Here is a 72,089-nt window from a genome sequence, read left to right as displayed (position 1 = left end):
TTTAATTAAATCTCAATAATGACTTCTATATGGCATCCATTCATATTCAGCAACAAAGAGACAGATATTTAATGACATCTGAGTAGAGGTGATATGGAACAGTATGTAAATAGCACTTTCCCTTTCTTCTTAATCTTCTTCATCTTCTGCTATGGAACCAAGAGCCAGTGTAGTTATTTCCTCTTTATTTCATTATTTCCCATTATGACTGTGAGCCATGTATCAGATTCTGTAATTTGAATTAAAAATTAGAAAACTCCACATATATCCATCAAGAAACTGCATGAATCAGGTAAGAGCTGTCTAGCAATTCAAGTTTGTGATGAAATTCAAAAGGTCCAATATTTAGAAAACAGAATTGGTTCTAACTATGAATAAAAAAAAATATTTTCTTGAATGAGTGAGATCTGGTTCTATAACTATATCAAATATTGATTATCAAAGTGGGAATATTTTACCTGTTCAAAACCAAAACATAAATTGAAACACAGAAAATACTATAGAATTGGTACCCAGATTACTGAAATCAAATATACAGTTCAACTTGCACTAATAAAACAACTGCCACCAAAAAGGGTAGGATTTAGCCGGGCACAGTGGCACACACCTGTAATCCCAGAGGATCAGGAGGCTGAGGCAGGAAGATCATGAGTTCAAAGCCAGTCTCAGCAATTTAGTGAGCCCCTCAGCAATTCATGAAAACCTGTCTCTAAATAAAATACAAAAAAGTGCTGGGGATATAGCTCAGTGGTTATGTGTCCCTGAGTTCAATCCCCAGTACAAAAAAAAAAAAAAGGTTAAGATTTATTTTACCCCATCTCAGATGAAACATTTATTTTCATTCTAAGTCATATATATTATCCTTTTTATTGATTTTTTTAAAAAATAAATGACAGTGGAATGCATTACATATTATTACACATATACAACACAATTTTTCATATCTCTAGTTGTATATAAAGTATGTTGACACCAATTCATGTCTTCATACATGTACTTTGGATAATGATGTCTATCACATTCCACCATCCTTGCTAATCCCTTGCCCCTCTCTTTCTCTCCCACCTCTCTGCCCTATCTAGAATTCATCTATTCCTCCTATGCTCCCCCTCCCTACCCAACTATGAATCAGCCTCCTTATATCAGAGAAAACATTAAAGATTTGTTTTGGGGGGATTGGCTAACTTCACTTAGCATTGTCTTCTCCAACGCCATCCATTTACCTGCAAATGCCATGATTTTATTCTCTTTTATTGCTGAATAAAATTCCATTGTGTATATATGCCACATTTTTTTAATTCATTCATCCACTGAAGGGCATCTAGGTTGGCTCCACAGTTTAGCTATTATGAATTGTGCTACTATAAACATTGTTGTGGCTGTGTCCCTGTAATCGCTCTTTTTAAGTCTTTTGGGTATACACGGAGGAGAAGGATAGCTTGCTCAAATGGTGGTTCCATTCCCAGATTTCTCAAGAATCTCCATACTGCTTTCCACATTGGCTGAACCAATTTGCAGTCCCACCAGCAATGTATGAGTATGCCTTTTCCCCCACATCCTTGCCAGCACTTATTGTTTGTCTTCATACTAGCTGGCATTCTGACTAGAGTGAGATTATATCTTAGAGTAGTTTTCATTTGCATTTCTCTAATTACTAGAGATGATGAACATTTTTTCATTGTTGTTGATTGATTGTTTATCCTCTTCTGAGAAGTGTCTGTTCAGGTCTTTGGCCAATTTATTGATTGGGTTATTTGTTTTTTTGGTGCTTAGCTTTTTGGATTCTTTATATACCCTAGAGATTAGTGCTGTATCTGATGTGTGAGGGGTAAAAATTTGCTCCCAGGATGTAGGCTCTCTATTCACCTCTCAGAATGTTTCCTTTGCTGAGAAGAAACTTTTTAGTTTCAATTCATCCCATTTATTGATTCTTGGCTTTAATTCTTGAGCTATACGAGGAATGCCATTGGGATTTTGATCAGAATTGCATTAAATCTGTATAGTGCTTTTGGTAGTATGGTCATTTTGATAATATTAATTCTGACTATCCAAGAGCAAGGTAGATCTTTCCATCTTCTAAGGTCTTCTTTGATTTCTTTCTTTAGAGTTCTATAGTTTTCATTGTATAGATCTTTCACCTCTTTTGTTAAGTTGATTCCCAAGTATCTTTTTTTTTTTTTTTGAGGATATTGTGAATGGGGTAGTTTTCTTCATTTCCTTCTCAGAGGATTTGTCACTGACATACAGAAATGCCTTTGATTTATGGGTGTTGATTTTATATCATGCTACTTTGTTGAATTCATTAGTTAGTTCTAGAAGTTTTCTGGTGGAGTTTTTTGGGTCTTCTAGGTATAGAATCATATTGTCAGCAAATAGTGCTAATTAAGTTCTTCTTTTCCTATACATATATTAATTCTATAATCTTGTCAAACTTTCAAAATATTTAACAAAGAAGGATAAACCCTGATATATCTTAGTCTTTCCTGTTTATTTCTTTTCTTCCCATTGCCATTTATCCTTTTCCCAATAATCCCAAATATATACCATTTCATTTTTATCTACAGTATTCAAATTGCATTAAAATGTAACTAAAATATCACATTTCTCTTAATTATTACTAAAATGGTTATTACCTATGAAATTATTTACTGTTTTCTAGTAAGTCAATACTTTTTGTTTGTGATATTAATAGCAGCGTTCAATTTACTAAAATGTATTGAGCCAAGCTCCAAGTTGTACAATTTGACACTATTTCCATGAGAAACAACATGCACTACTAAATCATGGATTTTTTTTCTTTCAGGGACTTGAGTTTTTAATAGTAGTGACTGCATGAAAACATAATACCAGGTTAATAATGCTCTGAGCTTTTTCCCAAGGCAATTCAAAATGAGAACATTTATTTTTATTCTCCCTGTTGGGTCCAAAATGACATTAGGCAAACAGCTGTAACTTTCCCTTATTCTGACAGGGAACTAACAGTGGCTACTTACCTCCCAAGTAAAGCACATTTGACTAGAAACTAATGAGGTAATAAAGGCATGCTCATCAACAACTTTCAGTCAAGTAGGATCAACTTGACATACTCTGATGAGCCAAAAGTTAGGTAGGGAAGTAAATTATACCTTGGAGAACAAATAAACAAAAAATAATTTCTAATCAGCACAACCACATTGAAATAACAAATGTAATCAAATTTCCTTCTGCCCCCTAAAAAGTAAAACAAAAATCACTTCTCTAAAAAAGAAAGGCATTTTCAAATAACCTACTCAAATTTCACTTTCATTAATTATCATATTTTTAAATTGATGGTGATTAAAAAATGAATGCCTACTTCAAAGGATTGCTGTGAGAATCAAGCAAGATAAAAGGTTAAAGTTATTTGTGAAAGTTAAAATGCTATGCAAATATTATATTAAAGCTTTTAAGATTATGATAGTAAAAGCTTTTTATTAACAAATTGAATATAGTAAGCAGGCAATGGGTTTTTAAGTGATTTGGTAGCAAAAGGCCCAATTTGCATACTTTCCTCAGTTTTCCTATTCCTTGCTTTTGGAAGATTCACCAAGTCCTTGAGAGTATTCATTATAAGTAGTTAGAAATATTTTACTTGACTTTTCTATTATGTATGCTTTATATGGTTTCCTCTGTTTGTATTTGGGTTCCCTGGCCATAGAAAAGCTTCTCAAAATAAAGAAGCATTGATGCTTGTATCATTTGGCTGCACAGTAGGCACAAAATCAATTCACATTCTGTCAATAAAAGCTGCAGCACAACAGATTTCTTTAATCATAGATCTTTATTCCAAAACCCAAGCATTGTAGCAAATATATCACTATATATCACTATATATCACTATATATATATATATATATATATATATATATATATATATATATATATATATATATATATCACTAAGCCAGAAATGACCATTCCTTATTTAGCCTTAATGCACTATTTTTTTTTTCTGTTTGTTCAGTCTCAATTCATAGCATAATAGAATCATGTTTTTCTAGAGTGGCAATGTGTTTCCCTTACAAAACAATAATACTGGGGGGTTTTTGTATGTTTTTTAGTATTGCAAGTGACTCTTAGTATTGCAAGTGACTCTTAATAATGGAGGGATAATTTTTAAACATCACAATACAAATATGCCATTCTTGTGTCTAAAATTCTCAAATAATATCCCTTAACCTTAGGCGATAGAGAATCAAGAAAGGAGGTAAAAAAGATGAATTCTGTTTCGTCCTAATTCTTCTCTTGTTTTTCATGGGGTTTTAATATCTCAGTTATGACATACATTATGTCAAGGAAGTTTTTCAAACAGCTAATGAGAGCCTAGATACTCTGTATAGAGGAATCATTTATTTCATTCAACTCTCAATGTTAATCACTATGTTCAAAAGCACTGATAGCATCATAATTCATTTTAAAAATATTATTTACTAATATGTACTATATATTCAATATATAGTGTATTGTGTTTATTAATCTGATTCCCTAACTATATTCTGTTTATTAAAGTAGTTATAAGTTACAAGAATCATAGTAATTTTCTTTTGCAACTAATTTTATCAGGGTATTCAAATATTTTAACCAAATTTATTTTTAAGTGATACATTAGAACATAAAATTCTATGTATTAATGGGATAACATGACATTTGCACACACATATAAATTTTGCTAGGATTAAATCAGTTTAAGAGTATCTGTTTACTCAAACATTTGTCATTTCTTTTTTAAAAAATTTTTTAGTTGTAAATGAATCTCTTATTTTATTTATTTATTTATATATGGTGCTGAGACTCAAACCCAGGGCCTCACATGCCAGGCAAGGACTCTACCACTGTGCCCCAACTTCAGCCCCTTATCATTTCTTTATGGTGAAAATTTTCTTTCTTGCAGCTTGTTAAAATCTACAGTTCATTATTGTTATCTATAGCTACTCTACTGTGCAATAACATGCCAGAGATTTTTACTCCTAACTATAACTTAGGTCTTTGCATATAAGATACTCATCCAGTGTTGGCCAAATCCACATTGACAATACGTTTACAAAGAAATTTACTAATCTAACCCAAACAAACAAACAGATGTAATTAATAGAACTAGTCCAGTCCATCCATCTTCTACATAAATTTTAAAATGCCATAAGCACATTTCAGTCCCCTTGAAAATGGTAATTTTTTTTTTACCTTTGATAGTCTTTTAAAATCCACATAATATCATTCTATCTTCAAACATTTCAGAAAACTCCGTAATTTTTATTTTTCTATCTTGAGTGAATATTAACCAAAAAATAGAATTAGGTCAAAGATAAAAATATTTATTGATTTTATTGAAGTGTGTTTCACTTTTGAAATTCAGACTCAAATATTTGCTGCAATAATCCTTCTGTTACAATCACAATTTTTAATGTCTGAGAAGTAAATATATCTTAATTTTTTTTTCATTTCCCCTGTTGCTTTAAAAACAACAAATACAATTGAATAGAAAGGAGTATTTAAATAGCTCTCAAATAAAGGAGTCTTTGTTAACAGACAAGCCTTTATGAAGAAGTATCATGCCTGTAAGTACACCTGATTCCCCTTTCCCTTTCACATATAATAATAAAACAATACACCTCAGTCAGGTGTTATCATACCTAAAGTTTTGCTATTACAGACTTATTATTTAATGTATTTATTGACTTTCCAGATATATTCTACTAAGAAAAAAACAAGATGTTATTTTTTCCATTTTCTTAAAGAATGTCAATTCTACCATCTTCATGTGATACCCAGAGCAAGGGAATTCACCCTTAAATATCACTCTGAAGACCTATAGATGAGACCTTAGCTGGTCAGTAACATATTTACCTGTCCACTGCTGAAATGCTGTTAAAACCCAGGTAACCAATTGGAGTTCTTTAGGGGACTTAGACTCTGCATGGATTCAATCATTTTCAAGGATCAAACTAAGCCATAAGAAAGTTGCTTTACAGAACTCCATTATTTTGGTCTCTACAAAATTTTGCTCCTTAGCCCATTTTGCCACATTGTCCCAGATATATAAGACCTATAAAAACTTAAATTGATCAACAGGTATACCACTCACAGTAGTTTAATTTTGAAAGAATTATTATGTTTTGTAGAGCTCTATTTTTTGAGAAAAGTAATAGGTAAATGATTAAAGTATTTGAGAGATATATATGAAAATATATTTAAAGGATATATAAGCTTTAGATTATGATTTCAAACCTATGTTAATGCCCTTGTTTCATTGAAATAGTCACAGAATTTGAAAAATTTAGACTTAATAGGTTAAACTGGGTGTTAATGTAGGCTCTGGATTTCATTCAGAAATAATACCAAGTGTAACCTATCAGAACTAATATCTGCCATTGTCGAGAAATTTTAGATTTTGTCTCTACTTTTTGTTTCATATTAAGTCCCATGATGAACAACAACACAACACACTATTTTAGAAGAAGCACTGGAAAAGAAGTTGCTTCCTTTCAGAAATATTACACAAAGACATGAATATCTATGAAAAAAAATATTTTTTGTTATTGTTTAAAACTTGGATAATGAGAGCCAAAATCTGAGCTTGTGAATAACATCTGTTTGAAAACTTATAGCTGAATATTGTACATTCTATTTTTTCCATGCCATGTTGAAGATCTACACTTTATGATTTACATAGTTTTTTTCACTACATGTATTTTCAATCACCTCATTTCTCTAGAATGAATAAACTATGCTATGATTTGGATCATTAAGGTTCTTGAAAAACTCTTGTGTTAGGCAATGCAGTAATGTTTGGTGGTGAAATGAGGGTAGGTTACAAGAGCTGTGACCTCTCTAGTGGATAAATCCATGTGATGGATTAATAATTTAAATGAACTATTGGGTCAGGTGGGGTGGTGTATGCCTATAATCCCAGTGGCTCCAGAGGCTGAGGCAGGGGATCATGAGTTCAAAGCAAAAGGAAGGCACTAAGCAATGAGATCTTGTCTCTAAATAAACTACAAAATAGGGCTAGGGAAGTGGCTCAGTGGTTGTGTGTCCCTGAGTTCAATCCCTGTACCCCAAAGCATGTAGGACAAGATATAAATGATATAAAATAAATAAAAGGACTATTGGGTGGTAACTGTAGGCAATTGGGAAATGGCTGTTGGAAGTGGGTCTCTAGGGGTGTACCCTTGAATTATATATGGTCCCTGGCTCATTAATCTCCTTATCTGTCTTGGCTTCCCAGCTGCCATGACAGCCAACAGCTTTCCTCTACTCTACCCTTTCACCATATTTCTGCCTTGGAGCCAAATAAATATGGACTTAACCTCTGAAATTGTGAGCCCAATATAAACTTTTCCTCTTCTAGGTTGTTCTTGTAGATATTTTGATCACAGTGACAAAAAGCTGACTAACATACCATTCATTTATTTTAGAAATTAGAACTAGAAAAAGATTATTTAATCTCTTAATGGAAATTACATGTTTTGGTTAGATTTGTTTCATTTCCGATAGGGATCTGAAATGTGAACAAGCCTGAATGCAGAAAAGGTAAGATGTAGGGAATTAATTTGGAATATATAGCAGGAGGCTCCCAAGATGGCTCCCACAGCAGCCCCTCAGGCCCTTACATTCATGCCTGTGCAGTCACCTCCATTTGAGTCCAGACAGGGCCTCTGATTTCTTACCAATAGCATGTGGCAAAGATGGTTCAATCTCATTTCTGTGATTAGGTTACTCAAGACAGTGACCTCTGCCCTGGCTAGTGCTCATTCTCTCTCTCTCTCTCTCTCTCTCTCTCTCTCTCTCTCTCTCCCTCCCTCCCTCCCCCTCTCCCTCTCCCTCTCCCTCTCTTTCTCCTTTGATGAGATGAGTTACCATAATGGAGAAACCAATAGACAAGAAATTAAAGGTTTTTCCAGCTAGTAGCTCTCAAGATTGCAGGCCTTTGGTCTTATGATCTCCTCAAAACTGAATTCTACCAAGCACCATGAAAGTGAGCTTAGAAATGGATTTGTCCCCAGTCAAGACTTCAGATGAAACCTGAATACTAACCAAGACCTATTTTCAACTTGTAAGAAGTACTAAAGCAGAGGGCCAAGCTACATATTCCCAGTTTTCTAACCCTGTGAAACTATGAGATAGTGAAGTTGTGTACTCTTTGCCCTTTAGTAGTAATTTGGTAATTTGATATTTACCAATAAATAACTAATAGGAAGAAGCACTCAGACATTTTACTTATATTATCATTTTATCCATGGCCAATCTGGCTTTGCAGCTATGTTGGTCCTTCAAGAAATGTGAGCAACTAGATGTCAAATGAGTAGTTTATCTTTTTACCTTTCTCTTACATTTTAGCAATAAAACAAATATTGTAAGTTATATTTCTATCCATTACTTTCTGTAAATAATAGTATGATCACTCCATTTTTGGTTTGTTTGATTGACTAGTTTATCACTCAATGCAGTCTTAAAGTGGATTATGATTTTTTTGTAAGTAAGCTATTGCTGGATATCAATGAGACTTTTGAATATCTGGGTAAAAGGAGCTAGAAAGCATGTAGGACAAGATATAAATGAATAATGACTGGATTGATGGCATGTTTATCTCCCCTATTTCCACAGTTTGACTATCATGTAAATATGAAAGTATTTTCAGTGTCTTTTGAAGATTGACACTGCCCTTTATAAATAATTATATTTTATTATTAACAAAATGTTTATGTCTCAACTCCGTCACTGGAAATTGCTTCTCTTTTACAACGCAGCACATTTGAAGTAGGTATGTTGTTAAATCCAAATCAATAAGAAGTTAGTTATCTTATTATCTGATATTGCTCATCATACATAGTACATTTCTGAAAAACACTGGCTATGTTTCCTACTACTGTGATATTTTTCTAAAAGTAGCAAGACTTCATAAACTATATTCATTCCATTTAGCCCCTCGTGTGTTGTAGCAATTCTACTTTCTAACTAGTTCATACTATTTTATTGCTTCTCTCTGACTTCTTCAGTCTTTTTATAACAGATCTCGGATTGTAATGCAGTTAAAATTAATGACTTAGCCAAACATGGTGGGAGTTTGACTCTGTGTTCTTTGCTCTCCTTTTCAGCCTCTGTGGGAGATTTGATAACTTCTGTGCTCTGGAAACTTCTAATTGAGCATGAAGAAGGCTGGTAAATTGCTGTTCTGTAGCAACAGCAATCCAGTGTTTTTTCTGCCTAATGATCCTAAAGCACATTGAATATATGTTCTTCATCTGAAGTTTTAGTGTTGTTCAAGGCATATTTATCAGAATTTGGAATAAGCTTGCACAAATTCCCCCTTGCAACATTTCATAGGTTATTTCTGTTCTTTTCTTTTCATGTAGATCAGTGCAACCCTAGAAGATATATTATGAGCAAATATTCCAGGTATAGAATTTGCAGGATTTTAATACTAGACACCTGCTGATCATATAATTGAATTTATCTGTACTGCAGTAGAAACTAGTTTACAAATGATGTTTCTTTTTATAGTCCCAAATATTTCTAGCTAGCAATTTTTGATCCTTATTAGTTAGTTCTGTCTTGCTACTTTCATAAGTTTTGAGTTGATTTGAGAGTGATTATGCCAACAAAAAATGATAAAATAGAAATTAGTGCATTAGACAGGTTTTGAAGTTGAATGTGTGCACTAAACCGTATAGAAACCTTAGATTAACTACCTAACCCCAGCCCTCCACTTATTCGCCATTATTGAACTTGTATATTTCTTTCTCAGTGCTTTTCATATTTGATGATTACCTTATTTATTTATTCAGTAAATTTTGTGTCATTCCTTTTAACATAAGCAGCATGGCAGAGATTCTGTGTGTGTGTTTATGTATGTAAGCAATGTGCATGTTTATGTACGTGTATACACTATTCTCGAATGTATTAGAACACTGAAAGTAAGCATTAAATATGGCAGTGTATTCCATAAAATAATAGGGATATATATATATATATATATATATATATATATATATATATATATATAATTAAATATTTAAATTATGATGAAATGGGAGAAAACTAGGTAAACATCAGTGCTATGATGATGGTTCAAATGCTGCTAATTCTATTAGAATGGGTTTCATTGAAAAAACTTTTGCAAAGGCTTAGGCTCAGCATTGGAAAAAGTCAATTGAACTGGACATAATACAGGTATTTTGGGAAATGTCATTGCATATCTCCCAAGCAGAAAACAGTGCCACTGAGGAATCAGTACCAGGGGTTGTCACCTGGCACCTGGATTCATTCAAAGTGGTTGAGTGACAATAGAAAACATTCATAAAATTGTGACTAAGTTCTCCAAGGTTAGTAGTGGAAGGTGAATCACAACATGGAAGTTAAGATTATTTATTTTCCTGATGGAAAGAGTCAATGGAGTCCTGGGGTTTATGATTTAAAAAAAAAAAAAAAGATGGCTCTTTTGGAAAAAAGTAGAGACTTTGAGGCCCATCTACTCCCTCTCTCTGTTGCAACCTAGATGATTGTGTTATTAGATCTTCATCACTGTGACAAAGTACTTGAGAAAAACAAAGAAGGAAAGATTTGTTGTGGTTCATGGTTTCTGAGGTTGCAACCCATTGTCAGCTGGCTCCATTGCTGTAGCATGCGATGAATTGCACATGGTGGAAGAATACGGCAGAGCAAAGCCCCCCACCTCATGGTGGCCAGGAAGCAGACACTGAGAAAGAGATGAAGAGAGAAAGACAAGACACCCTTCCAGGGCTTGCCCCAGTGATCTACTTTCTCCAACTAGCCCCACCTCCCAATAATCATCTTCTATGAATCTATCAATGGATTAATCCACTGAAGGCAGAGCCCTAATGATTCAATAACTTCTCATGAGTCTCATCTTAGAGAATTGCTGACTTGCGGACCAAACTTTCACAAGTGAGATTTTGGGGGACATTTCAGATCCAAACCATAAGAATTATTAAAATATTTAGGAAAATTAAGTATTTTAAAATATTTACAAAGCTTAAAATATCTACTTATAGTGCATAACTGTGACTCCTCCATGGCCCATGAAATCAAGAATCAAGAAGCTCTGAAGACTGAAGAAAATAAATTTTGAATAATTTACCCATGGGTAATGTCCACCTTACTTTTTCTTCTTTACATTTTGTTTGTTTGTTTTGGTATTGTGAATTGGACACAGGGGTTCTTTATGCCTCCAGTTCTTCTCATTATTTTATTTTGACACAGAGTCTCCATAAGTTGTTTAGGGTCACACTGAACTATTGAGACTGGCCTTGAATTTGTGATCATCCTTTCTCAGCCTGCAGAGTTGCTGAAATCACAGGTGTGTGCTACTATTCCCAGGTTTTTTCCTACTTTTAGGCCCAAATAAAAGCTTGCATGCTAAGAATAGCTTTAAAATATCCAGCGTGTGGGGCTTAGTGTTGTACTTAGCATCATTTTCACCTTGATTATATCTCTGTATGATGAAGCATGAAAAAAAAATTAGTTCAAGAGACAAGCTAATGAGCTATGGAATCAAACTGGGTGCTTATCAACAGATAAATTGATAGAGAAAATGTGGTCTACACACACAATGGAATATTATTCATCCATAAAGAAGAATGATTCCTGTCATTTGCAGCAAAATGGGTGGAACTAGAGGACATTATGTTAAGTGAAATAGGCCAGAAACAAAAAGACAACTACTGCATGTTCTCTCTCACATGTGGAACCTAAAAAATGTCAGCGTGAATGTTGCCTAGAAGTTGGAAAGGGTAGTGGTGAGCAGATGAAGAGATGTTGGATTTTATAATTGCATACTGGAGGCTTGTGTTGAAATATCATAATGAACCCTATTATATGTACTATTAATACATATTGACCAAAATATAAGAAAAAAGTATTATCTGAGAGAAGTTGGGGGGGAGTAAGCCCACAAAAGTGCTATAGTAATTATTGTAATGCCTATAAAGTTTCTATGGTTTCAAAGCAAATATGTCTCTGTGCTTCCTTGCAGCAAGAACACTGATTTTTCAGAACTAAAAATAATTTATAACAAAAATGTTTTCTAAATGATTATATGTAACATATTTGTGATCTCAATAAAGAAAAAAAAATCTTACCCACTGATTTATTAACTGAACTAATGCTATTTTTATCTAATTATTCAACTTAAAACAAATGTAAATTGACAATTACTATAAAAATTTAACTTACCTAAAATCAATATAGGATAAATAGCTATATCAATATTTTCTTTATATAGCTTTATCAAATAACTGTACCAAATCATATCTTGTATTGTGATGGAAGTTTTAGAATGTGTGATTCATTATGTTGACCTTTGAGATCCCCAAAATCTTATTAAGCCAATGAAAAGTATCATGTTATCATAACAGAGGTAATGTCTTAAATAATCAAAAGAGATAGTTACACTTCTTTGTGATTAATGACTAGACATAAACAATATATTTTCTTGCAGTGTTTTTCAGTCAGTAAAAGCTAAAAATCTTTTTTCCCTCTTTATAAACTATAATAGAGATTGTGTTTATAATCAACCTAGTTAAAATGCCAGACAACATAGAGGCTTTCTCATTGAGACTGCAAATCAGTACAATTGCTGTGGAAAGCAGTATGGAGATTCCTCAAAAGATTAAGAATGATATCACTTTATGACCCAGCTCTCCCACTCCTCAGTATGGATCTTAAACTGAAATAGCTGGATGTAGTGATAAATGCCTACCAATGTGGCACAATTTGCAATAGCCAAGCTCTGAAATTAGCCCAGATACCCATCAAGAGATGAATGAATAAAGAAAATATGGTATGCATACTCAATGAAGTTCTAATCAAACATAAAAAAGAATGAAATTATGCCATTTGCTGATAAGTGGATGGAACTGGGAACATCATACTAAGTGAAATAAGCCAGACTCAGAAAGTCAAGGTCAAGTGTTTGCTCTCATATGCACAAACTAGAGAGAAACAAGGAAATTAAAAAAAGAAAAGGGAATATCTTATGAAAAGAGAAGGAAGATCAGTAGAATAGAGATAGAGAATCCAGGAACAGGGACAGGAGAAGAATAGGGGAATACATTTGACCAAACAATACTACATGCTTGTATGAATATAACACATTAATTCCACTTTGTTGTATAATTATAATGCACAGATAAAATATATATTATATATACATGTATTATGCATATGTATATATGTATTATATGTATGTGTGTGTATAGATATATTTATACACACACATACACACACATAAAAAAAGTTGAGGAAGGTAGAGGAAGAGAACAGGGAGAAGGAAGAGATCAGAAAAAAGGAAATAATGGAAGTAAATTAAAAAGAGGAACAAATTATGTTTTATGTCTATATGAATATGCCACAATTAACCCTATCACTACATATGATTTAATGCACTAATACAAATATTAAAAAATAAAAAAGTTAGCCAGGTGCGCACACCTGTAATCCCAGCCACTCAGGAGGCTTAGGTAGGAAGATTGCAAGTTCAAAACCAGCATCAGCAAAAGCAAGGTCCTAAGGAACTCAGTGAGACCCTGTCTCTAAATCAAATACAAAATAGGGCTGAGGATTGAACTCTAGTGCCCCTGAGTTCAATCCCTGGTACCTGCCAAAATAAAATAAAATAAAAAGTTAATTGTTCAATAATATGAAATATTCAACAAAACACTGCATATTATTACTACTACTTTGATGCAAACCTATGGACTCTGTCAGTAACTGCCTTTCTGGCATTAAATCATGGGAGATAATATGGTTGAGTTCATATGCATCAGTTCAACAGTACTTAGGTTTGACTTTTGAGTTGATTAATTAGCTGAGTTACCTTAGATAACTTAATCTTTCTGTTCCTCAGTTTTCTCCTCTGTAAAATGAGGATAATATCAGTACCTCATAGAAATGTTAAGGAAGTCATCACTTGTATTTTTTCTTTTCAGAAGTTTCTATCCAGATCATTTGACTATTTTAATGGGATTATTTGGGGTCAATTTTGGTAAGGATTTTGAGTTCCTTATATATTCTGAATATTAATCCTTTATCAAATGAACAATAATGTAAATTAGTCATCATGGAAAACTGTGGATATTTCTTTAAAAGAATAAAAGTAAAAAACCTATCATAGGATACAGCTATCTCCCTTCTGGGTACATATCCAAAGGAAATGAAATTGCCATACCAAAGAGATACCTGCAAGGGCATGTTCACTGCAGCAACTGTTCACAATAGGCAAGATATAGAATCAGCCTAGGTAGCCATTAATCAATAAGTAGATAAATAATATATAGTACTTATACACAATAGATTGCTACTGAGGCATGAGTGAAACGCTGTTGTTTGCAAAAATTGGATGGAATTCTTGAACACTTTGTTAAGTGATATAAGCCAGAAACAGAAAGTCAAGTTGCATATGTTCCATAGCATATGTGGAAGCTAAAAAGGTCAATCCATATGCAGAATAATGATTATAAGTGGTGGGAAGGCTAGAGGAAGAAGTGGGGGAAGGTAGACTGGATTTGTACATGATGAATGCATGTATTCAGATAGCATACTGAACCCCACTGATACGTACAAGTAATACATATATAGGGGTGTGTGTGTCTATATATATATATATATATATATATATATATATATATAAAGAATCATCATTTATAAAGTACATGAACTAATGCCTGGTTCAATAGATGTAATTACTATTGCTACTGCACTGCCTTTTCTCTTAGCTTTTATGTATTGCATATCCAAAATTACATTTGGTCATATTCCCTGGGCACAAAAAAGGAGCATAATTAAGAATCTTTGAATTCTATAAATAAACATTGTGTCTGATGTGTCAATGCGATCTTTACTGATATTGTATTCACTAACATCGAATTTTATGTTTCAATCTTTTTGCTCTCAGTAACAATGGTAAAAGCAATGTCTGATTAATGACCTATTATGAAATTGGTAAGAAATTCAGTCTTCAGCATCTGTTTGTGTACGTGCATGTACAAGCACAACTGCGCATGCGCTCTATCTATCTATCTATCTATCTCTTTCTCTATATCTATCTTTCAGGCCAATTGTATTAAAGAAGCAATAAGACCTTTGTATGATAATTGGCTTGGTTTTAATAATATGAAAATTCTATTCTATTAATCTAAATAATGTTATGTGTCAGCTACATGCTGGAATTTTAAATTTATAAATTTTGACTCATTTTTCAAAAAATATTAGGATGACATTTGAAAATTGCAAAAGCTATACGGTTAAATCAATTTTATCTTCATATAAATGTAACAAGGATTAAATTTTAAATTTTTTGTGTATTTAAATCTTTTATTACAGTGAGTGTTCATGTATTCCAAATTCTTTGAGAAGGTAAATATCAGACTAACTGGTCCTTAAACACTTTTGTTTTACCCAACAGCCTTTATATTCTTACTTTCTTTTTTCAGATATAAGTTGCTATTGTAGCAACACTTCCAAGCCCCAAAGGCTTTGGTCCCAAAAGGTGCATTATTTTACAATAGCTTTTGCTTTCCTGGCAAAATTATTTCAATAACATTTTCTACCTATAGATGAAAAATAACAGATTCTAGCTGACAGTCTCTGAATGGATATCCCAGAAAATATTTTTCTCTTAGACATATCCTCCACTAACTAGAAGAGAGCTATGTAATTGTTCAGAAAATTATAAATGAACTCTTAGAAAATGACGCTCTTATGTCCTCTCTAAAGGGGAATGAGAATGTTGTATGTGATATTATAACTAAGACTGCCAACCTATATACAGCAATTCTTTAGATTTGCTCTGTGTGATCCTTGACTGACGAGTAAAAAGAATAAGTAGAAACTGTTTCCAGAAAACTGAAAATGGAAGCCTGCATTTTACAAAGAAATAAGAGTACAGACTTTGGGGTTTTTGTTTTGTTTTGTTTTTCACATTGCCATATGATTCTTTACTTTGAAAGCAGAGTTCTGTTATTAAATACTGTTTGGCACCTGGGGATGTTTTTAGATTGTTTACTTGTCAGGCAGAATAATCTTAAAGCTAAATGCTAGAAAACACTAACAAATAATAAAGATAAAGCATCTCTGAAATGTTCATAGTAGTCAATAAAATATAGGATTCCATTTAGAAAAAAAATCAATTGACAGACCTCTTTCGGAAAAAACAGCTATTACATAAAGCAAGAAAAACATACAGTCAAATTTCTATTTTTCTTTCTCTTAAATCTGGAACATTCTAAAAAAAAAATCTCCTAACACATTTGTTTTTCAATAATACCCAGGAGTGTCTTAATTTTTAAGCAAAGATTGAATAAAATGTACAAACGCAATCAGTTTAAATATTGTAGATGGGAGTTGCTATTTCTCCCTAACAGTACAGGTCTTTCACTACATTCCTTTCTAAGTCCTAACAAAATGCCATGTTTATAATTTTCTCAAACATATGCTATACTAAAATATGCATGCCTTAATTCAAAAGCTACTTTTAGAAACATATTTTTTTTTTAGTTTTAAGGATGATATAACACATATGTTATTCATGAAAAATGAATTTGACTTGAAAAAAGATTTTAAAAGGATTAAAAATTTTGTATTAGGATACATAACTTCATCTTGTTTCATGTGGTGAATTTAAATAAAAATCACTTAAAACAATAGAAAAATTTGTTGTTATCAGTAACCTACTCTATCTAGAGAAAAATAATTAGGTCTTTGAACTACTCATTGGAGGGGAAAAGTATAAAGAAAGAAGAAATGCTTCAATTATCTGAGTCCCATACTTAGACTCAATATATTAAGAAAAAGCACCAGAGGAAATAGATCAAAAGGTAGGAACCAGGTGACTGTAACCCATTTTACTACTTTTTCTTAGACTTTCAGAAATGCATTGTATAGTTGGGCATTTGGAAAGAAAAAAAGAAAAAAAAATCCTTACACTTCTCAACAAATAAGATTTTTATTTTTCAGTCTCTATAATTCTTTCTATAAAATGTAAGAATTCAGCTTCAATTCTTTTCAGGGTGTGTCGAAACAATTCTTCCTTTTATCCCCTCACTTTAGTACGGAAATAAAAAGTGTCCTTGCAATATAATGTATATTACTTATTTCCTAATTTTCTCTTTGCCTTCTATCTTTCCTTTCTCTTTTAACAGCTTGCTGCTTCTTTGGGGAAGGGGGGTGCAAGTGAAAGAATGTTCTTTGTTAGAGTTAGTTTTCTTCTCAGTGCCCCACTGCCCTCTAGTGGCTCAGTAGTAAATATTTGGAGGCTTCCACCATCTGGAAAGCAAAAAGACACCATTTTACGCTTCACTGAGAGACTAGGGATACTCATGCTGAATTATCACGGTGATTTTTGTCTCACCATGAGAAAACCAAGTGTCTGACTTTAGCTAAAATTCTTACAGCTTCTACCTAAAATTAAAACTACTTGGATTTTTTTTTTTTAATTTCATGCTTAATTGTTTACTACTTTTCATCTTGCTTCCCATCTCCCTCCCTTTCTTCTTCTCACCTCCTTCCCTCTCTCACTTTCTTCCTTCTTTCTTCCATTATTGTATAAGCAACTCAGATGTCATCTTCATGCTCTTATTTGTAGCAGGTGTGCTTGAAAAGATGGAGGTAAGAAAGGTAGCCCAGGGCTACAGCAAGTTGAGTTGGACAGGTTGTCTGTTTTTCTTTAATTATCCTGACCTGTCTACAATTGATTTGACATTTGATTGAGAGCAGTTACCTTTTCTCTTTCAGAACTGTGGCACTTGCTCCCAGAAACTGAGTGTCCTCAAATAGCTGAGAGGTCATAGTGACATTTCAAAAATTAAATCTGAATTTTTTTTTCCTCTCAGAGATAACATATTTACCTGCTAAGATGTGCCTTCAGCACTACCAGCATCTATTCATTAATGAGATGGAGCATCTTTCATAAACTCTTTCTGAGAAACCATCTTCACTGGAAACCAAAAACCTACAATTATCATCAGGACCCTCTCTAGTCTCTGCTGCAGAGTGGCACCTGCAGTCTTCACTGAAGACTTCTGAGGATTCTGGCTTTCTTGCCTAAGATTATGATCTGCTGGTACTTGCAGCCTTTGCCATTTGTTTTCTTTTATAAAACCCCCTTATACTGCTGTCTCCTCATTACAAGCCAGGTCTCTACTGTTTCGTTGGCTCTCTGGGTGCTTCTCTTTCTCTAACTGGTAAACGGAAACTTCTAGTCTCAGCACCATTCACTTAAGTTACAGAAAGTCAGGAATGGACTGCCTCAAGTTCATCTGTTTCGTTCACCAACTCAAATACCATCACTTCCCTTTCAAGAATATAAAATATAATGTTTACAACTTACAGAGAATAAGTCAATTACCAATTAGCAAATCTTGCTCTTTGCCTCACAGATTTTTGTTAATGTGTATATGAATCAATGGCTTTTTGTAGGATAAGCAGATTCAATACAAAGGAAAAAGAAGAAAATGCAAATCAGAGGCCCAAAGTTTGTAACCAAAATTTTACTTTGCAACATTGCTATTTGTAACAATCATTTAGACTTCAGGTCTTAGATTAGGAGTTCAGAATTGTTTAGCAGTATATTAATTCCTCATTAGCTTCTGGACATAGATATAGGAGTAGGGAAAATGGAAATTATGTTCTTAACAAATCAAACCTGACCAGGTTGATACCTTCAGGTAGACAAATATGAACTTTGACAGCCAGAAAGCTGAATGGAATTAACCTGAGTTAGTGGAGGAGAAAGCTCTTCATAAATCCAATAAATAAATTAATGGAAATAATGGCGAACGTGCCAATATTGAGTATGTGTCAAGATGCATTTTTCTTAACCAAAAAGGACATAAATTTGTTTAAGACATCTCTCAAGTTTTTCATCCTAGCTGGTGTCAGTTTGTCATTAGGATAAATTGTTTTTAGACTGATTATACTCTTAGCCCTAGGAGGAATTTTGAAGACAAATTTCTGCTCGTCTCAAAAATTGAGATTTAGAGACTAAATGATAACAGCTATCTAGCTGTGAATGAGGGCATTTCATAGCATTATATTAAATGCACATTATACATGTATATGCAAGCAGCTACCTAATAAATACTTCCATTAGGTTTACAAATACCTATTTGTCTTTAAATATCTTTTAAAACATACTGCTTTTCAAACTGCAAAGTAATAATGTGGACAAAAATGACAACCAGGCAATGTGCTAATTTATTCCAGCACCTAGTCCCTCTTCCTCCCCTGCAGTCCAGAGCAGAGGGAGCCATCTTGCCACCCAGGAACACTGGCTCTGGCATGCTGGGCTTCTGAAGCAGAATCAGTCACTCACGAGATTTCTTGTTATATGAGGAAAATTAAAAATATTTAATTTTAATTTCAATCTTCTGTAAGGAGACTGTTCAGTGACTTGCAGCCAAACACATTCCTCAATGACAATCAGCTTCACAGTAATTCAGCAAGGTGAAAACAGAATTTCCCAACTAGCAGCTGTCAGTATAAGAACTGGAAATCCAGATATGGGCTATAATCAGAGGTTGAGTTAAGAGAACAAATAACACCACCAAAGTCTGTAGGCACAGAGCTAGGCCTTGGGTTGATCCAACCTGCATTCAGGATCTCTGTGGGGAAAAGAGAAAACAGAAAGCAAAAGATCCGAGAGCTGCATCAGGTCTTTCTCCTGGCTCTAGAAGAGAATGCTTAAATAATTTAATGATCAGATCTGAACCCCAAGTCAGAGTCAGGTAATAGGGAAAAAATGCTTCATGTAGAGAATTGTGTTTGAGGCAGAAGCTCCTGAAAGCCTTCATGGACCAAGGAAGTGAAAAGGGAAGAAATATAAACCATGGGAGCCAGAAATTTTGAACCATTTACATATGGTGGGGAAAAAAACAGCAATATAAAATGTAAATCTTACTAATTAGAAATGTAAATAACTAGAAATTATAGTATTAACATTAACTTGGTTTTGATTAGCTAATAATTATATCAATGATAAATTGTCTATCTTGTCATTTTATTAGTCATCAAAATCCCATCTGATCTGTTACTCCTAACAGAGTATGTTGTTGTTTTTATCCTATGCATATACCTATGATAAAGTTTAATTTGTAAATTAGGAAAAACAAGAGATTAACAACAATAATGATAAAATAGAACAATTACAGTAATATACTACAATAAAAGTTGTGTGAATGTGGTCTGTTTCTCAAAATATCTTCTTATATTTTCACTTATTCGCTTAAAGGAAGCAGTTCTCTTTGTCAAATATTGGTTGTCAGCATCACCACTCTGTGCATTGGGGCACTGTTAAATTAAATAAGGGTTAGTCGAACACAAGCACTATGGTACTAAAATAGTCAATTTATAACTGAGAAGGTTCCAAAATGACTAATGGGTGGGTAGCACATACATCAAGCATGCACTAGAAAACACATGGATCACAACCCAGGCAGGACAGAGTGGGCCAGAATCAGATTCCATCATGCTACTCAGAACAGGGTGTAATTTACAATTTATGATATTGTTTGTTTCTGGAATTTTCCACTTAATAGTTTTGGACCATAGTTAACCATGGGTAATTCAAACTTCAGAAAGTAAAACCGTGTAGAAAGGGGACTACTGCACTTGCATGAAACTTTACTTCTATTACAAAGCAACCAAAAATAGATGAATAATACAAACAGAGACACAAACAGAGACAAACACACACACACACACACACATACACACACAAGTAAACAAACAGAAATCCAGAAATAATCGTCAGAGCTATGCCAGGGATTTAAAATGAATGAATGAGACAACGAACAGATACTAACTTGAGGTTGGGGCTTAGTGAAGGCTTCCCCAAAGACACAACATTTAGGTTGAAAATTAAAAGTCAGGCTGGATCCATGTCAAGATTAGAATGAAGAACAGTTCAGATAAAGGGAATGGGTATGCAAAGAGCTGGTGACAGAAATGATTCCAGCAAGATAGATAAAAAGGAAGCCACTGCAGTGGATCATAGAGGTCACAGACTGAGCCAAGCTGAGGCTTTATGCTGATGGCCAGGGGAAAGGATTTTATTCTAAGTGCAATGGGAAGCTGCTGGAAGGCTTTCAAAAACGAATAAAATAATCGAATTCACATTTTCTAAAGGATCACTTTGCTAAATAGAAACTGAATTGGGAGTGGGTGAGAGTAGAAGCGAAAGTCCTTGCTATGGTTTCAATATGGCTCGAGGGTTCCCAAAGGCTTCATGTGCTGAAATTCCATCCCCATTATGAGATATTAAAAGGTTGGAAATGTAATCTAACTATGGTGTTTAAAGGGTGAGCTTTTGGAAGTAGTTAGGGTTAGCTAAGGTTTTTAGGGGTGAGCTACATGATTAAAAATCCCAGTGGTTTTATAAGAGACGGGGAGAGACCAAATAGACATACACATACACATGCGTACTCCCTATCTCCTGTCATGTGATGCTCAGCCAACTCAGATGTCTGCCAGCAAGAAGGCCATCACCTGATGAGACCTCCTAGACCTTATGCCTCCAGCACCATATGCCACAATAAAACTCTTTTCTTTATAAAGCAACTTACCTCAGGTATTTCATTAAGGTAACAAATAAGTGAGTCATTACTCTACTATTATAATGCTAAGGATGAGAAATTATCACAATTTAAAACTGAGTGGTAGTAGTGGAGATGAGAGATTTATTTAAGGCTTGTGTAGATTTGCACTGAGGAATCAGACGCATGAATGCATGGATGGGAGAAAAAGGAACAAAGATTACATCCATGAGTTTAGATTTAGGAAACTTCTGGTGGGTGTTGCCTTTACCTGAGATGGGCAGAATGATGAATGAGCCCAGTTCGTGTGTAGAATGAAAGGCCAATCACTCAGTTTTGACTATGTGATTGATTATCTTAATCTTCTGTGTGATTAACATCAGTAAGGTGTTTATGCAGCTATAAACCCATGGTCATTTTGCACATATAGTTCTAGAATCGAGTGTGTTGTGATTTTGATGATTCAGCCACTCTGAATCTGCTGCTGATTCCATTTTTCTGATGAGCTGCTTCCAACACCTCTTTATATTCACTTCCTGTTTTATGGAACTGGTTGCTGATTGCTTATTTTGTCCCAAGACTTCTACTCAATATTTCTTTCTGTCTTCTCTCTTTTGCTCTTCTCTCCATGTTGATTGCTGACTCACTCTGAAGATATTTATTTTAATTCTTTGAAGATGAGTTTGATTGGTTGCAGTCAGCATCCCATACATAGAAGGAACCTATGTTGTACAGAAACTCAAAACAGTCAATCCCATGGGTAGTGGTCTTTGTTTTAAGATCTGACCTCTGGTTCAGTCACATGTATCCAAGGTAGTAAAGTTACTTGGTAAAGCACATGATGATCTATGGGGAAACAGCTGTTTTTTACTCAGAGAAATAAGACATGAGAGAAGCCATTGCCAAGAGCATTAGTCTTATTACATCCATCACTCAGCTGAAAGTCAAAGGTCTCTTCATTTTGCCCTTATGTTCCTAAATAAAAATCACCCCCCTCCTCCTCTCCCTCCACTTTCTCTTCTCTACACTCCAGTAACAATGGAGGGTTATGCAACAGAATGCTGAAATAGAGCTCATGTAGCCTCAGCTTTAGCTGAAACTGCAAGACAATTGATTTCTCCTTTTCTTTTGAGATGCCAGTAAGTCAGCCAGATGGGACACATCACACACATGAGAAGACCACAAATTCCCCAGGAGAGGGAAATTCAGCTTTAATTAAACACCTTGCAGGCCTACAACCCGCCATACCAGCTCATGAGAGTGCTAACAAAGAGCTTTCCTGTCCTTTCCTCTATCTCTCACACTGTCCTCACCCAGTGTCAAACACAAAAGGGTTAGAAAGATTAAAAATAGGAAAGGATGGGCCAGGTTGTGGCTCAGTGGCAGAGCACTTGCTTTGGACATGTGAAGCACTCACTGGGTTTGATCCTCAGCACCACATAAAAATAAATAAACAAAATAATGATATTGTGTCCATGTATAACTAAAAAAATATTTAAACAAAATAGGAAAGAAAATAAACCAGATTATGGCCTGTTTCTCATTAAAGGAAAACAACTTGTAATAGGTCTGCACTGGCAAGTGGACTGTTTTATCTTGAATAAAGTAATAATAATAAAGTAATAGTAATAATCAATGTTACCAGGAAGCTCCTCGTTGCTAAATCCAAGGTTTATATTCAATCTTCATCTTATCTGACCTTTTGAAATTTTGATTATTACTCTGGGCGTATTAATTGCTCATTGGGGAATTTTTTTATTAATAAAAATGATAAATGTGGTGATTTTCCCTAATTTCAGTCACTGGAAAGTAAAACTGGCCTAAAAGAATAAATTTAAAGGAGGACAGAAATAAAGTTGTTTCTTGGTATCATGGCATGAGTCTTGTTTGTTCAACACCAGAGGTATCTACTTCAGCTATGGTAATACTAGCCTTGATCTAGTATGTTCCTTTGTCTCCTTTACTATATAACTCCTTGATAGAATGAGGTACTTACTACCTTGCTGCCTATTTCACTGAGAAAACAAAGCAGTCAGAATTTCCACTTGCTCCAACCTATGTTCAGCTGGACTTCTCTAACCCCCTCTCTCTCCTATTTTGAGGAAAAATTGTATTTGCTCTTGTGCATGCTAAAGCCTACACGGGTGTGTGAGATCCTGGCACCTCGAACTGAATCAAGGATATGACTTCAACTTCTCCTCTCTCCCGCTCCATCATTTTCCCCGCTTACTGCTGGATCATTTTCATCACCATAGAAACCATGTTTCAGATCTCCCTTTATAACTTTTCTCTTTATTCTCTCATGCACCCGGGTCACTTGTACTCTCATCTCCTTTCTCATCAAAATTACTCTGGAAAATGTCACCCTTGCTAAGTCCAAGATCACTACTCACAATACTTACATGATCTTTCAAAAGTATTTGACACAGCTGATGGTCCCACCCCCTGGAAACATTATCTTGGAGGAAGTCACATTGATGGCTTTCTTCTCACACATGGCTTCTTCAGCACTGTCTCCTTTGTGATCTTCCCTACATGTAGAATTCTTGAAAAGCCTCAAACCTTGGGACCTTTCCCCTTTTCTAAGTGCACTTGTTTCTTAGTGATGTTATCCAATCTTGTGACCTTAAATGTTATATAAATATACACTTCCCAACTATTTTAATTTGACTCTCCCTCTAGGTCAGAAGTCTCTCCCTGACTCCAGGTTCACATATCCAGCTGCCATCTCTACATTTCACTAGGAAGTATAATCACCCCCTGGACATGTTCAAAATCAGTGGCCTAAGCTCTCCTAGATATATTCATTTCCCCCCTCATTATTGTTAATATCAACCACATTCTTCCAGTTGCTCATGCCCTTAAGCCTGGAGTTATTCTTAATTTCTCTTTTTCACACTACACATCCATTTCATTAGTAAATTTTGTAAGACAAACCTTCATCTATTACAAAATCCAACCATATCTTTCCTCAAGTCTACCACCCTGGTTCAATCCTATCAATTGTTTTTGGGGGGGTACCGGGTATTGAACTCAGGGGCACTCAACCACTGAACCACATCTCCAGCCCTATTTTGTATTTTGTTTAGAGACAGGGTCTCACTGAGTTGCCTCACTTTTGCTGAGGTTGGCTTTGAACTTATTATCCTCCTGCCTCAGCCTCTGGAGCCGCTGGGATTACAGGCATGCACCACCACACCCCGCCTCGATCTAATTGATTCTTGATGCATTAATAGCTGTAGAGATCATCACCTCCTGCTTCTACACTGTCTTTTTGGTCTTTTTAAAATTTTTGTTATGAATCAATAAAAAGAAAATACTACAAATTCCCACCTTGTTCTTCAGTTTATATCACTCCTTTGCTTAAAACCTCCAGTGACTTTCATATTATTCAGAATGAAAGTCTAACTCTATAACAGTCCATAGGACTTACATGACCTATCCTACCCTTTTCTTTTTGAAATCATTCATGCTATCTCTTTTTTTTATCTTTGCTCCAGCACCATTGGCCACTCTGCTATTCAATGAATCTGAGGCATTCTCTATCCTTGTTCCTTCTTGTCTACTCTGTTGTTAGTTCTATGCCATCTTCTCAGAGACACCTTTCTTGTCCCTGAAAGTTGAGATTGCAACTCTATCTACTTGTCCACATTATTTTTTTTTTTCTCCATAGCACGCATCCCCAGAATGTTATGCCTTTTTTTTTTTTTTTTTTTTTTTGCTTATTCTCTTTCTCTCCATTATTGTGTAAGCTGTGTCAGAGCAGGAATTTTATCAAATGATAGTCTCAATACCTCAGGACCCAGTAGAGGTCCACTACATGATAATAATGCAAAAATATTTTTTAAAAGATTCTATGCTTTCCCTTGATCCTACTTTCTTCCTTCACCTGGACACACAGTGATATGAAGAGACATTTTTAGAAGAGTGTTTTGTATTTAACAGATGTCTAACAAATAAAAGCTGACTTATACTTAAAAATTAATTACATCTCAGACTATATCTATAATATGTACTTACTTCTTTGCATGCACACTGACAAGGTGAGCAAGGAGCAGGTCTGTATCAAGGAATAGGTACAGTTTTATTGCATAAGTTTATGTTTCTCAAAAAGTATTAGAAATTATTGAAGATTTTATATATCTTTCAAAATAAAAAATTGCATAGCAGAAATAATACATCACATAGAGTCGTGAAATGTATTTATATTTTTCTGATCTACTTTGGTAAGCTTTTTTTTTTTGGTCAAGTTCAGTAAGAGATAGTCTAATCATTATCATACATCATTAGAGGACAAGACTGGGAATTTCTGCTACAAAGGAGGGCTTTCTAAGTATTTATAGAAATAGGCAATTATTTTTACATGTTTTCAATGTTTGACACATTGCCTATATATAGGAGTTGGTTCAATAAAACTGTGTAAAAGGGGAGAGAATGTCTAATTACTCCTCAAAATTGAATTCTGAAAAGAGACAAACTGGTTAGTAAGCAATGCACACAGTTGAAATACCATTGCTTGCTTAACCCCCTGACTCCCTCTACACTCCTATCTTTCTTAAGACATATTCAGTAGGTTCTACATTCTGTTTACATACTAATCTGGATAAATATGTAAATGAATATTCATGTTGATTTTTTAGATGTTAACAGTTGTCTCCTAAGGACTTAAATACTATAAAACTGGAAAATAAAGAGTATTATTTCATGTACATTGTCAAGGAGATTGTTGGAAATTTGGAGAACAAGATAATCTTTCAACCGTCCTTTAATCAGTACCCCACTGACATTCTCATTAATAAAGCAGGGACACTCTTTTGCATAGCTGCAGGGGAAGAACACTGATAGGAGTCAACCAGAGGACTTTCATTCGTTGTTCACTTCAATTAATACCTGAAAGCTCTGTGGTTAAAGTGGGTTCATGGAGAATTTTCATGTACTTCTTATTTATTACTCACAACCACCTAATTTTCAAGGATAACTATGTTGTATTATCAAATGTGAAAACTTAGATAATCCTTAAGAGTTCAAGGGACTGAGCAGAGTCACAGAATTAATAGATAGAATCATTGATAACTGGACTTTCTATGCTGATACTGAAAGTTTTATTTTTCCCAAGACTCCTCAACTTAACATTTTCAATATGATAAATGTAACAAAGATGAGTAGCCATTATCCCTACTCTCCAACAATTTATAGATGGGTGGATTTTTTTAATCCATAAAGCAATAAAACATTAAAAAATAACACTGTAGGGCTGGGGATGTGGCTCAAGCGGTAGCGCGCTCGCCTGGCATGCGTGCGGCCCGGGTTCGATCCTCAGCACCACATACAAACAAAGATGTTGTGTCCGCCAAAAAAAAATAAAAAAATAAATATTAAAAATTCTCTCTCTCTCTCTCTCTCTCTCTCTCTCTCTCTCTCTTAAAAAAAAACACTGTAAAGATCTGAATAAGCATGAATGAAGTAGGGTTATTATGATTAGACATATGTGGGAACTTTATCATATAAATTTTAAAATTATAAGCTAATAGAGAATCTTCTGAAATATGTAGAATCTGCCCTTTTTAATCATTAAGAGAAAAATACAAAATTCTTTCTGTGTGACAGTGACATTGACATACTGGAATAAAAAACTCTCTATGAAGTTTGGAGAAATGTGACCTTTCAAATCTCTAAGGATTTCGTAAGCTTACAAAGGATCACTTGTGCAAATACTAGACCACCTCTGCATTCAGAATCAACACCAGTTATTAATTATTCATTTACCCATTTAGATTGGTAAATAAATAGTTTTACCAAATACATTATTTTCTAAATAAATAAGTTCTGAGAATGAAACCCAGGGTCTCACACTTGCTAGGCAGGTGCTCTACCAGGAGCTAAACTCAGCCCCCATCAATAGTTCTGCAAGTCTGGGGATCTTTCCTTCCTTAGATGAAGGGATCTGACAAAGTTTTCACTAAAGAACTCCAGTGAATTTCATCCATGGCATCCTTGTTATTATTCCTACTCTGTTCTTTTGTCCTTTAACTAATGATGACACAATTTATTCTTTACCCACTTCAGAGTTCTGTCATAGCATTGAGGTCTGACCTTATTTTCATTTCCTTGAGATGAGGCTCATGCATGTCCATCTTCTCAGAAACTGGAGTTCTCTTCTGTTAGGGTCTGTAAACAAGTCAAGATGGCGCCTGGCATTTTGCAGAGGGAATGGTTTGTGAAGTAACGCCAGAGAGCCATTAAGTGTGGAGATTTCCAAGGAGCACCATGTGCGCAGTCTTGCAGCTCTGCGAGAGCTCACTAAGTGTGTAGAGAAGGAAACCAAACAGCAGAGAGTTTTGAGGAACAACCTGAGCCTCATCGCTTTGGCTAGAAGAGCAAAGTGAGTAGGACCCCTTAACGGTCCTTCTCTTTTTGTGTGAAATCAAAAGAATGTCCGCAAGTTCTCTTTAGCTTCAAGGGTGTGTGATTCACAGTGATGGGTGCTACTCAAGGAAGAGGAGCAGAAAGCAAGCATCTCTTTCTATTCATGGATGCTCCTCTTTATCACTGTGCTTAATGTGCAGTTTTAAATTCTTAATTACGGCAAGACTCCGGAGTATTCCGAATGCTTTGCTCTGCATCTGAAAAGAAAGACTTTGATGTAAGCAATGCCATGCCGGGCAGTTGTTTAAAAATGTGATTTGGACATCAAGTTCTTGACCTAATATGGTCAAGGTCTATTTTAGACTCTTTCATTTGAAACTAGCACCAACAGATTAAAGAGGAGTTTGCATTGCAAAAAAAAAAAAAAGTGTGGAGATTCCTTATTGGTTGACTGCTGTATCTAGTTTATGATAATTAAGATAAGCTGTGTGCAATGTATATATACCCCTCCTGTCCTACAATAAACGGCTCCCATCCTGCTGTATCAATGTACACAAGTTGCTCGTCACCTCCCGGGTTATTTTGCTGCAGCCAGACTGCGACACTCTTCCTGAACTCCAGTAAGACACTGGGATCCCATTCTTAGTTTTCATTCTTTCTGAAAACTGCTACCTGCATCTTTCTTTTAGGAAAAACTGAAGACCTATTATCATGGGAAGTGGCACACAATAGGTGCTCAATATTTATTGAGGGGTGGCATAACAATAAATGAAGCCAGATTTAAAGTTAGGTAGTCAGTGTAGTTAGGTAAATCGGGTCTAATACCGAGTAAGATCCAAAATGGAGGCCATGTTGAGAATGAATTCCGGGAAAAGCTGAACAACTCTTGGAATGTTAATGAAGTCTGGGAAAAGCCCAAGGCCCAGAGCCCATCCCAAAGAAGTATTAATGAACAGCTCCCAGCAAACTTGAAGATGCTGACTCAAAAGTCCTTCCTGCCCAGATTACTTCTTTGGCCCACCTGTGCCCCACCCTTCGGGCCTTCCCACCTACATTCCATCACTGAAAAAAACTATAAAAAGGGGAACACATTCACCCTTCAATGGATTCCATCTCTTGGGTCCACTTCTGCCTCCGGGAGAAGTCTTTTCTGCTGTTCTTTAATAAAGCCTCTACTTTTCACTCTTACCTTGCCTCTGCGTGCTTCTCTGGTGTTATTCTCAACATTGGGGAAGCAAGGACTCATCACCGGTCAACAACAGTAACATAAATACACCAAAATCTTGGCCTTCAATAAAATTTAGAGTCTAGCAGAGAAAAACAAAAATATAAAAAAATCTAGTATTACAGATACTATAATTAGAAGAAGTATAATGCAAAGCTGGCAAAAGTATTTTTTTTTCCTACTAGAAAAATCAGGAAAGACTTCTTGGAGGAATTAAGAAGAAAGGATAAGATTCAATGAAGACAACAATAACTTAGTCCAAAAATGATGAGAAGCCAGATTTACATTTTCCAGACATAATGAGTCAGGTCCTTTGTATAAGGAAGGTGTTCATATTGAAGTTTGGTAAAAGACAAGACTGAAAAATTGGATAAATGATGGATTGGAGTCTCCTCTGTTTCTCCTTTGCTAGCAAAGCAATAAACCTTCTTTTTCTTTTTTCTCAAAACCGTGTCCTTCTTATTGGATTGGCATTGGGGAAAAGGAAATTTACATTTTAGAAACTTAAAAGTATCTAGAGTTTGTTGACCAGGTAACTGACCTAATTAGAGTGATGGGGGTAGGGCAAAGGACAGTCACTGTAGGTACTGAATGAATGTGTTAGGAAGATGGGGGCTTACTTAAGAGGAAATAAAATGCTAATACCTCCAGGGCACTTCTCCTCCAATCTGTTTCCAAGTTTACCTGCCTCCAGGGAATTGTTCCTCAAAACAAGGAATTGTTAATGAAATACCTTCTGGGCAGCTCCCTTCCTTCCTGTACCCCTGGAAGGCTTTTTTCTCACCTTTGACCATCTAAGCAAGATAAGAGGAGGAGGGGACTAAGAAGAAAGGATTAAAGGGGCAGGACAATCCCTCCCTCAAGCAACAACTTGGATCCCCCTCTTCTGCAGAAGAGTCTCTCTCTCTCTTTCTGTGTGTGTGTGTGTGTGTGTTATAACCTTGCAATAAAACTTTTTGTGCTTACCTCAGGGGGAACAGGACTTGGAACACCAGTATCATCTCTGGTCTCAATATCTTAAGCCTTTTTCTATTGATAGCAGTTAACTGGACATATTAGTTGAGGAAAAGAACTTGAGGGAAGGAAACTAGTTAATTAGAAACTAATTGAATTATCTCAGCATTAAATGATTAAAGTATGTTCTAAAGTAATAGGTATGTGATTAAAGAGAGAGAGAGAGAGAGAGAGAGAGAGAGAGAGAGAGAGGAACTAAATTTAGGCGATTAACTCTTTCTTCTTAAATCTCATAAAAATTCCATAAAGATATATTTTTTTAAGTGCACAAAATTGTAACAGTGGTCTACTTTATGCTTGAAAATAGCCCTTGCTGCTCTGCCACTGCAATTTATTTTTAAGATGGACATGCTTCTTTCTCTTTCTCTCTCCTTGCTCCTCCCTAATCTCTCCCATTCCCTAATCTCAGGGGAAACAGGCAAACACATCCTAGGCAGAGTTATCTGATCTTGAGTACACACCTACCATAGGAAGGAAGTAATCCAGACTTTGGAGATGGCACCAGAAGATCTCAGAAATGACAATCTCCCAAATTAACAAGTGAATTACAGTTCCAACAGGGAACACCTGGAATGTAGCCTTTGAATCACCTGTTTAAAAAACTCCTGCTCCTTCTGATAGGCAGAATCCCAGCCTTTGGGATAGGAGCCCCTCGGTTTCTCCTTTGCTAACAAAGTAATAAACCTTTTTCCTTTTTCTCAAAACTGTGTCCTTGTTATTGGATTTGTATTGGGAACATGGACCACGCTTTTAGTAACAAATTTACAAAAGAAAAATCAAAAGTAGGAATAAAAATCCTGAGAAAGAAAGAAAAAATGGAAAGTGCATAAGCAGGAAATGAAGTCTATGGGACTTTACAGTGTCTGCAAGATGGAAGAGTAAAGAATCAAGACATTCAGTCATTCTCTAGAATCCAGGAAAGATCCCAAAGTAAGAGGCATCAGGTTCCTGTGAAGCCTGGGAGGTAGGATTGGCACTCAACAGGAAGACTGGTTGAAACTTTTCTTAAGAAGCATTTAGTTCAATTATGGAACCAACCTAGATGCCCTTCAGTAGATGAATGGATAAAGAAACTTTGGTATATATACACAATGGAACATTACTTAGCATTAAGAGGGCTTCAAATTATGGCATTTGCAGGTAAATGGAAGAAATTGGAGAATTTAATGCTAAGTGAAGCAAGCCAATCCCCAAAACCAAAGGTTGAATGTTTTCTTTGATATGAGGATGCTGACTCATATTGGCAAATGTTGGGTGGGGGGAATGGAGGAACTTAGATAGAGCAAAGGGGAGAGAGGGGAAGGGAGCCAGCAAAGGGTTAGGAATGACAGTGGAATGAGTTAGACATCATTACCCTAAGTACATGTATAAGACATGAATGATGTCACTCTATTTTGTATACAACCAGAGATATAAAAACCTGTGCTGTATATGTGTAATATGAAATGAATTGCATTCTACCATCATGTATAACAAAATACAATAAATAAACATTTAAAAAAAGAAGCATTTAGATCAGATCTTTCCATTCCCTTAAATTTCCTCTGAGACTAGGTCAGTTTTACCTTGTCTCCACTCAACAGCATGAGGTTTATTCTCTGGAGAAACTTGAAACCCAGAGACACAAAACAGAAAGATGGGGGTCCATGCCACAATTAGAGGAATTTCATAAAGACCTACACACTGAACAGTGAGGCCCACATTATACTTAAGCTTCTTTCCTCACAGGTGGAAGGCTGGAGGAGTCATCTCTTTTGTACCTCGCTGGCTCAAGGAAAAAGTTTAAATTATAGGAGGAATTATCATTGATAAAACAATTGTGGGGCTGAGGTTGTGGCTCAGTGGTACAGCACTTGCCTAGCACAGGTGAAGCACTGAGTTCAGTCCTCAGCACCCACATAAAAAAAAATTAAAATGAATAAAATAAAGCTTAAAAAATTTTAAAAAAAGGTCTCTAATTTCCCTACAGAAAAGCCCACTAGTCAACAAGCCCTGAAATCACATACAATGCTTCTGATCTAGGTCTAGGGTCCTGTTTTTAAATATCAAAAAACAGCTAAGTATGAGGACAGCCATATCACTAACTAGGAATATAGAAGCCAAGCCTGAAAAATAATGTAGAATAACTAAGGCAAAGCAGGAAAAGAAAAGAAAGCACTCAAAGAACCCTTATAATCGAAAGCTTTAAAGCAATAAAATTATATGACATATTCATAAAAGTTAAATATTAAGACTAACAAATTTACATGGGATAGAGGTATTCTAGCATAAAAAAGCTCTTAGAAATTAAAATATGGAGGCACAGAAAAATTAAAATAGGAAGATTGGAATATAAAAAAGGGAGAATCTTCCAGAAGGTATGACAAAATGAAAAAATAGGTAAGAACAGATAAAATTTTAGAGACTTTTTTAACTTAAGTTAAAACAATCAAATTTTAACATCTCAAAAAGAGACAGAGGAGAAAAGGAAAAGAATAAGAAAACAGTGAGGTGTTTGGGCTGAAATATCTGGAGCTATTGATTAGAAGATCTGATCAGTATCTACCACAATAATTGATAAGACATTCACAGCAAAGCACAGAACTGTAAGATTTCAAAGAATTGAAACAGAAAAGAAAAAAACCATACCATCATAATGGTATCAACTTCCCCTAATAGAAATATTGGAAGCTGAAAGAAAATGTGACCATGCCTTAAATATTCTGTGAAGAAAAGCTCTCAATCTAGAACTATGAATAAACTCAGACAAATTATCAATTACATGAGAAGGTAGAATCAAGCTTTTCAAATGTTCTTATATGTAACTCTAATAAAAAAAAGAAAAAATTGCTTTTCATACACCAATTCTCAAGAACTATCAGATGAACTTTATTAGAATAAAAGAATAATCAAGAAGCATGCAGGAAGTTTCGAATTCAGATAGGACGTCTAAAAAAGGAGTGAAGCATATGAAACTCTCAACATGACATCAAAGGAAAAGCCCCAGAAGACAGCCAGCCTGCTATCTGGATCAGAGTTGTACAAGAGGATCCCTGAAAGAGAGTGACTAGGAGTAAAACAAAATTGTCATATTATATGTATAAAGTGTCAAAGAAGAAGTTACTCTTCTCTCCAGGTGTTTCTGCATGAAATAATGTTGAGTACATAAAAGACTTAATAAATAAAAATTAATCAATTACTAATCCTTGAGAAAACCTAAAATAACATAAGAAAGAATATGCAATCATGGCGTTTATGGAATTTGGGAGTGAATAACATTTATCTAAATACAATCGTAAAATGCTGACTGTACTTAGCCAAAAACTAAAATAATTAAGAGAATAGGGAAAGGATGAGAAAAGAAGAACATCGATATTTTGGAGAAATAAAGCTTTATTTTCTAAGGAAGGGAGCAAAGAACTATTACCTGAGAAATAGAAAACCACAAAATAAGGTATTTGCCTGCTTTTTATAGACATGGAGGTAAAACTCTGGAGAAATCTGTTAAAAATACCAAGCAGCTAGCACAAACTTTGTTTGATTTAGAGTTCCAAATGCATGTATTCCTATAGAGGAAAACGAAGTGAAAGCTAAAAATTCAAAGTGTTCCTACAAACGATATTTATCTCTTGGAACAGATCTCATGGATGGAAAGAAATGTGAAAGTGGCCCATTATTTTTGGCTATAAACCTTGTAGAAATCCTGGACACCATAAATTGTAAATCATGGGCATAAATTGTTATGGTTAATTTTTAAAAAAGAAAGGATAAAGTTTAAAAGTTGTTGAGGAAAATAATCTATGCAAAAGAACAAGATAACCAAATTTCGAAGAAAAGAAATTTAAAATTATACCATGATTCTATGCTTGGATGACTGGCAAGAATTTAGAAAATAATCATACAGGAGAGAAATCAGAAAGTATCAGGGCAATAAGACTGGTGTGATAGGAAGTATATTAAACAGACTGGTAGTCAGACAACATGATTTCTAATCCTTATTCCACCACCAACTAATGTGTGGTCTTAGTCAAGGGAATTTATGAGTTTATCTATAAAAAAAATTTAAAAGAAAAAGAAGTGTTGACAATAGCTAAGCTATGGAACCAAACTAGGTGACTTTCAACAGATGAATGGATAAAGAAAGCGTGGTATATACATACAATGGAATATTACTCAGCCACAAAGAGAGAAATTATGGCATTTGCTGGTAAATGGATGGAATCAGAGACTATCATGCTAAGTGATGTAATCCAATCCCAAAAAACAATGGCCAAATATTTTCTTTGATATGTGAATGTTGACTCACAATAGGCAATGAAGGTAGGGAGTAGAGGTTCACCAGATTTGACAGTGGGGAATGGGGGGGGGGGGGGAAGGAGACTGAGTGGGAATGAGAAAAACAGTAGAATAAATCGGCCATCACTTTCCTATGTTCATATATGAATACACAACCAGCATAACACCACATTATGTTCAACCACAAGGATGGGAAATTATATTCCTTGTGTATATGATACGTCAAAATACATTCTACTGTCATATATAATGAAAGAGAACAAATAAAATTTAAAAAGGTGCTGAACTCATTAGTTGGCACCATCCTTCAATCTGGCTTGAGGGCAACTTATTTTTACTACTGTGTTAGTTTTGACAGGGAACAAACCAAGTGGCTAAAAGCAGGAGGCCACAGGAACCGCAGAACCTAAGTTGAGAAGAGCAGTCAGATGATAGCAATGGCCACATAGAGAAATTCCTGGGCTAAAAGCATAAAATTTACAAAGAAAAGGACATTGGGATACAAATGAAAGACAGAACAAATCATTAGTAAGGCCTATGCTAAAAGGAAAACTAGAATAGTGGAAATGTGGGCTTCAAAAACAAAAATAGACAAGAAGGACAGTTTCATCGTTTTTAAAACCAACCAGTGTGAATAGTTTGGTGATATTATGAATTTAAAAATATTAAGAATGACCTCTGAACTTAAACAATTAATGAAATTTTGATATAAACCAAATTGAAACCAAAGATAAGAAACTCTAAGGTCTCATATCAAAGATAAGCTTCCCCCATTCCCCTTTCACTAAATCACTGTCAGTATCATATTATAGATGTTAGTAGTCAGGGCACTCATGTGAATAAAGGTAGGATTTTTATTTTTCACCTTTAGAAAAGTGGCAGTGATTGAAATCTTGACTGAAACCATGAATTTTTTATAATAGCCAGGTGGCTATTCAGCCAAGCACTACAAATCTATAAGCCCCAGCTGTGATCCAAGCAAGGTTAAATGAAAATAATACTTGACAGTATTTAGCCAAGCCCTATCAAGCATGCACATGCCACTTTCTTTAATTTATGTTTTATATAGAATTATTCATCCATACAGTAAAAACAAAAAACACATAAATACAGCACACATAAATACACATTAAAAAACACACATAAAAAACACACATAAATACAAATTCACTTTCCATTTACCAGTGGTAAAAACTCTTAATTTTATTGTTCTTCATTTCTACACAGTAACTACTTTATTTTATTCTTCTAATAAATCCTATATGCTATGTCATTGAAAGTATGTGATAATATAATTTGTACATTTTCTGTTTTTAATGGCAACAGATGGCACATATTTTTATACACATGCAAACACAGAGATATATAATATATGTGTATCTCTGTGTATATACATTTATATATGTATAGACACATTTTCATAAGTATTTCTCAACTTTAGGCTATATACATTCACAATTTTGTGTTATACTAGCATCAAAGTTATTAACAACTTTGTAAGAAAATTTGTAATTACTTTAGTTCAAATTTTTCATTACTTTATTAGGTAGAAATGTATCCAACATGGCATTACTTTGTTCTAAAATGTAAATATTTATATGATTCCATTAGACAATGTTGTATTGCATTCATCCTCAAATAGCATGCCAAATCATATGTTCACCATTACTGTTTTAATTACTTGGAATATTAATTCTTTTTTCAACTTTCATCCAGTATAGTGATTAATCCAGCCAATTTATTCTGTGGAACCAGTGGCATTAACTCTAAAGCAAAGTTATTGTTTTGCATATACACTGGAAATCTTTAAATATTGGCTCTCCATAGATATTTAATTCAATGATTAAGTAGATTTTTAACTGGAGAAGATATCACTAGAGGGCAGCAAAGCTCAGAGAAAAGACATGAATTCAAATGCTGATTCTTAACACAACTTCATGAAATGAATGAATATTCTAGAGATACCAAAGAACTGGTGCTTTCCCCAAAAAGTTCTGCGAATCTTAAGGTCTTGGCTCTTGCATCAGCTTGGAATAAAAAGTTGTGTTATCCTGGCAGCTTCTGGAAAGCTGGCTACCATTTTTTATTTGATTATCAGTGAACGATGAATATTTTAAGGCATTCTTTTTTTTTTCAGGGAAATGGAAGTCAAAATGTTTATTGCAACATTATTCACAATAATAGAACTTATTCTTTAGAAGTAGGAACAAAAATTGCATACATTACATCTTTTACTACCATTAGGCCCTTACAGGTACATCCTGAAATACATACTGTTTTATCATAAATTACTTTCATTTATCTTTCATATTATAATAATGCCATTATGTTTTCATTATATGGGAAGGCAGGTTATATTGTCTGTGAACTTATTTCTGGTTAAATAAATAAAGTTTCACAAAATACTTAAAGAGGCCTGATAGGGTTGAAAGTCACATATGGTGACCTGAAATGGGGAAACAGAAACTGACCCTGAATATGGTTAAGAAAAAAAAAAGGGAAATGTTCTTTTTTTTTATTGGTTGTTCAAAACATTACAAAGCTCATGACATATCATCTTCCATACATTTGATTCAAGTGGGTTATGAACTCCCATTTTTTTACCCCCAAATACAAGTTGCAGAATCACATCGGTTACACATCCACATTTTTACATAATACCATATTAATGACTGTTGTATTTCTTAAAGAATGAAAGCTTCATAACTTCCCAACAATTATGGCAATTCAATTGTTTTAAAGAAATAGTTATGAAATGAGTTGATATTTATGTGGGATTTCTGCTTCTTCGGAGAGATTAGATATCTCCTAAAAAGTTTTTCAGCAGTAAACATGAAACAGATTTCTATCTCTTTAAACATGTAGTTATTTTCTGAGTCTATAAGAAACATACACATGTTTATGAAGGCAAAATATTATGTAATTTATACTTTTGGTGTCCACTACTACTAGTAGGAGTTATTTTGAAGTATTTTCAAATATATTAATCAGAAAAACCATTAACAACCTATTGTTTCCTTTTTGAACTCTCAACAATTTGTATATTCATATTGAAAATTTTGTGCAAGGAGCATTCTTTTAATATTGGAACGGGATATTCTGGATTATATTTTCCTTATGAGTGATATACCCTACTCTTAGTTTGCATTTCAAAATTTATGTTAAAATGCATCAGAAGTCCTGATTCTTTTTAACTTATATTTAAACTTACATTTGCATTTATTTTATGCTGAATTTAGTTTCATGCCTTAAATTTTTGTTTCTTCAATTTCTTCTGCGATATCTTGTTCTTGTCTGCAACTCCCTCTTCTGAATTAGGAACCATGTGTTGCTTTTCAGTGAGAATCATTTCATTGTGGCAGGGGAGCTCACACATGAGCTCATGAGCTCTCTAACTATGGTGGAGCATCTTTGGCTCTTTGTTCACCTGAATATGTTCAGTAACCAGAGAATCTACATCTAAACTCGGACTCTTTGTATCTTTAAGGATGTTCAGCAAAAATTCATCACACTTTTTTTTGGCCACCGACCCTGCATCCAACCCCACTGTTTGACCTGGGCACACCTACCAAATCCCCATTGTAACACCAGAATGGCACACATTGCTTCCTTTTTTAAAATTTTTTTTTGTTGTTTTAATTAGTTATACATGACAGGACAATGCACTTATATACTTTGATATATCATACACAGATGGGATATAATTTCTCATTTTTCTGAGAATACATATTGTAGAATCACATTGGTCATACAGCCACATACATACATAAAGTAATAATATCTGTTTCATTCTACTATCTTTCTTATCCCCACATCTCCTGCCTTCCCCTCCTTTCATTTCCCTCTACCTAATCTAAGGTAACGCTATTTTTTTTTGCATTACAATTCTTAATACACATATATACCACAATTTTTGTATCTCTGTATATAAAGTATGTTGACACCCAATTCAAGTATTCATACATGTACTTTGTATAATGATGTCCATCGAATTTCACCATCCTTGCTAATCCCCTACCCCTTCCCTTTCCCTCCCACCCCTCTTCCCTATCTATAATTCATCTATTCCTCCGGTGCTCTCCCTCCCAATCCCACTATGGGTCAACCTCCTTACATCAGAGAAAACATTCTGTATTTGCTTTTTGGGGATTGGCTGACTTCACTTAGCATTATCTTCTCCAATGCCACCCATTTACTTACAAATGCCATGGTTTTGTTCTTTTTTAATGCTGAGTAAAATTCCATTGTGTATATATACATTTTTTATCAATTTTTTATCACATTTTTTTATCCATTCATCCACTGAAGGACATCTAGGTTGGCTCCACAGTTTAGCTATTGTGAATTGTGCTGCTGTAAACATTGATGTGGCTGTGTCCCTGTAGTATGCTGTTTTTAAGTCCTTTGGATATAGTTCGAGGAGAGGAATAGCTGGGTCAAATGGTGGTTCCATACCCAGTTTTCCAAAGAATCTCCATACTGCTTTCCAAATTGGCTGCACCAATTTGCAGTCCCACCAGCAATGTATGAGAGTACCTTTTCCCCACATCCTTGCCAAAACTTATTGTTGTCTGTCTTCATAATAGCAGCGATTCTGGCTTCTTTAAAGTGACATCTTTCAGATACTTGGTTACTTTTTAGATATGTCCACCCTTGATGGCCTGGGTAGTTTCTTAGGTATTCTTAAAGTGAAGATGAAGATTTAAACCTCTTGATTGGCATGATTTTGTGGGATTTTGTGGGTCAAAAGAATAGCTAAATATTTTTCTCTTCCTGTAAGCCACCCTAGGCTACCCAGAAATCCAAATTCTTTAGCATTATATTTGTGTTTTCTAGTGAGTTTCAAAATTCTGGAAAACATCAAATTTTATAGAGGTTCTTGGAAATAAAACACACAAGGAACACAATTCTAGCACTGTTAATTAACAGTAGAAAATAGAGTTTATTTCTTAATGTCATCACTCCAATATTGACCTTGACAATGTGACATTGACATGATTGCCTATTAAATATCCCAGTGGAGTTGTAGTTGGTTTCCTTTAAATTAAAGGCTTGAGGAGAAACAAAGGAGATTTATCAAACAAGTGGATGTATTTGAAGCTTAGAAGTGACTGGTCCATTGGAGAATTGAGAAAAATACAAAAAATTTAAAATAAAAAATTTTCAATGTCATTTCAAGTTTCATATCTACCTGTATGTATGAGGGTTTGAAGTTTTCTTAGATAAAACATAAACAGAGAAAAAAAAGGGTAAAATACATGGAAAACCACTTCATTATGACTGCAAAACTTAACATTTTAACCAAAATGCTAATGACTCCCAAATCCATTTTCCAGCCCATATTTCCCCCATAACCAAACAGTTGTATGTTTATTCCAGGGCTCAAATACTTTGAAATACTTCCAGGTCAATGTATTCGAGGCTGAATTCATGGCTTTGCTATCTAAATCTGCACTTCCTCTTCTTTGATCTCCTTTAAGTTGTCACATCCCACCTTTTCACCTAAGCCAAATAACCAAAAAATCAACCTTGACTATTTCTTCCTCCTTATATCCTTAAATGAACTATCCATCAAGCACCATTACATTTCAATTAAAAATATTTCTTAAATCTTTTTCTCCTTTTGGAGATCTGCTTATGTCACCTGTAATAACTTCTTACTTGTGCTACAGCCAAGTTCTCTAAAAACATCATCTGATCAGAATGCTAATACAGATTTCATTGCTCAAATACCTGCAATAAGTCTCCATTCATCTACATAACAAAGTCCAAATGTTTTCCTATGACATACAAGCTGGCAATTACTTTGTATTTAAAGCATATTCCTGATTGATATTTGTTGAGCCAAAAAGAATGCAATGCTCAGTATTCCTGTGTTACACAGGGTGTTGACACAGAATTGGAATTGTTGATGGGACTATAGCAAAGTATATAAGTTGAGAAAATTATGCATAGACATCTATGTCAGATTTATATATTTTTTTTCAGCTTTGAAGGAAAGCCTAGCAAAAAAAAAAACAGCAGAAAATCAGTGGTCCTGACAAAAATTAATGAGGCAAATATTGCTCAAATATCTGCCAGAAGCAACCTAGAGAAGAATGGAATTGTGTTGGAGATTTACTGATTTAAACCCAAAGACACTATTAGAGTCCAAAGACACTATTTCTGTCTCTTAGCTACATTCTTTTTCCTTCATATTCCCCTTTCAAAAAGCAATCAGCTCTGAAAAAGACAAAATCCAGGAGACTTTTATAAACAATGAACAGTCATGGCTGGGCATTTCCTCTGAAGAAAAAATGGAAACCAAAACAAAGGCACTTTCATCTACTGTTTGCACTTGGTAAACTACCAGGATTAGGAAAGATCTTTCATTTGTTCATTCATCTCACCCTGTGTCTGAGTGCCCATAGAAAGGGTTTACAGAGCTAAATTGCTCATTTCTTGTCCCATAAAAATCAAGCCATTGCAACTCTTGGAGATTAATTGAAACACCATGAGCAGAGAGGATGAAGTAGCCTGCTAGCCCAGAAGGAGTCCAGGGCAAATAAATTAGTCTTTCATTAGATCTTAAACATGCTAAAAGGAAAAAGATCATCTACTTGCCTCTCAGTGGATGCTGGATTTCTGAATATTTTTCAGACTTGTTTGATTTTCCATTGAAGCCATGTGACTTAGAATCACCTTCAGTTGGTCCAACTATAAAGAAATTTTTCCTTCTGTTTTTTTTATACATTTTAAAATTTGCCTGAACAATCTTAATTTTGTCTTTCAGTTTGATCATTTAGTACTCTATGTGTCTATTTCCTCTATGATACGTAAACAGTTATGTGACATAATTTTAAACATTACATGTGGATTTATATGAATTCATACATATCCATGTAACAATCCCTATACTTGATATAAAACAGGAAAAAGAAAATCTATAACAAGCCACTGGACTATCCCAAATTTTGCATAGCTAGTAGAGAAGACATCAGAATAAGAAAGATTAAATAACACCATAAAACACCAATATAAGGAAAGCAGCAAATGATTAGGTGATAAAAATTTTGTTCATTTTGAAATAACTACTAAAATCTTGTGTTCATACCCACTCTGTGCAACTAGTCGTTCTCCTACATTTAATCTGTTTACTCAACACAATGGTAAAGAGCTCAAGATTTGATTATGTCTCTTCCTATTTTAAATTATGACATTTTTCTTTCTTCCATTGAATATCAGCTGACTGCTCTTGATTTTCTTGCTCAGGAGGAACTTAACTAGACACCCTAAGAATTTTTAATTCTTTATGTTCCCATATTTTATTAATTATTAATTTTTTTATACCTAAAACTCACTAGCAATGTATTAAAGTTTGTGTTAGATGATTTGTGGGGAGGATTTCAGGCAACAAGGATTTGCTCTGGATTAGAGGCTGTCAGGAACAGAGGTAATTCTCTGACTGTTCATCCTAATAAATCTTCTCTGGAAAGAGGAAAAACTAGCCTGGGTGGAAGGCTATAAGTAGGAAAGGAACAGCAGGCATCTCACGTTTGCCAGGACCTGGGTATGTTTGGTATTTTATGGCTTGGACAATATTTATGTTTTGTCTGTGTTCCAACATGACTACAAGTGGGTTTGCTTTTGTCTTGATTTATCCTAGTCACAGAATGACCTTGTCTGATGTTGATGTCCTGTGAAATTGTTTATGACCAAAAGAAAAACACAAGTCTTAACTCCAAGTGTCAGGTCATCTTGTCATACCATTCTAGCTGACCAGAACAGGTCAGTCCCACATGTCAGGGGCTGCTTTTCTCATTCTGTTTCCCCTCTCTGCCAAGTGGAAACGAAGGTGAGGCGATATTAATCCATGATGACTACATTTTTACCATTACTGAGATTTTGCTGATCGGGAGCTTTCTTAGAACATGATCTGTAGTTGGATCTGGATTCATCACCTAATCATTTTCTTGCAGAAGGAGATATGGTACACTCAGAATACAACCATTCTATACAATAGCAATTGAAACTCAGAAAGGAACATACCTGCCAACTATAATATAAAGCAATGATCAGATAACAAAATAATGTTTACTCCTTGACACAAGTTCTGAGGCCCAGCTTCAGACTATAAAACCAAGGCAAAAAATCCATCTGTGCTTGTAGAAAAACACAAAACTTCTTTTTTTTTTCCTTAGCTTCATCTTCTGTTTATGTGTTTCTTTTGCAGTACACAGGTGTAGCTATGGTATAAATCTTTCTTTGGTTAGTTAACAGGAAAGAAAAAAAGATATAAATTGTCTATAACCTTTACTAATGAATTTAGACTCATATGTTGGCAATTCCGAGTAGAAATTATATTCTTTCTGGCTTTTGCTAGGGCCAAAATCAAATTTTGTACTATATTGCTAGTATATTATCCCAAATATGAAAATTGTAGTTCACATATATGTATGGAGTAGGAGTCAGTAATTCCTTATGAGAGTTTTTAAAAGAAGTACGTATGGACTTCCTTTTGAAAGCTTATGGTCCATGTGTTCTTTGGGCAACCTGATCCACTAGAAGGATGGTAGTTTTGAAAACCTGAAAGTTTCTAATCATCATCATTAATACAGCATATCACTTACTAGGTGACAATGAAGTCACCTAGAGAGAGATATAATTAGAGAAAAGGACCCAAGGGTATTACACCATTTATAAGTCAGAGCCTAGGGAGAGTGAGGGGAGAAGGCTTGGGGAGACGTTAATGGATGGGTACCAAGTTACAGGAAGGAGAAAGAAGCTCCTGAGTGCTATTGCACAGTAGATAACTACAGATAGCAAGAGTGTACTATATACATTTTAAGAGGCTAAAAGAAAGTATTTTGAAATGTTCACCATAAAGAAATGATAAATGTCGAGGAAACAGATATGTTTAACCCGATTGAAACATTATACAAGTATACACGTATCAAAGCATTGAATATACATAGGCACACTTTTTGTTTGAATCACTTAAAAATAAATTTATTTTTTTTAAACAAATCAGATAAGGCAGAAGGGACAGCAAAATAGAGGGAAAATGCTTCAGAGGCAAAAATAGGCAAGAAAGGAAGGAAGGAAGGAAGGAAGGAAGGAAGGAAGGAAGGAAGGAAGGAAGGAAGGAAGGAATGAAGGAAGGAAGGAAGGAAGGAAGGAAAGTCGAGAGAATACACTGCCAATGAAGCCAATTAAATACACTGCCAATTAAAGAGAGACTTCTAGGGAAGATAGATTAAATAACGACAACACAGAAGCTGTGACTCTTAAACATGAACAAAACAAAATGTGATCCTGTTAGCATCCCACAGGATTTAGCAAACCATCAAGTTTTCAATTTTATATATCAATAAAGTAAAAATTAAACAAATAAAAGCATAATAATGTGAAAGAAAAACATCGTGAAGTTCACTTATACTCTTGGTTAGGGCAGGTCTTTAAAGGAGTAGGATAAAATCTTTCTAAACATGGTCAAAATCTGCTTTAAAAAATTGTAAATTTGAGCTCATCAAAATTAACTTTTTCATGGCAAAAATATCCATAGTTTAAAAAAAATAGTAACTTGGCTATTTAGTAATACATATGCTGATATGCTAATTTTCATAATATGTATAAATAAAATGAAACAATTACAAATAAGTGAAACAATTTCCAACAAGCAAATTAAGAGAAAAAATGGTTAAGGATATGAATTCAGAGGAAAAAAAGAAACACTTTTAAAATTTAAAGATATGATCAACCCCAATCATTACAAAATGAATGCAAATAAGAATTACATCTGGATAACAAAATTTCAATTAATGTATTTGGCAGAAAGCAAAATTCCCTTACTCTACTGTATTAGGACACAGAGAAACAGTCCTTCCCATGTGGTGTTGGCGCAGCAGCAATGTCACAGCATCTATCACAACTGTAAATGAGCATATCCTTAAATTTGATAATTCCACTTTTTAAAAGTTAATCCTATTCCATAAAAATATAATTACAAATATGCTTGGAGCAGTACATTAGCAAAAGATTGCGAGCATCCTAAATATTCATTTTAGGGAAATATCTATAGAAATAAATTTATGTGATAGCAAACTATGAAGCACTCAAAATAAATGAGAAATGCCTGTATATGAAAGCCCTCTTTGATAAATTAAGTAATAAGTGAAATATGCTATTATTTGTGAAAACAAATAAAAAGAAACCACTTCAAAAAGAAAGAGCCTGAAAATCGGGAATGAGTGATAAAAATATGCTTATATTTTACACTGTCTGAATTCTCATCTATTACAGCTCAGAAAGAATTGTGTGTGTGTGTGTGTGTGTGTGTGTTCATATCTTTAAAAATCTTTTGAAGACAAAAATATGAATTTTCCATTCACTTTTGAAGTGCTAAAACAAATCAAGGAGTGAGGGCAATTATTTGTACTGTTGCCAAAACAAATATAGAGAAATGAAATTAATGTGTTGTCAAGGTTTTGTTGTTTTGGTTGTATTTTTAGTTGTTTTAACAACTAAGATTTAGGAGACACTCAAGTCTGATTGTACATCAGAATGAACCAATTGGAAATGGAGATACTTGTGGCTCCAAATGGGGTCAGGTTGAAAAACCCCCTGAAGGCTTAAGAGATAAAATTTAGGAGAATACGGTGGTTCATCTGTGATTATCAGAACTACTTCTATTATAATAGGCAGAGTGAAGAACGCTATTAGATTTGTTTCATGTGAAAGTGACAAGTCTCTAGTGGAGGAGTTGACCTCATGGGAGCAGAGTCATTTTAACAAGTAGAATATAACACTATGCATACTAACATAGCTACATTATTACATATTTAAGTAAGTAAAAGAAGAGGTTTTGATATCCTGCATCTAATTAATCCATGAATTATAAGATTACATCATCTTCTGAAGGGGAGGCTTCCAGGAGGTGAGGGAATCTTTGAGACAAGATGAATCAAAGGTAACTCAGTCATCCCAGATAATGGGAAATTGAATAGGAGTGTTAGGCAGGCTTGGGTGTGTTTGAGGCATATGGTTAGCAACTGAATGTTAGACTGGTTAGACTGCCTGTGTTCAGCTATTAGGATACAATTATGGTACATGTGGTATTTGGGTTCTATGAAGTTGGGATATTGACAATGATGGCAAGAAGGTAAGAGGGTGCTTTGGTTTGGATGTGGTTTGTCCCCCAAGGGCTTGTGTCAGAAGCATGGTCCCCAGGATGGCAATGTGGGAAGTGATATGGAACTTTGGGGAGGTGGAGACTGATGAAAGATCTTTCAGTCTCTGGGAGTGTGCCCTTGGAGGGGATTGAGATGACTTTTGTGGGTTCCCTAGGTTGGTTCTTATTAGAGGGCTGATATAAAAGAATAAAATTAACAAACTTGACCACTGCACATCCTTTTCAACTTCTTGTCTTGTGATGTGATCTCAAGCGCCCACAGGTGCTCCCTCCATTGTGATGCTTCACCAGGGACTGAGCTGATGCCATCACCATGTCCTTGCACATTCATAACTCTGAGCTAAATAAACATTTTTAAAATAAAGCTATCATGCCTCAGGTACTTCATTGCAGTAACAGAAAATGGAATAGTTACAAAGGTAATAAATGTCTGCAATTGATTATGATCAACCTTTGAATCTAATCTAGGCTAAAAGCTAAATGAAAATGGAAGACTAGGAGAGGAGTGATCTGTATTCCTTCTATCAATAGTCACGGGGGGATTAGTGGAGAAATTGAACAAGAAGGATAAAAAGTAGGGCAATGTAAGATTTAGTTTTGAATGAAACGAGATTATAGGGTAGAACCACAGAAGCGAATGACTATTGAAGAGTAGGGAAACACACTGAAATCAAATTGGGATTTTTCTCTTCCCCATTTTTTAAAAGCTTTGACAAGTAGTGAGTACTGCATTTTATCAAACACATTTCAGCTTTTTGAAAATGAGCTACTTTTTTCCTCATTGGATTTGATATTTCTAATATTTAACCATTATTCCATGGAATACAAACATTTGAAAACAGTGATTTTTTAATAATTTGTTTTATGTAATTTGTTAGGGTTTTATTTTGAATTTTCATATTTAAAATCATAAAAGTGATTATACTTTCCAGGCTATACTATCCCCAAAGCCTCATCACATAAATTTCCATTCTTTTCTATGCTCTTGACCACATGATTTGTCATGGAAATGTTAAATCTGGGCTTTATACTTTTATAATATCATCTGTTATAATTCAGTTTTATGTGGAAATAATTTTTCAGTGTGTGTTTTTCATTTTATTTCCTATTTCTTGGTATATTTTAGAACTTAAGTATTTTCCACAAAATATGTCATCTCATAGAAATACTCGAATGCATTAACACTGAGAAGTGTATAATATTCTCATAATTTTAATCTCCTACATATATGTTGTTATATTCCTACTTTTATTGAAAAAAATATTTCATGATTAGATTTCCTAGAAGTTTATCTTCTCTATTTTTCCCAAAGAATCAATTCTTATGTTTCTTTTGCAGATCTGGTATTTTTATTGTTTTCTATTTCATTTATTTTAACTCTGTTCTTCCCTGTTTCTTTTCTTCTTTCCTTCCACATGGCATGTTTGTGCGTGTGTCTGTGTAGCATTCTTTTTTTTTTTTTTTTTTGCACCATTCTCTGTTGAAAGTTTTGGTATATTTTTGTGCTAGTGTTTGACCTTGGGATCACATTAACTTTAGCTTTGAACCAATTATGTTATTTTTTAACATAAGGTTCTCCTTCTTATCCTGTAACATAATAATTTTAATCACTTTATTTTTACCTTAAAAGTCATTTACATGGGAGTTTGAATTTTAAACAAAATGTTTTTGCTTTGTAAACTTTTCCACCTTTGAATTTTGTCAGGGTTTTATTTCTATGTGTGCATTAAAACAGTCTGTCATTTGTCACAGTATGGATGAACCCAGAGGGCTTTATGCTAAGTGAAATAAGCCAGGCACAGAAAGACAAATACTGCAATTCAATTAAAGTGAAATTTTTAAAAACTGAACTCATAGAAGTGGAGATGTGGTTACCAGGGGCTAGGGAGGGAAATTGGGGATGTTGGTCAAAGGGCAAAAAATTTCAGTTGGATAAAAGGGGTAGTTCAAGGGATCTATTGTGCATCATAGTGCCTGAAGTTAACAACAGCTATTGTATGCTTGAGAACTGCTAGGAGAGCAGATTTAAGTGTACTTATCACACACAGAAACCAATATGTAATTTGTTGTAAAAACAGAGAAACATTTTTTGGACCACTTTTTCTGTGCTGGCACGTTCGACTAGATCTTTCAAGGCATTAACTCATTGACTTTTTACAAAATCCTATTATGTGTATCTAAATATTACTGTTTAAGAAATAGTAAAAGAAACTTTAAAAAGCTACCAAACTTGCCAATTGCCACCCTTTTAGCAAGCAATACTGGTGGTATAACTCAGAGAGTTCCACCACCTAGATCACATGCTGGCTCGTTGCAAAATTTAAGGACAATCTTGTCAATGAATGCAAAGTTTCAAAGTGCTAAATTACACTCAAAAACTAAATAAATAAATGTGTGAATTAATACATGTGTGTGTTACTTTGATTCAGCCATTCTGCAAGGTATGCATATTTCAAAATATCACATTATATGCTGTAAAAATACACAATTTTTATTTTGTCGATTAAAATGTTTCAATTTTTTTTAAAGTTAAACCAAAGTGGTATGTAAGGAATAAACTAAGAGTCATTGTAAGTCCTTTTATATGCATAACCCTGAAATATCTCACTAACCTCACCCCGCTATAGGTATAGTCTCTAGCAGAGAACTTTCATTTTAATTTTTTCAAGTGTAAATTGCTGACTTTTTTTTTTACAAAATTTACTCAAAAAAATCAACAGACTGTTAGAGTTGATAACTTACAGTAATAGGCAGAAAGAACAAAGGATTGAAAAATATTATTATCACTGAGGCAATACTGTCTTCAAGGGATTTAAAGTATAGGTGGCATTGACAGTAGTAATTATACATAGGTGCTGATGTTGTGGGAATAAAACAATACTACTAAAATCTGTATAATGCTTTGAATTTTATAATGGATACTTGACAAGTGCCAATTTTATGGCTGAATTCTTGGACCAATCACAGCATGATTTGTTTTTTAGTGTCAGTAATTATACAGTAAGCCATGAGAAAATAACTCATTGTATCCACAAGAAATGGATGATATAAATATAAAGACATTGCATAACTTCATGCTATCTTCCTGAGAACCTGCAATACAAACCACAAAACCAGTAATGTCCTAGGGCTCTGTTTAGGTGATAACCCTGGTCAGATAAACACCTAGGAACTGACTTAAAAAGAGTATTTCTTAAAGTGGAAGTAACTGTGTTAGAGTAAAAAACTTATTTATGATATTTGTGTATGGAAGACATTCAAGAGGGTTATTGATAAATAAAGTTGGAGTGACTCAAAATGTTATAGCACTAACTGAAAATCTGATTCATTTGGGCATCGTATCATAAACTTGAATAAATTGTCAAAATCTTCATATATGCTTATTACTCAGTTGTTTTATTTCCAAATAATAATATCCTGTTATGTTTGATTATTAATCCAAATTTATTTCCTACCTGTAAAAAAAATTCCATAGTATTTGTGTGTGCATTTGTTTAACTTGTGGACAAAGATTTATATACTGGTGTAAAAAAGTAAACCCTCTTTCGCAACTCGGAACTCATGATTCAGTAAGAATTTTGATATATATTTAAAAACATTGTAGACAAAAAAAGAAAAATAAATCCAGTTCTCATTTATTCATTAAAAGGCACATACTACCATGAATGCATTCAAACATTGCTGAAAAGCTGAACATTCAGTTTTCCTCAGAGTGACAGTCTGTGTGCTAGTTCTGTGAATTCACAAAAAGATTTATATTTTTATGGTTGTTGTTTCTCAATCCCTTTTATAGTCACTTCTTCCTTTCCCAATAAACAATGGTATACGCTGGAATTCTAGCCTAACATCCTTCTTTTTTTGACTGTATTTTCTATGTAGGCAAGTTTATAATTCTGGTTCAAATGCTTCCCACCAATCTTCCACACTGTATCTGAGCAATCTTTCAAATTCATAAGTTAAATTATTCAAGAATCTAATGATAATTTTTGAACAACCACTGCGTGTACAACAGAATGTTAGGACTGAGAACACAAAAATATAATAAAATACTGTTTCTGCAATTGTGGAATTAGAAATCTCCTAGGTCCTCATTTTTTAGCAACATTCAATAACTCTCCCTTGCCACAAAATATGTACAAACTTTTCAGGCCTCCACAGATGCACTGGTCACCATACAATGGATACTTTGTATCCTCCATGCTGACCCCCCACCCGCCCTCTCTCAACTTCTTGAACTCCTGGAAATCAACTGCATCTCACTCACTGCAAACACTTTTCTAAAACAGAGGCCTATGAGTCAGGATTGGCTAATAAATACATTGAATTTCCTGGGCCACTGTGATTAATTTACGTGTGAATATATACATATTTCCTCCATCTGGTCATACTGATTGGTAGGAAATGACTACATGGTCCAAGTTGGTCCAATTAGAAGAAATCTTGAGACTCAAATAGACACAAAGATTTTTCCACTGCACTTGAACTTGGGAAAATGTCAGTTGAAGTTACTCTTGTCATCTGTGAACACAAAAAAGAAAACTTACTGTATTACTTAAGGTTTGATCAGGGAAATTGAACAGATTTTTCAGAATTAAGGGAAAAAATTCTGAGCAAAAATCTAACACAATTATTAAGACTGATGAAATCCACAGACATTGCCTCTCTGGTGATAGGTCTGAACGTGGCATTTAGGAAGAAAAGCTGGGCATAAAATAGGAGAGAATGAGATTAAAATTATATCTCTGAAGACATGAGAACCCACTAAGATAAACGGATACAAGAGAAAAAGTGGGAATGAGAGCCTGTGTCTCACCAGCCCCAATCCCAACAACATGAGTACCTTGTTCAAGAAGCTCCACAATGCTGCCCACCTCTTACACAGGCCCAATCAATTTGTTTTGCCTGCTTACTCAATTTGTTTCAGATATTTGTTTTTAGAAAGAATTATACAGGGGCTGGGGTTGTGGCTCAGTGGTAGAGTGCTTGCCTAGCTCGTGTGAGGCACTGAGTTCAATCCTCAACACCACATAAAAATAAATAAAGATACTGTGTACATCTACAACTAAAAAAAATTTAAAAAAAAAGAATTATATAGTACAGATGCAGGGAGGCTACCTCCACATATCTTCCTTCCATTTCCTTAACTCCCTCTCCAACATATAAATAAGTATTTGGCACTCTATTTTTGATATATTTCTTTTCTGTGTGTATTTTAATTGACAAGTTATAATTATGTATATTTATGAGGTAAAATGTGACTCTCAAAGCTAATTCTGAAACTTCACTTTCACTTCCTAAATCTCTCTCACATTTCACTTGTGCAAACACTTACCTGGACTCACAGAAGGAAGGGAACCATTATTCCAGTTTTATGAGATTGACCCAATATGAAATCATGCCCTATTTGAGAAAGGAGACAACACAGAAGTCGTGACACTTAAACATGAACAAAACAAAATGTGATCCTGTTAGCATCCCCCAGGGTTGAGCAAACCCTCAAGTTTTCAGTTTTATATATCAATAAACTCTTTATGAGACTCTTTGGACTGTGTCTTTCTCACTTGCTATCAGAACCTACAAGATCTGGTACTAATAATGGAACATTACAAATGGTGGACTCCGAATCTTTCACAGGCAGAATCAAGAAAAGAGGAGGGATCTAATAGACCTGGACTGAACAGATGATAACTCTTGCAATTTGCTTACAAAAATTACAAATAAGCAAATACACACCTATGTTAGCTTGGTTTTCAGAACTTGTCCTCACCGAGGCAACAGTACAAATGGCCTTTTATGAAAAATGTAGAATTAGAGAGTGTGCTCTCTAGTTCTGTTCCCTTTTTTTTTTTTAAAGGACAAGCTTATTATTAAATTGGTTTAGTCAAGTGCAGACAGGGGCTGGGGAAAATGTTTTTACTAAGAAATTCATTTCTTTCCTGAGATTTTCTATTCAAGCCTGCTGAGAAATTTGAAGGTTTAGAAAGCTCTTCTCCAAGGAAAGCTATTGCCAACAAAAGCAAGAATGTAGGAAAGAGCAGAAGATTATATTAAAACCTGCACATTGCCAAGCTTTTGGGACCAACAGATCCTCCTGTCTAAGCCTCCTTAACGCTGGGACTACAGGTACAACCAGCTGAAGCATCTATTTAAAAAATATTTAGAAAGGGAGATGATTACCTCTCAATAAAGCCACCATATGGATATAACTAGGTACAAGAATCTGAGTGGCGGTGTTTCTTTCCCTAGTCTGAGTATTAAGCTGTCCAAGGCAGGCAGGGATACAGATACTTTGGGGTAGGAGTGGGGAGGGGGTGAGCAAAGCAATGTGGTAGGCAGGTATTGAGAAAGCTGTGGGAGTTTATTTTAAAACAACAACTGGTTTGAGGATATTTCTGGCCATTGGTACTAGCCTGTGGAATTGCCTAAAAGGCACAGATTGGAAATCCACATATGTTTTAAGGGACTTGCCTTACCAACACTGGAAAATAACAGGCTGCAATTAAAATGACTAAAGTTCATCTCAAATTCCTAATCCTATTGCAAAAGGAATGGGAATAGCTCATATTCATATCTCCCATATAACCACTGAGGACAAAAAAAGAAAAATAAACCATGAAGAAGAGCAGATCCAGGGCAACTGATTAATATCTACTGACAAAAGAAGTTATTCTAATGACAAGAAACAGGGCAAAGAATTCTTTTCAAGTCAAATATGATATATGGCAGGGAACTCATGGCTCCTGTATTTTACTTCCCATTCTCACATCCCAATGGGGGTTTTATTGCAGATATTTCTGTTCTCTATCAATGTGTTATGCATATAATAGAACCCTGTATGTTGCTAAACTCTTTGTTGGTTTGTTGGACCATAAGGAACTATACCAGCCTTCATGGATCCAAATTAACTACAGACCACAGACTTGGAGCTGAATATAGTACCTGAAAAAATAAAATTTAGAAAAAAGAATGCTGTTTATATGTTAGGTTGTGCTATGTTTTGGTGAGTTTCCTCCAAAAATCCATATGTTAAAGACCTGTTCCCCAGGGTGAAGATTTGGGAGGTGTAGGGGACCTTCAAGAAGTAGAGCCTACTGGGGAGGCCTTAGGTCATTGGAGGCTTGCCCTCTAAGGGGATTTTTGGGGACCCTAGTTTGTCCACTCACACACTTAGCTTCCTGGCTCACAGGATACACAATTTGCTTTTCTATGATTTATTTGTTTCTGTCATAATCTGTCACCCTTGTCAGAGACCCAAAGCAATGGAGCTCCACTCCTTCTTGGACTGGACCCTCCAGAACCATGAGACAAAATAAACCTTTTCTCAAAAGTTAGTTATCTTGGACATCTTGTTATAGTAACATTAATCTGACTAATACAGATAGCCAAAGGAATGGATTGTTGTTTTTATGCTGCCAGGGCCCATGACCCCTATGTTATTCAAGTGGGGTTCTATCTTCAGCTTCAGAGGTGGAATAGCCAAATATTGCACTGAAATTCAGAATCAGTAATAAAAAGGGAACAAATTGTTCCAATCAGAATGAATTACACATCAAGCTTGGGGGTGACCAAGGAGAGATGTCCTCCAGATTTGATCTATGGAGGACAATATCTGACCAAATACTAATATAATAGAAAGACATCAGAAACTGAAGAGAAAGAAACTGAGTCATGCTAATTAAAAAATCTCCTGAATTTAGAGACTTAACCCTTATATTTATGTAATGTGAATTTTTCTGTAGCATAAGCAAATTACCTTTTTAATTAATGATACTTAAAGTTGAATTTGGATTCACTTTTAACCAGAAAAAATTCCAACTAACTTTTTGAATTCATTTCTTTCCATAATTTTATATCATAGCCACATAAAATAAAACTAATATTTTCACCTTTTTATGACTTGGCTTTCTCTTGTTAGACTTCAAACTGGAATACCCATCTCCTTTTCCTGCCTGGAAAATTCCTACTAACCAACTAGGACTCATTTACATTTTCCTCCTTTCTAAAAGTTCTCCTCAACTTTCTGAATGGATTCATGCATTTCCAGTCATTACTATTTCTAAGATGACAACAAAAAGGTTGTGCATTTCTACCTTTTGTGCATTAGAATAAAGAGGTTTTTCTCCATCAATTGGTGAGTGTTTGTTAATCACACACTCTTAGTTGTTTTAGCTTTCTACAGAAAGTTACTAAATAGACTTTAAAATAATTCATAACAAGATATTGACAATAAAAATTATATTGTCATTTCCAAAATGTGCAGCCCTTTTGAGAGAAAATATTTTTAATTATCCCACTTCTTTTCTGAGCAGGAAAGTTATTATTCGTATAGCCAAAAAAAACTTTCTCACAGAGAAGTATAATGGATGCTGGCTCCTAATTATATTCAATTTTTTCTTGCTTTTCTTTGTTGAATCCTATGAGAATTTCTTTTTTTTTTATTGACTTCAATTTCAGTAAGTATTTCAATTGACTGAAATTAATACTTTGCCAAAAGTCTATACACAAGTGCATTTTTAAGACTGACAACAAACTACTCTTTAGGTTTATATTTTAAATGCCTTACTCTATGTGGCCAGAGACCTAATTTAATGCTCAAGAGAAAAATCAACATAACTACAGGCTCTGATTATCAAAACTATTTTAGGTGTTACACCGGTGGCCAAAACACAGAACATTTATTTTCAAGTTGGGATGGTACCAAAAAAAAAAAAATCGTATCCTCTGTTTCCACACTGATATTTAACAAGCTGTTTTTCATATGATTATGCACAATACTAACTGTTTTTGCTAGGAAGTGGCTCACTGGCTGGGTGCCCATTCATTGTATTTCAGCATTTTCCCTCAGCTGCAGGAGAATGACCACAAAGTTCACACTTCCTCATTAATTCTGGAAAACCCATACTATGAATAAGACAAGGCAAACCTTTTCATATGTTGACAATTGCTGGAAGTGTTTTGTCTTATAACAGAATCTCTAAACCATCCAAATAAAATGGCAAACAGTGGTTATTATGCAGACCATGTCCAAAAGTCTTAAAATTCTCTTAGAAGATATTAATTGTCTCTCAAAGTTGAGTTGGGCTATTAATAACTTGTAAGGCTGTTGTTTGCTCTTTTCAAGGATTTCTTTTTCCTTCTTTAATATATTATCATAGTTTGGGATTGTGAATGGTGACTTAAAGGATTATACTTTAAATTCTCTGGATTTTCTACAATTTATGGGAACAATCCACATCACTCAAATCCTGAAGGTGAAGCTTGAAATCTTGTGTTAGCATCCTAATGGAACTGCTTACTCATGTTTAGGATAGAAATACCATCCAGAGAAGAAGAAGTGTACGTTAATAGAAAATAGAGCTCTAACCTCTTCATACTTTAGTTGTCATCTATTTGGCCCCTCCATTTTCTGTCTTCATAGAGGTTGTAATCTCACACCTTGGACATTAAATACTTGCAGTGTATTGTAGAAAAATGACTGTGACCTTGGACATATGCTGAGTTTCATTTCTGACCTCCTCCTAAATATATTAAATTTGTTCAATTTAATATATCTAAACTTCAACTCCATTGGTTATCAAGTGGGAAACTAAGTTTGCTTAAAAATTTGTTATGAACACATTTTAATAGAAAGTACAGAAAAAATAGCTTGTGACACTCAATAAATAACAGACACTCATAATGGACTCTCAACTCACATCAGCAGTAGCAGTGATTATCAACTGTGAGTACCTTCTTCTGGGCTAGATATCTTCACAAACACCATCTATTCTAGCTATTATGTAAGATTTACAGATGTTTTCAATTTCTTATTGCTACTGTTTTGTTATTTGCCATCATTGCCCCCAAGTTTACAAATAATGTATTCTATTAAGCTAATTTATGCCTCCCAGATGGGAATCAATATCAGTTATCCTAGACTTACATTCTACAATGTAGCATTACTTAAAGATTACAGAAATTCATGGGCATCTCCAAGCATACTTCTATGGGCTTTGGGTAAGTTCAGTGCACTCTGCTTGCCGTTTTCATCTATCACCTCCATCTATATCCTGCTGACCTGCATGGGTATATAGCCATGTCAAAGATGCCACTATATATATTTATTTATTTATTTTCTGAGACCGAAAAATAGCAAAGAACCATTTTCTTTAGAAATCCATGACCCTATTCTTGGTTCATCCATTGTGAGCTTGACATGGAAGGGAAACAGAACAGTGGTCCCATTTGTCAGCAACAGTCCTGCCATTGGACAACCCAGAGGGCGAGTTCACGAGCCTCAGTGAGAAGGCCTGTGCTCTGATCTCTGCATTCATGTCTGGAATTTAGACGGCGCACCAAGTGTCCTCGGTACCACAGGCGCCAGTCCTGATGTGTTTCACAATGTGACCCTAAATATTTGCCAATGACCTTGCTGCAGCGGTAATACAAAACATGTATTCATGCACATAAATACACACCAAATTAAATAACCATTTAATTTAAAAAGTCAAAACAGTAATTTTTGTTCTGAATTTTCCAAGGTCACAGATTCACATAGTTGTTGAGAACAATTTGGTTAATCTAAATCTAATCCACCACAACTTAGTCACTTTGAGACCTTGACCAAGTTACTTAACTTATTGTGTCTCATGATATTAAAGGAATAGGTAACCTCAGAGTGTTTGGGAATTAACCTTATCTTTATAAATTTACATATCTTTCAGAAAATATTAAATAGCAATTAGCCAATATTAAATTTTATTTAGGAAATTGTTATCTTCTATATATTCATTTACTTTGATCAGATTCAGAAGTGTATTAAAAAGGTATATTTCTTAATTTAATACAAAGATAGCAGAATTTGATTACAGAAAATATAAACCAAATGTTTGGTTATATGCAAGAATTGTTTTTGGTTTTGTATTTCAATATACTAAACTATGACAGTGCATTCAACCGTACAAAGTCAATCATATAAACATTTAATACAAAACTATTTCTATTTTTAGTACCATTATGATTAAGCTTCATACATACCAAACTTCTTTCTGATTTTGTATATAAAACCCTTGTTTCCAAATTAGATTTTCCATAGCTGGTCTCTTTTTGTAATTCAAACATCAACTCAGATTTCACCTCTTCAGAATAGCCTTCCATGATTATTCTTTCTAAATTTGGCTGCAGCTCCCAAGAAATTCTCCATGATATTGCCTTATTTCTTGTTTTTGTGATTTTAATCACAATTAGAATAAATCTCAATTATCTGATACTTACTTCAGTCTACCTGGCTCTGCTGGGGACTCCTGCTGGTTTTAGTTCTAATCTCTATTGCCAGGGCCTTGAATGGTGCCTGACTAGCAGTAATAATAATAGCTTAGCTGCTCAGAAAGCTGAGGCAGGAGGATCCAAACTAGAGGCCAACTTGGGCAACTAAGCTAGACCCTGTCTCAGAATAAAATAAAAAGGGCTGGGGATTTGGCTCAGTATTAAAGGCCCTCTGCATTCAGTTTTCAGCACCACACACACACACACACACACACACACACACACACATAAGCTTAACAAGCTTCAGTTATTTTTGCACTTCATATGTATTGATAACTTAATACTTACAACCTTGCAAGTTAAATCCTCTATCATGATGATTTTACAGATAAAGAAAAGGGAACAAAGAGTAGTGAAGTAAGTACCAATGTTCACACAGCCAATGAGCTCTTGATCGCAATACTACTCTACCTCTGAATAGGTGCTAAATATATAGTTGTTAAATAAATGAATCCACGTGCTTGGTTTGGGACCTCTGAATATACAAAGATTTTTTTTAAAAGGCTTAAAACATGAGGCTGGGAGCTCAAAAGTCTTTTTTATTTATTTGATTTTTGTTTTTTGTATAAGACAAGGTCTCACCAAGTCACTTAGGGCTTCACTAAGTTGCTGAGCCTGGCATTGAACTTGCCATCCTCCTGCCTCAGCCTCTGAGTTGCTGGGATTACAGATCTGTGCCATTGTACCCAGCTCATACCTATATTCAAGGGAAATTTAAATGGGAAAAGTTAATAAACCAAGATAGATCAGTAGATCAATAAGTTTACTGAATCACTATAACTGCTCTGATAGCATTCTTGACAGTGCACAAGGAGAATATTTATGGTGGGCTAGCATTTTCTTGCGGGGAAGGCTCAGTTGTCTTAAGGGAGATAATATAGTCAATGTCTGTTTTGTGGGGAGAAGCATGAATATGGTCTCCAATTATCCAGCATTTGAAACCTATAAAGGAAACATATAATGAGCTAGAAAATGCTTAAAAATAAAGGTATCTTAACATTGCAAAGTATCTTCGCCCCCTAAAGACACTGCATGAAGGGTTTTGTTTGTTCTTATTTCCCCTGTACTGCACATGACAGCGAATTTAGTTGAATATGGTTTAGCAGCAAGCCAAACAGTTATCATGACTATATGAACAAATAACCAAAGGAGCTGGAGTCTGTGGTCATTGCTAAGGTCTTAGAGAATAAAAGCCAAACAGTATTTCCCCATGATAAGGGATTGTATCTTTATAAAAAGTAATCATAACACTCCACCATTTATTTTAAAGGAAATGATACATTGGGAAAATATAACCATTAGCCATAGTGGTCACCAGAGTGAAATTGAAAATATTCACTCACTGTCATTTCAGCCTACACAATAACTTAATTTTTTTATTTTTATTTTTTTAAAGAGAGAGGGAGAGAGAGAGAGAGAGAGAGAGAGAGAGAGAGAGAGAGAGTTTTAATATTTATTTTTTAGTTTTCAGTGGACACAACATCTGTGTTTGTTTGTGGTGCTGAGGACCGAACCCGGGCTGCATGCATGCCAGGCGAGCATGCTACCACTTGAGCCACATCCCCAGCCCAACACAATAACTTTCTATAGTTTAAAATGTTCTGTTTTATATTTTTGTTTGGTTTTCATCATCTCAAGTAGAATAGATGAATTATCAGATTTTATAAGATGCTTTATTTGAGAAAGGAATGCATTCAGTTTTGAAACACTAATAGTAACACATACCAAGAAGAAATACCAGCCTTATAGTTCTCCAAATTTCCTTCCCTACAAGTACTGATGTTTAGCAAAGTGGGAAGAACATGCAACCCTCATTAACATCATGTAACATATTGTTGCATATAAAGTGAATTTGCAGGTAGTTTTAAATTTGTGTTCAATGTTTTAAAACTTTCTATTTGTTGAAATTCATTCTTGGGCTCAACTTGAACCATGTTCTTTAAGAACATTATTATTAATCACTACAGAAAGCTTAATTTGGTTATTTAGACAGGATGTCTACAGATTGATGATCCCTCCCAATGGCCTTAAGAAACTGAAAGCCTGGGAATCTTCATACATACTGTGAACTTCATACTTCTGTTCATAGTTAGAATGTATTAAACTAGTCAAAATATCTTGAAGACTAGAGATCTGTCTTTTTCAGGTGTTATAATTTAGTAGACAAGAAGGTGGTTTGTGCTTCTGAATCTTACATACATAGATGCCAATATAAATTTAGAGTGATTGCCTTGTGTAACCCATGAGAGACATTAGAGTGATTTTTAATTCATGATCATTAGGATAGTTCAAGGGGAGAGGTATTTTTCCATGTCAATGCTATCACCTTCCTGTCATTTGTAATTAACACGACAGCATCAGAAATTGCTCTTTTTTGGAATATATTCCTGAAAGTCTCTCATTCAATTGATTGGAAATCTTTAGTCAATCAATTCAAAGAATTTAAGAGTTGAAAAATGAGTTTGTTCTGATTTTTGCTTGTTTTTGATATAAAGCAAAGAGTCACAGAAAAGCTGTATTATCCTACTAAGCCTGGCAATGTAGTTGTAAGATTTATCATAGTGGGAAAGAAAAAACATGAATTTTTTTTACTGTGTATCTTCTGAATTAACATAGGATGGAGAATTAAGTGCTCTTGAATGTACTTCACAGTTAATTAGTTCTAAGGTTTCTATTACATTAAAGTAAAAACTCTCTGGGCCTACATGAACAAATATTCAGAATCCATATAGTATCCTCAAAAATACACTAATAAACTTTAATTTCTTAAAATAGCACATTTTATGATACAACAGTATTTGGAGGAGCAAAAGAATGAGAATAAAGGACACACAAAAGATGAGCAAAGAGAGAAGTTAAAGGACTGATGGTCTCTATTCTGAAAATAGGGAAACCAAACTCTTATGATATTGGATAGTAAAATTAAGGAAAAGTGTAGAAAATAAACAAGTTTTTTAAAGGATGTGATCAAACAGAAAATAGTTTGGTTTGATTTGTAAGGATATGAACAAAATTTTCATTTAAACTTCAAATGCAATTCATTGACGTGGCTCTGATGTATCTTTTAAAATGAAACAATCACACGCAGTTAAAACATACACACACACACCCACCCACACACACACACACACACTATAGCTGGTGGACATCTTTTGTCTCTAGATTTCAACAACATCACAACACCATCTTCCATGGGGCCCATTTTCATACGTTATATAAAAGGATATCTTCCCTCTGAACTAACCATATACTTTGTAACTCTGTTCTAGACCATTCTAAAAGAAGAAATATACTACTGATGCAGTGAAACAGAAAGGAGAGAACTAATTCCTTAGAAATAAACCAAAGTCCTATAGGAAATGTTCTTGAGGTTGGGGGGGTCAAGTAATTAAACATAAGTGACAAAATTGAACTAACCCTAAGCATTTCCTTCTTTTAAAAGGTGCTCTAAAATATTTTAGTTTTATTGGTTTGAGAACTCTGTTTTTTTCCACACAAGCATGTTTTAATCAATTTTGCCTTTTCACAAACTTGAACAGAAATCTTTTCCTTTTGTTTTCATTTACTTATTTACTACAAATCAGACTTTTAAATATAATATCTACACATGTTTTAAATTTCACATAATTCTGTTTGTCTGCTTAATTCACTAGTAAGACTTTTCTGAATTAATTCTAAACTATTTTGTTTTTCTTCAATGACATTGATGGATACCATCAATCACGTTTTTTCATAAGTACATAAATCATAAAAATTGTTGACTAACACTCTCTAGGGAATGATTAGATAAGTACTCTTGCAGTTTTATCTAAACCATTACACTTAACATTTTAAATAATATAATTCTTTTTTTGAAAAATTTATATGGAATACTTCTCATTAGAAATAGTCCTAAATTGGAAATTATTTATTTTGGTAGGTTAAAAATTTATTTTAATATAATTTATGAAAGAACATCAAATCACCTAATACCCTTTCTTTATACATATGACTGATTTCTTATCACTAGGCTATATTTTTTTAATCCCTGAAATTACTTTGGCAAAGCATAAAGTACACAACAATACATATTTATTTAATTATTGAATTTAATCATAATCACAAAATATTCACTTGGAAAACATAAGGGTCAAGCCACCAGTAACCTCAACATTCAAGCCTTTGTTGTAATTTGAATTTCTTAAATGAAGTGCAACTTTTCCTATATTACTCAGTTAGCAACTACAAAAATTGAATAGAAATTTGAGTCTACTACTTTTGTTTTGACACATCATAATCATTGAAACTTTTTTCTCTTATCAAGGCTTTTAATGAAAATATTTCTGAAGAGCCAATAATACAAAATAAATTGTCAGTACATTTTATATTTAAATAAGTGAACTTAGATTAAATTCTGGTCAAATGCATTTTAAAAGTTCGTTAAAACTTATTTCCTTGTGATACAACTTTTCTTCTGAAATATTAGTGTCTTATAGACCAGGCTATATGGGCAATGACCAAACAGACTCCATTTTACCTGAGACTCCACGTAATGTAAGAAATGTTTCTCCCATAGGAACACCCCACTTCTGTACCCATCAACAGTTGCTTTTAATATACCATGTTTGGCAACACAAAATAGCAATTCTTAAAGAATGCAAAATTGTTCTTTCTTTGAAAAATTGTTCTTTCTTTTCCCATTTTTTGGAGGGCATGTACTCTGCCAGAGAATGATTGTCTAGACATTAGTAAACATTCTTTAACTTTACTCAAATAGGGTCATTTTGACCCACTTGTCCTTCTGCATATAATTTTAGATCTCATGATGTTTGTTTATGATTTTGAATCATAACAACAGCCATTTATGATTAATGAGGTTTTGGACTATAAAGATGTGCTTTAACCCTTGAAAGGGGTCAAAGGGTGGAGACGTGCAGCCTGCCCTGTGGCCCTCAAGCTGATGAATCTGGACCACTCGCTGATGAATCAGTCTCCTGCTTTAAAATCAACATGGTGATTTATTGAAATTTCTCCATAACAAGTGCTAGCTGTTAGCCAAAGCCTTGATAGCATCTGTATACCTTGGATATTCTGTAACCCAAAGATAGTTGTTTAAAAATTGACTTTCCTTTTTTTGTATCCAGCTGGGATGGGAATTTTTGCTGCCCAAGAGGATGGGATGGAAGAGATGGGAACTAATACAGTTGGTCCTCAATGTACAATGGTTCAAATTGCTTTTTTTTTTAACATTTTACAATAGTGCAGATAGATACAATAGGCATTCAATAGGTTTTGAATTCTGTTCTGTTCCCTGGTTTAGCCCTAGGCAGTAGGAAATTCTCGGCAGCAATGTACCATGGTATGGGATGTGATGAGCAGAGAAGCATTTGTCCATTTCAAACTTCAGTTTGCATACAGGTCTTCTGGGGCACTGGCTATGACATATCCCTGGACTCTACCTAGAGTTTATAATTCACTGGGTCTGGAATGAGGCCTGTGAATTGGCATTTTTAATGAGTTAGAAGGTGATCTGATGCTACCTGCATGTGACTCACACTTTCATAAACATTACTACTACTTTGCCCATGTTCAAGGGGGAAAATTTAAAATAATGTTATTATTCTTATGGCATTAACAAATAAAAAGCAAATTTTCATCTGTTAATTAGACACATATAGATATATTCCCAATACCATCAATTTTCATTGTAGAAATTGTGGATATTTATGTATTCAGTTTTTAGAATTGATAACCAAAGGTGGAAAATCCTATTCAACCAGGGGAAAGTTGTAGGAGGGATATGAAGAGTAAGAAATATAAATTTAACTCACAATTTTTTCATATCTCTGCTATTCTTAAGAAAGCACGGCCAAGAGAAAAAAAATATGCAAATAGAAGAAAAAACACTAAGCACATATTTTATGATTAGTAAGAGATCTGTCTGGTCCACCATGGAGATATTAATTATTTTTTGATGTAAATTACAATTAAGTTATTCCTGCTACACTTACTATGAGCTTTAGAAAATCACAAGGATGTGAACACCACTAAACTAATGTGAACTCTCACTTTCAATATAAAAAACAACAAGGTGCTCTATTGGAAGTTAGGAAAAACTCTTTAGTTTAGGAAATACTTCTTCTAGAGCCATGTTCATACACTTAACTTTAAGTGCATTTTGTTTTAAGTTTAGCTTAATTGTAACCTTCTCACAGCTCCATGGCTTCACTCTTCACCTTCATCTTCTCATCTTTGAAGCAACACACAAACAGCTCATCCTAGGCATCTCCCAGTCTCCATGGTTTCAACATTATTGCAACATCCTTAGAAAAAAGCAAGTCCTCCAGAGTAGGATTCTATTTCACAATATGCTTGCTTTTCTGATCCCCTATATCTTCTTAAACCTGTACCCTTTCAAACTAGCTATTCAGTTAGCTTCCCCTTATTAACTTGAGACCAAGGATTAGTCTTCACTACCTAGTAATTATTCAAGGTGGACAAAGGGAGTTTGTGTCTGTCTTCCCTGCCCTACCACAGAGCTGAGAACTTTACCAAAATATGATGTCATCATATATTCCCACATCTGTGGTAGGTATTATCAACATTTGATAGATGGGATACTTAATGTAAAAAGCAGTTAGTTACAACATGCCTAACAGCACAGTTAACATTTTTAGCAAGGCAAAGGTCAGAATGAAAGCCTCAGAAACCCAATGTATATAGATTTTTATAACATTGTTATAATAATGAGTATATTGTACAAATTAAAATGGACCAAGAGTGCCCAGACCTGTTTTGACAATGCATGGGAAACTAACAAATAATTTGTATTTCATCTTCTCTATAGATTATACATCCTGTAAAGCAGGTAAAACCCCCACATATCATTCATCATTATAGCACCAGCCCAACATGGGACCTTGAACTTAGAAGGTACTTGCTAAACATTAATTGAGTCAATGCTGGAAATATTAAATCAAAATTATAAAGTACACTTGAAAAAAAAATGCAGCACATTCTGGGCTTGTTTTTCCTTTACTTAATGTGGTTTCTCAAAGGAAAACTTTTGGAAGCACTGGCCTGGGTTGTAAATCATGGCACCACTACTGAGCAAGTTACTCATCCTCTATGCTATTTGGTTTCCCCAATGAAAAATGGCACATCATCTAATGCAAAGAACTTCCATAAGTGTTAAATGATAAGATTCACATTAGCCTCTTAGATTAGTGCTGAACAGATAGTAATCAGTTAGTAATTGTTTACTATTATGAGACTTTCATACTGGTAAATAGCTGTTTTTTACATTCAAAACAAATGTACCAATCATAAGAAGATATAAAGGATAGAAATCGGAACATCACAAAAATATATTTATCATAAAACAAATAAAAATAAAAATCTCATTACTATACTTACAAAAATTTTAGAACATTATCAAATAAATACAATTTCATTCTGATAAAAGCTTTAATAAGTAAATGGAGTTTGTTATTATTCTGTTATTTTGTTTCAGGAGAAGAAAGTAAAAAAAAAAGTCACATTTCAAAGTTGCACATCTCTAATAAAAATACCTGAAATGCAGTCTTCAGTCCTCTGAGCCAGGACAGAACAATTTATTCAATTAAGAATAGAATAGAATAAAATTCTATTCTCTGCATAGAATTTCTACATAAGTACTTCTTTGCATTTACCTCCTTTATTTCTCCTTTGCCTTTTCCCTTCAAAGTCATCTGCTCTCAGTTGCAACAGGATTTTTTTTGTTGCTGTTATTGTTGGTGGTGGAAGTAGTGGTAGGGATGGTAGCTTTTCCAAGGATTGTTTTTTCTTCTGTTTTTTCTTCTCTTCAGTTTATTCTGTCCTTGACCTAGAAAAGTGCCCTGTCATATACTGGAACCTTGCTTTGCTAGCAGAATTTTGGATTTAAACTATACGACCTCTATAATCACTGATTTTACGGAAGCCCTCTTTAAAGACTCATTTACAGACAAGACAATGTTTCAGACATTCTCTGGTGATGAGCAACATGTGCCATCCATCTTTAAATGGCTAATTCCCCTGTCAATGGTCTAATCTCACAGACAATTGTATACAGAGAATTATTATTTATTTTCTCCAACAATGCATTGGAATCATACCAAATAAATCATGTACTGTGGTATTAAGAGCTGCTGAAATAAATGAACATAAAGCTTTAGGGGGAGATGCCTTAGGAATCAAAAGTACCTATGATTTAACCCATTTATCTCACTTGCTCAGGAGCTGATATGGAGTATAGTCATTGAAAATTACATCATTATATTACAAAGAATAAATAATCACTTGCTTCCATTGAGATGGTTTTATCATTAAAATAAATGGTCACTAATTTGGAGAGTGCTGGACTATTCCCTTGATGTCATATTTATAGAATTATTGGACATCAGCCTAGGCTTTTCCAGACTACCCTTTTGGACATGCTAAAGAACTCCCATACTACCTTGCCAGCTCAGGTAAATATCATGTTCCAAATAACACTAGTGTCCAGGAAGAGCATGAAGAGAATTCTCTTTACTTTAAAAAATGGGATGGAGAATTGCTTTTGAATGTAAGGTTTAGAAATTCATTTATTCAAACTGAGATATATTTTTATAGTAATGGAATCAACACGTAGCAAACAAATTTGATTTATAATCATTATAACATACTTATGTGTCTCTGACTTGGAAAAATAAAGAAAAAAATTAAATGTTCTCTTTTGAGAATAGATCAAATATGGGTTTACTTTGTCCCTGACCTAGAAAAGTGACCAGTCATACACTGGAGCCTTCTTTACTAGCAGAATTGTGGATTTAAACTATGTGACCTCTATAATCACTTATTTTACAGAGACTTTTTAAAGACTCATTTAGGAACAAAGCAATGTCTGTTTTGCTTTTCTATATTTCTGAATTCTCTACAATGAGTAGTGATTATTTTTCATTTTAAAAATATAATTAATGTAACCAAAGATATTTTACATATTATAGTATAACATATAAACCCATATAAGGGCATAACCCATAGCACTTTCTTTCTCATTCCTATCTTCTTATCATTTCTTCCTCATTTCTTCTTATCATTCAGATATTTTTCTATCTTTTCTCTAACCTGTACATCTGTTTCAGATAATGAATGACAGAGGCTTATTGTATTAAAATTATTTGAATTTATATGCTGTACATTACAATTAAGTATAACGGCAGCACTAGCCTGTAGTATTGCTCAAAATACAAAACAGGAGTAGACCATCAGAAAAGCAGTGAATCCAAACTCTGACACTTGCTAGCTGGGTGATTTTAGCAAGTTATCTAAACTCTCTGTTTCATTTTCCTCACAAGTTAAAGATAGATATTAATAGAACCTAACTCACAGATTATTGTAAGCTTAAATGAGTTCGTGTGTGTAAACATTTAGAACAGCATCTCTCATATATTAAATTCTACATTGCATGTGCTATTCAAGATTTTTGTGAACTGATTTATATTGGTTTGATAACTACATAAATAATAATCATTTCCTCTTGATGTCCTCCAGTGCTTGTAGTAGGTTGAGAACTAGGAGAATTTGTGTTGGCAGAAAACTTGTACTTATTCACTATGGAGTCTCAACTGCAATAGCTGATGGCTGGTAAGTAATCACAGATGGAACAGGAGAATATTGTGTTAAGTGAAATAAGCCAGGCATGATCTCACTCACATGTGGAATCTCAAACTGTCAATCTCATGAAAGAAAAGGGTAGAATAGTGGCTACCAGGGGCTGGGCAGAATAGCAGGGAGGGAGATACTGGGAAGTGTCGATCAATGGGTACTGAGCTACAATTAGAAAAGAGCAAGAATTTCTGATATGCTGTTGCACATAGGGTGATTATAGGTAACAATAATGTAGGATACATTTTAAAAAAACAGAAGAAAATATTCTGAAGGTTTCAACAAAAATTATAAATATTTAAGAAGATATTTAACCTGATTACAAAATAAAAAATATATCAAAACATCACATTGGCTTACCCAATTAATATGCAAATTTTTCATTTATGTATATGTACTAAAGAGAATAAATTTTATTTTAAAATTTGGGAGGGCAAAAAAAAAATCAATGAATAAACCTATAATGAATATTACAGTCAAAGGGCTGTGTCTAAAAATGAAATTTGGTGTTTGGGTTGTTGGTCATCTGCAAATGTCAAGACTACTCCCTTTTTTGCTAAGAACAACTAGAAAGTATTTCCACTGAACTATTTTTGTAAGACTCAACACTATTTTGGTAAGAGCCTGTTCTTCTTTAACGATCTTGCATTCTTTCTTGACATAAAGCTTATGCTGAAAGTAAGGACCCTGTTTTCTGAATGGGATCAGCATGTGTTTACCACCTGATTTCTCTGTGTTGCTTTCAAAGTCCACACACTGAAGTACAGTAAAAGCGTCTTCCTATGACAGAAAGCCCTTCACGCTGGGACGTTCCACTGGCCAGATCCCCTGACCATGAGTCACAGTCAGTAGGAACATGGCTTGAGAATAATTTTATGAAGCATTAAGAGAACAAAGATTTTAATGACTGGCCTGATACTGTCTTAAACTGTAACAGCTTCTAAGAACCTATAGATATGTTGTTTCATTGGACATACCTGATATCTAGGGGCATGTGAGGAGCAAATAATATTTTTACTTTTACTTGTGGAACCAATTTTCAATGGAGTCTATGATAGTAAGTTTGCAGTTCAAAACTGCCACTTAATCATATTTAATGCTTCTTTTTTTAATTTTTTTATTGTTGGTTGTTCAAAACATTACATAGTTCTTGATATATCATATTTCACACTTTGATTCAAATGGGTTATGAACTCCCATTTTTACCCCATATACAGATTGCAGAATCACATCAGTTACACATCCATTGATTTACATATTGCCATACTAGTGTCTGTTGTGTTCTGCTGCCTTTCCTATCCTCTACTATCCCCCCTCCCCTCCCCTCCCCTCTTCTCTCTCTACTCCCTCTACTGTCATTCATTTCTCCCCCTTGTATTATTTTTCCCTTTCCCCTCACTTCCTCTTGTATGTACTTTTGTATAACCCTGAGGGTCTCCTTCCATTTCCATGCAATTTCCCTTCTCTCTCCCTTTCCCTCCCACCTCTCATCCCTGTTTAATGTTCATCTTCTTCTCCTGCTCTTCTCCCTACTCTGTTCTTAGTTACTCTCCTTTTTTTAATGCTTCTTAGTAAACTTTATTTTCATGGTATTGGTGTATTGTGAAGAAGAAAATAAAGTATATTTTACCCCTTGGGTCAAGCTCAGATGGTCGAGCTTTCAGTACAATTACAGGATGGAGGAGGGCATTTCAAAATATTTAAGTGGTTCTATAAGCCTGAGACTGGAAATGAATCACAGAACCATTTTTCATCTTGTCAGTTGCCAACGTCATGCTGAAGGAATTCTTGCAGTCAAACAATTGCCTATTCAGAGAGCAGTAGCCATTCTAGCCCCTGATGTTAAGTCTAAGCAGCAATTTCAACAAAGAAGTTTTGAAAATATGCAATCACAATGTCTGCAGAGTATGTATATGTGCATGTGTAAAATCCACTATTAATCAATATATTTGTAACATGCAAAGACAATACCAAAAAAGGAAAAAATTTAGCCACTACAAAAAGGCACTAAGTCAGGCCTAAAATAATGTCAAGATTATGAAATTTTTACCTATCTCGATATCATCTGGCATAAAAAGAGTTATAAATCTAAACAGAAAGATTCTGGTGTATTATTGGTGACTTCCAAACATGGTGAAGTAAAGCCATATGATTTACTGGTAGAGAAACCTTTATTTATAACATCTAGTCTAGTGTTTCTGCAGCTTTGGGTGCACTTTAGGTATCTGAGGAGGCTTTACAAATTTCTATGTCCAGGTCAGACTATGAGCCAATTAAATCAAATGCACTAGGAATGGGAACCCAGGCATTAGTTTTCCTATATAAATCCAAGGTTAAGAACCACTGTCTAATTTTAGTCTGGTGGTTGGGGCCAGAGTATGGAAGCTATCTTTGGTCATGTTTGTGAATGGTGGCTGACTAACAACAGTGTTACTATTAATATGTGTTGGCACTTTCTTAGTGCTTTGCCAGTAACATAACATTCAATCCACCCTAATGGGTAGAGACTACTATTATTAACACCATTGTACAAATGAAGAAACAAAGGAAGAAGTCATAGAACTAAGATCTATGGAAGGAGGATTTAAACCCAGGCATTTGATTCTATAATGTTTCTTATATATCAACTATTTATTTATAAGGTTAATATATTATAATACTGTCTAAATACTTGTTGGAGTCTCCAAATGCTTAATGCATTAAACAAGGAGATGCATTTCATCCGTAAACACGTAGCTAGTACCAGCTCTCTGAATATGTGTGTTGGAATCAACTGTGAAAAAAAAAATGTTGACGTCCTGGAGAACTTGATAATACCAGCATAGGTATAAGTGACCAAAGTTCTGTTTTCACTTATTTATGCCTGGCTTACAATAGATCATCAAAGTAGAACGATGACCACTGTAATTCCAGCAACACTGACCCAGACTGCAAATCTAATTATTCATGAATATTCAACACTCAATAAAATAATGCGCAAAGAACAAAATTCTTAAGAACAGAAAGCAGATTCCACTGTGCAATTTACATTCTCTCTTCCCATCTATTAATGGAGTGCTAAACATGCCTCTGTATGTGTGTCCCCTGAGGGAAAAAGTGGCTACAGATAAAATGACCTCATTTATGTGCATTAAAAAAAAAATCTTAGAAAAGGCCCAGCAACCCGCAGAGGGGCAGAGCCTCCCCAAGCGCCTGCAAGGTAGGCGGGCCTGCGACCCACCAGCAGAACAGGCCCAGCGGCCCGCCAGCATGGTAGACACATCGCCCCTTTGGGGGAGGGGCAGAGCCGCCACCAGCACCTGCAAGGTAGACAGACCTGCAACCGACAGACAGAACAGGCCCAGCAGCCTGCAGAAGGGCAGAGCCACCGCCCGCGCCTGCAAGGTAGGCGGACCTGCTACCGAATGGCAAAACAGGCCCAGCGGCCTGCCGGCGTGGTAGGCACATTGCCCCAATTGGAGGAGGGGCAGAGCCGCCGCCCACACATTCGAGGGAGACTTTGCAACTATACAAGAGCAAGATAAATATATAGGGGGAAAATTCAATAACACAACAGTTTCACCAAGCAGAAAGAAATGCGAACAGTAGGAAGAGACAAGGAAAGAAAGGACCACAAGCAATGCAGTTCAACTCAACATTAGAAGAGGTAATAGCTGCAGCAGATGGAATGTCAGATAAAGAATTCAGGATATACATGCTTCAAATGATCTGGAGTCTCAAGGAAGACATTAGACAGCAAAATCAGACAATGAAAGATCACTTCGACAATGAATTACATAAACAAATCCAAGAAGCAAAAGATCAACTATACAGGGAGATAGAGGTTATAAAAAACAAACAAACAGAAATCCTAGAAATGCAGGAAGCAATAAACCAACTTAAAAACTCAATTGAGAATACTACCAGCAGAGTAGAACACTTAGAAGATAGAACATCAGACAATGAAGACAAAGTATTTCAACTTGAAAAGAACATAGACAGCTCAGCAAGACTGTTAAGAAACCATGAGCAGAACATCCAAGAAATATGGGATAACATAAAGAGACCAAATTTAAGAGTCATTGGGATACAGGAAGGTACAGAACTCCAAACCAAAGGAATGAGCAATCTATTCGATGAAATAATATGAGAAAACTTCCCAGACTTGAAGAATGAGACAGAATCCCAAATCCTAGAAGCCTACAGGATGCCAAATGTGCAAAATCAGAAGAGATCCACACCTAGACACATTATAATGAAGATTCCCAACATACAGAATAAGGAGAGAATTTTAAAAGCTACAAGAGAAAGGAAGCAGATTACATTTAGGGGTAAACCAATCAGGATAACAGCTGATCTTTCAACACAGACTCTGAAAGCTAGAAGATTCTGGAATAACATATTTCATACACTAAAAGAAAATGGGTTCCAACCAAGAATTGTGTATCCAGCGAAATTAAGCTTCAGGATGGAAGATGAAATTAAAACCTTCCACGATAAACAAAAGTTAAAAGAATCTGCAGCTAGAAAACCATCTCTCCAAAAAATCCTCGGCAAAACATTACAGGAAGTGGAAATGGAAAATAACAATGACAACCAACAGTGGGAGGTAGGACAGTAAAGGGGGGGAAATAATCAAAGACGAAAGCAAACCATGTTTAGTAACATAAATAAACAAATATGGCTGGAAGAACAACCCATATCTCAATAATAACCCTAAATGTTAATGGCTTAAACTCACCAATTAAGAGACACAGGCTAGTAGAATGGATTACAAAACATGACCCAACAATATGCTGCCTACAGGAGATGCATTTGATAGGAAAATACATACATAGACTGAAGGTGAAAAGTTGGGAAAAATCATATCACTCATATGGACTTCGGAAACAAGCAGGAGTGTCCATACTCATATCAAATAAAATAGATTTCAAGCCAAAGTTAATCAAAAGGGATAAAGAGGGACACTACATACTGCTCAAGGGAACCATACACCAACAAGACATAACAATCATAAATATATATGCCCCAAACAATGGTGCAGCTATGTTCATCAAACAAACTCTTCTCAAGTTCAAGTGTCTAATAGACCACCATTAAATAATCATGGGAGACTTCAACACACCTCTCTCACCACTGGACAGATCTTCCAAACAAAAGTTGAATAAGGAAACTATAGAACTCAATAACACAATTAACAACCTAGACTTAATTGACATATATAGAATATACCACCCAACATCAAGCAGTTACACTTTTTTCTCAGCAGCACATGGATCCTTCTCAAAAATAGATCATATATTATGTCACAGGGCAACTCTTAGACAATATAAAGGAGTAGAGATAATACCATGCATCTTATCTGATCATAATGGAATGAAACTGAAAATCAACGATAAAAGAAGGAAGGAAAAATCATGCATCACTTGGAGAATGAACAATAGGTTACTGAATGATCGATCAATGGGTTATAGAAGACACCAAGGAGGAAATTTAAAAATTCTTAGAGATAAATGAAAACACAGACACAACATATCGGAATCTATGG

At 34.6% G+C, this 72,089-nt stretch overlaps 1 non-coding gene and 1 pseudogene across 1 annotated transcript; one reads left to right on the top strand and one right to left on the bottom strand.

Moving 5' to 3' along the window:
* Nucleotides 1-37,684: 37,684 nt before the first annotated feature.
* LOC124102719 (large ribosomal subunit protein uL22-like) lies at nucleotides 37,685-56,749 on the bottom strand (annotated as a pseudogene).
* Nucleotides 49,087-49,216, top strand: LOC124102804 (small nucleolar RNA SNORA40). The gene has a single exon (XR_006854999.1). It is a non-coding gene; the product is annotated as a small nucleolar RNA SNORA40 (small nucleolar RNA).
* Nucleotides 56,750-72,089: the final 15,340 nt, after the last annotated feature.

The sequence above is a fragment of the Marmota monax genome, unplaced genomic scaffold, assembly GCF_021218885.2.
Source record: "Marmota monax isolate L192 unplaced genomic scaffold, Marmota_monax_Labrador192_F-V1.1 WCK01_AAM20220418_F8-fsc00002, whole genome shotgun sequence".
In the NCBI taxonomy this organism is placed as follows: Eukaryota; Metazoa; Chordata; class Mammalia; order Rodentia; family Sciuridae; genus Marmota; species Marmota monax.
Note: the sequence above shows the minus strand (reverse complement) of the source record. Positions and strands in the feature narration are given on the sequence as shown.